Source organism: Artibeus jamaicensis, unplaced genomic scaffold (assembly GCF_021234435.1).
Source record: "Artibeus jamaicensis isolate MK-2021 breed Jamaican fruit bat unplaced genomic scaffold, CSHL_Jam_final contig_233, whole genome shotgun sequence".
Classification (NCBI taxonomy): domain Eukaryota; kingdom Metazoa; phylum Chordata; class Mammalia; order Chiroptera; family Phyllostomidae; genus Artibeus; species Artibeus jamaicensis.
In genome coordinates this window covers 7,672,943-7,742,807 of record NW_026521486.1, presented here as the reverse complement: position 1 = coordinate 7,742,807, position 69,865 = coordinate 7,672,943, and the positions used below count along the sequence as shown (strand labels likewise).

The following is a 69,865-nucleotide window of genomic DNA, read 5'->3' as shown; positions in this document are numbered from 1 at the left end:
GGGCTTCCTCGGGAAGGACACAGGGACAGGGAGGACCACCCAGCACCGACTCCATGACCCCCGACCCCGCCTGGGGGATGCTGTCTAGCTTATCTGCAAGCCAGAGCCCATGGGCCCCTGGGAGAGCCCCCAGGAGTGGGTCAGAGGCGGGCCTGATGCTACAGTGAATGCCTCCCCGCCCCTCACCCCACGCACCGATTTTGTCTAGAAAAGGCCAAGTAGCACAACCAGTAAAAATCAGGAATGAGGCGGGGGCCACGAAGATTCAGTTTAGTTCCTATAAACTCTACTTGAGTTTGTGGCTTGAAGAAAGTCCCTCCTGCCACCCAGTGTGCGGCTCAGTGTAGGTGCTGGGCAGCTACAGGGGACACAGTGGCCTCGCTTGGGGGCCGAGGGGGTGGCAAACACGCTGGGCCCAGCAGGCTGAGCAAATGCCCACAGCTGACTCAACATCGCTGGGGGGCACGGAAGGCAGACCCAGGTAGGTCCCTGTGGGAGTCTCGGGGGCTGGCGGCCCCTCTCCCTGCTGCTCTCCCTCCTCCCCTGCCCTCCCTTCCCCAGGATGGCACCCCAGCGGGGTCTGCACACTCTGGGTCCGTGTATGATAACAGAGCCCCCAGTCCTGCCATTAGCGGTAATTACTCCAATCAGCACCATGAGGGGGTGGGGCAGACAAGGGCAGCTCTGGCTCCCACACCAGCCTGGTACCCGCAGCCTCAGAAGTGCCAATTATCCCTGCTCCTGGTGGGGAAGGCCTGGGGGAAGGAAGGCGGCAGGCAGGCAGGCAGGCAGGCAGCGCTCTCCCACGACCCTGGGGCCACCCCACCTCTGGTCGCCCCAGAAGCCCCCTTTCCGTCCTTAAGCCTGAGAGTCAGGAACTCCTACGCTCCTCCCATCCTGCCCCTGCCTCCCGTGGGCTGTGTGACTCCAGGTAAGTGCTTCTCTCTGGGCTCCTCTCTTAGGCAGGGGGTGAGGTTACTCCCTCCCTTCCAGCTGCATCATCCTGCAGGCCCTCCTCCTGCTGGGTCAGAGCCTGCCAGCTGCCCCCAGGGTCCCGCTGCTTCCTTTCTCCCGCCCCAGACCCTCCTTCCCCCGCCTCTCTCCTCCTGGCCCCTTCCCCGTCTCCTCCACCCCACCTCCTCCCTCCTCTCTTTTCTCCTCCTCTCTCTCTTCCCCTTCCTTCTCTGTCCCTTTCCCCTCCCTTCCTTCTTCCACCCCTGCCTGCACCCCACAGCCTCCTCTTTCCCTGCCAATTAGAGGGCTCTGGAAGGATGCTCAGAGAGCCTGCTAGAGCACCCATCTGGAAAATTGGGTGTCTGGAGCTGCCTGGAATCCTAATGCCCCAGCCCTGCCCTCCTCCTCCTCTCTCACTTCTCCCTGGGTGCTGGGGATGAACCCTGCTCCACCCCATCCCCTGCCCCCTTCCCCGTGTTCCGCCTACTCCCTGGCCTGCAGGCTCCTCTCCTTCCCTGAATGGGAGCAAGTCCCCCCACACTTCCACCACACCCCGTGCTCCACCACCCCTTCCCCTGAGCTCTGGCTATGAGCAGAATTCAAAAGTTGGAGGATGAGGGCACCGGCTGGATAGTTTCAAGAGAGACCTGTGTCCTGGCCAGTCCCGCTCTCCCTGCCTCAGCTTGCCCACCTGCCAGATGAGGCTCCACCTCAGAGCCTTCCAGCTCGGGCTGTGCAGCCTCCAAACCATTCAGTTTTCCACCCAAAGCAACAGGCTGCTGGGGGTTCACTCCACACGGGCTCCAGTGGCTGACCTCATTTTTTATTTTGTTTTTTGTTTTTACTACAAATGGCTTTGGGCCAGGCACACAGAGTCCTAGCTCCTGGAAGACCCTCGCACCCCCTCTGCCTGGCCCTTGGAGGCAGTGTTCCTGCTCCTCCCAGGTGGGTCTGGGGCTTCCTGATGCTGAGGTGGCAGCCAGCCAGGCCAGAGGACACTAAGGTAGCCAAGCCCCACCTCTGCCACCTCCAGGTGGCCCAGAGGCTGCCTCTGACTGGAACTGAGAGACAGCTGCCCCTGTCCTCCCTCTGTCCCCATCTGAGGCCAGCCCCAGTCACAAGGGTCCAGTTCCTTGGACCTTGTGGGTGTCACACCTTGGAAAGGCTCCAAGACACTGATGGTTCACCCAGCTCAACAGTTTTCTGTTGTAATTATTTTTACCCAGGTAATAAATCACCCCAACTCGCAGCTGCTTAGAGTCCCGCACAGCACGCACATTCCCACAGCTGGCAGCTCCAACCCAGGACCTGGGGGCCCTCCTGTCAGTCTGGACTCCAGCCATCTTGAGGAAAGAATCATTATCAAGTACCTACTACGTGCCAAGTACATGCTGGGACTCTGGGGGCACAGCAAAAAACCTGGCAGACAGTCCTCTTGTCTCACAGTCTACGAGCAAATGAATAGAAAAGCTGATCATTTCATCGTGGCCAGAGTTTGGAAGGTGGGAAACCGAGCCAGGGGGTGATGACTCAGAGCAGGGCCACTTTCCAAGGCTCGGAGAAGACACCTGAAGGACGCTGACCCCCAGGCAAGGCCTGGGGCAGACCCTCCAGATGGAGGGAACAGCAAGTGCAAAGGCCCTGAGGCCAGAATGTCATGCGGGGGCAGCTGCAGCAGAGGGCAGGGGGAGGTGCTGTCTGAGCCAGGGCATGTCACCTGGGTAGCCCCGAAGTGGATGGTGATGCACTGTAAGTGCAGCAAACAGCTACTGGAGGTTTAAGCACAAGAGAAATGTGTTTTATTGTTCATCTGAAAATGCTTAGATGCCCTGGCCAGGTAACACAGTTGGAGCATCATCCCAGTATGCCAAGGTTATGGGTTTGATCCAGGGTCAGGGCACATGCAAGAATCAACCAATGAATGCACAAACAAGTAGAACAACAAACTGATCTCTCTCTCTCCCTCCCTCCTTCCCATTCTCTCTAAAATCAATTTTAAAAAATTTTAATGTAAATAAAAGAATAAAATGGTCTGGATACTCTGGCTGCTGGCACAGAATGGGTAGGTTGGGGACAGGGTGGCAAGAATTGAAGCTGGAATGCCAGTGACTCGGACGAGAGATGCTGGTGGCACAGGCACAGGCGCAGTGTAGAGAGAAGCGGCTCTGATGAACAGCGTGTCCGCGGGCGGGGTCTGTTGAATCTGTCCCGTCCATGAGAGCAGGAAGCACTTTCCCTGGACCCTCTACCCACTTCACACTTTCTTTGTCCTCCATTCCATGCTTTGGTTCTTTTTTGTTCTTTCTCTCCACCAAAGTCCTGCCTCCTTTTGCATACAGCCTGCAGCATGGGCAACTGTCTGCAACCACTGGTGAGAAAGTGGGGGCAGGTGGCAGGGTTACAGCATGGCCTCAGAGGAGGGGAGCAGCAGAGCCCTCCCAGAGTCCAGTCCAACAGTGATGCTCACCAGAGACTCACCTCCGGCCACTCTTTGTCTTGCACCTTATTATGCTGAGGGTGCCTGTTACCTTCTCAGCCTTGAGTCACTTTCCTGATGTCCCCCTTCTATTCCCTGAGCCCAGTGATGTCAAGGTCCAGGGAAGGACACAGCATGGCCAGTGAAGAAAAAGGCAGGCTGTGTGGTGGGAAAAGGCCAGCAAGCCAGACTCAGTTACAAACCAATGAGAGAAAAGGAGATAACCTGAGAGAGAAATGGAGAAACGCCAGGAACAGGCATTCCACAAAGAGGACGTCCAAAGGGTCGGTAAAGATGGAAAAGTGATCAATTTCCTTATCAGGGAAAGGCACATGGAAAATCACAGAGATTTCCAATTTACACACCCACCAGTGGCACTCAAATGAAATTGCTAGACTCTGTCAGGGGTTGGCAAAGATTCAGTACAACCAGAACTTTCCTGTACAACTGGGGGAGGTGTGTAAATTGGTTCGATCACTTTGGACACTCTTAGGTCATCACTGGTAGAGCTAGACTGGTACATACTCTATGGCTAAATGATTTGTCCCAGCTATGTATCCAACAGAAATGAATACGCATGCTCACCCAAAGACTTGTGAAAGAATGTTGATGCCAGCTTTACTCATCATAGTGTCAAGCTAGACACAACCAAAATGTCCAAATAAGTGGTGGCATGTTTCACAGCAATGAAAACAAGCTACTACAGCACTCAGTGTGAATGAGTCTCACACACACAGCTATGGAAAGCAGCCAGACACAAATGAATGCATATATTGCTTGATCCCTTCTGTTTACATGAAGTTCAAAACAGGTGAGAAGTCAGGAGTACTGTCGCCGTGCAGTGCAGCCCTTACCTTGAGAGACACAGGGGCTTCACAGGGTGCCAGTCCTGTTCTGAGTCTCCCTCTGGGGCTGTGTCAGGGGTGTGTTCACTTTGTGAAAAACCCATCACTTTGATCTGTGTACTCTTTGTGTGTGTGCATTTATATGAACCTTAATACTACAATAGGACTTCCATTCAAGATGGCGGCATAGGTAAACACAGCTTACCTCCTTACACAACCACATCAAAATTACAACTAAATTATAGAACAACCATCACTCAGAGCCGGCAGAAATTAAGTTAAATGGAAGTCTGACAACTAAGGAATTAAAGAAAGCACAGGTTGGAAGGGTGGACTAGTTGGAGGGGCAAAGACATGGACGAGGCTGGTCTCACACTTACATGTGGTGGATAAATATTTGAGAAGGATGTCTCAAAATCGAGGAGTCCCAGCCCCACACCAGGTTCCCTCAGCCCAGGGTACCGGCACCAGGAAGATAAGTTCTCATAACTTCTGGCTGCAAAAACCAGCAGGGATCGAACTGGATGAAAGAATTTCTGGAGTTCCAAGCAGTTCCTTTTAAAGAATCCATGCATGAACTTACCCAAACTCACTCCCTCTGAGCTCCAGCACCAGGGTAGCAACTTGAAAGGTACCAGTGACATACAGGGAGGAACTGAAGTGGCTGGCATCAAGGAGAGAGCTGGGGAACAGCTTTCTCCCAGACAGAAAGGTGGGCAGAGCCACAAGCTGGCGTGGTTGATGCCACATCTGAGACTCCATCAACTTGGCTACCAATGTTTGCCCCGCCTTAGAGATCCCCTGAGGCTCTATTCCACCCAAGTTACAGCTGTTAACAGTAGCTTTTCCATATGATGGCCGGTCTTGGCTGAAGCTTCACAATTTCCTAAATCCTTTCAAACAAGCAGCAGCTGGCCTGATTGAGCTCTCAGCCACCTTATCCCTTGCTAAGTGGCCCCAGGCCCAGCATTAGCAGCAACCAACCTAGACTCATAGCTTGGCTTCACCTGGGAATCTCCAAGCCCAGCACAAGTAGCACTCATTTCAAATTGCTCTATAGCACAGGCAGGGTAGCCCTGGGCAAAACACAGGTGGGAGCTGAACTTGGCCTGCACCACCCAGGAAAACCCAGGGCCTGCACAACCAGTAGACAGCTACAGACCTTGTTGGAGAACCACCATCCTGCCCCTGCACAGCTGATCCTCCACAGAGGGCAGAGATTGGTGGTCAATTGTCACAGCCAGTCCTTGCAACTGACTGGCCTGGGTAAATCCCTCCCATTGACTTGCCAACAGCAACCAAGGCTCAATGACAAGAGGAGGGTGCACTCAGCCCACATGAAGAGCTCACCTTGAATACCAGCTTGGGTGAGAAGGGAGGCTGTGCCACCAGACCCTACAGGACACCTACTACCTTAGGCCACACTACCAAAGCACAGAGGCAAAGCCGCTCTACCTAATACATAGAAACAAACACAGGGAGGCTGCCAAAATGAAGAGACAAAGAAACATGGCTCAAATGAAAGAACAGATCAAAACTCCAGAAAAAGAGCTAAACAAAATGGAGATAAACAATCTATCAGATGCAAAGTTCAAAACACTGTTTATAAGGATGCTCAGGGAACTTAGTGAGGACCTCGACAGCATTAAAAAAATTCAGTCACAAACAAAGGATGGACTAATTGAAATAAAGATCAGTTTACAGGAAAACAACAGTAGAGTGAATAATGATGAGAATCAAATCAATGATTTGGAACATAAGGAAGCAAAAAATGACGAATCAGAACAACAAGGAAAAGAAAAGAAGAATCCAAAAATTGAGGATAGTGTAAGCAGTCTCTAGGACAACTTCAAGAAGTCCAACATTTGCCTCATAGGTGTGCCAGAAGAGAAGAGAATGAGCAAGAAATCAGAAATCTATTTGAAAAAAATAAAGAGAATTTCCCTAATTTTGTGAAGGGAATAGACATGAAAGTCCAAGAAGCACAGAGTCCCAAACAAGTTGGACACAGAGAGGACCACTCCAAGAGATATCATAATTAAAATTCCAAAGGTTAAAGATAAAACAGAATCTTAAGCAGCAAGAGAAAAGCAGATGATTACCTACAAAGAAGTTCCCATAAGATAGTCAGCTGGTTTCTGAAAAGAAACATTACAGGCTAGAAGAGACTGGCAAGAAATATTCAAAGTCATGAAAAGCAGGGACCTACACCCAAGATTGCTCTACCCACAAAAGCTTTCACTTAGAATCGAAGGGCAGCTAAAGAGCTTTTCAGACAAGAAAGAGCTTAAGTTCAACACCACCAAACCGTTATTATATAAAATATTAAAGGGACTTATTTAAGAAAAAAATCAAAAGTATGAACAATAAAATGGTCATAAACACATATCCGTTAACAATGGAACCTAAAAAACAAGTAAGCAAACAAGAACGGAGACAGAATCATGGATGCGGTTGCCAGGTGGAAGGAGGCATGTGGGGACTGAGTGAAGAGGTGAGGGGATTAAGAAGGACAAACAGTCACAGAATAGCTGTGCAGACGTAAAGCACAGCATAGGAAACGGAGCAGCCGAAGGACCTACCATGACCCATGGACATGAATGACGGTGTGGGGATTGGCCTGGGGGAGGGAGGAGTGCTGGGTAGAGGAGGGCAAAAGGGGGAAAACTGGGACAACTATAATAGCACATCAATAAAATATAATAAAAACTATAATAAAACACTGCAGAAATAGTTAAAGTATATCGACTCTGCTTCACGTCACTTTAGTGTGTGAGCCTCCATACTTTCCTCTGTGCAGTTATATAGCTAACTGGATTTTTTTAAAAACACCAGTAGGATTCTACCCTATCTTATTGCCTTTCGTCCGATGAGGTGCTCAACCTTGGCACCACTGACACTTCGGGCTGGAGCATTCTTCGTGGCGGGACTGTCCTCTGCACTGTGGGGAGTTTCACAGCATCTCTGGCCTCTGTCCACCACTGCTTCCCCCAGGAGTGACAACCAGAAATGTCTTCAGACATTGCCAAATGTCCCCTGGGGTAGGATTGTCAGATGAAATGTAGGATGTCTGGTTAATATGCACTGTTGGGGATATTTTTTACTTTACAAATTACCTGTTGTTTAATCTCAAATTTCCCCAGGTGTCCTGCATTTCCATTTGCTTAACCCGGCAACCCACCTGGGTGACAAAATCATCCCAAGGTGAGAACCAACAGTATCTCTGTGGGGGGTTTCCGCCCAGGCCGTGAGGCCACCCCCATCCGGTGCAATGGTTCTGGAGCACTCCATAGCCAGAGGAGCCCTGACAAACCTTCCCTTCTCACGATCATTTTGCTTGTTGTCATCTGGGGGTTTTCTGCTGCAAGTGAGTGAAACCCCTGCGCAGTCTGGTGTGGACCACAAGCACCTCCCCATTTCTGCACGGCAGGAACCATGGTGTGAATTTTGGGTTCCAGCCTCTTCCCCCATTCTGCTTGCCCCCACCATCGCATCATTGTTGCAGGTGTCACTTCCAAGCCAGCTGTGTCCAAGGGCTCCTCAGCAGAGCCCCCACCACCCAACTTTCCCTGATGTCTCATTGGCCAGCACTGTCACATGCCCACTCCCGACGGACCTATTATTGGTAGGGGTGTGGTCATCCTTAGACCAATCAGGAACATCCTCAGGGGTGGTAGTTCTCATTCCCGGGAGCACCAGTGTGCCCCATGGATACTGTTAGACCAATGGGGGTTGAGGAACAAGCAGAAAGGGAGCTCTTCCAAATCAGACCGTGGCTCCTCCCCCCCCCCCCCCCCACCCCCACCTCCATCCCCATCCCCATCCCCATCCCTTGAAGCCCATCAGTACTGGGGAGCCCCTCCGCTCCTAAAACTGAGAAACTCTTCACCTGGGCCTGCTCCCACCACCCTGCCAGCTCTGTGCTTCCCCCTGTGGCTCCCTGCTCAAACAGGTCAAACTCCATCCTGCCTCAGGACCTTTGCATCTGCTGTTCCCTGTGCCAAGATCAGCATCCTGGCCTCCTTGTCATCAGGCAGGTCTGGACTCAGGCATCGCCACCACAGATGGGCCTCCACTGAGCACCCTGTGGAATTCAGCCTTGTCTCCCCATCCCGGGATCTCCCTCCCTCTGGTGGTTGCCAGAGACCAAACCACCTCATGTACCTGTGTTCAACTGTCTCCTCCAACCTGAGGGCAGGGCCTCCACGTCCTGGTCACTGCTGTGTACCTGGGGCCTTCTGGGTGTCGTCTGTGACACCAGGATGTTCTTTATTCTGCTGACCAAAACAAACATGACAAAGTGCATGCGCCTCTGGGCACCTAGCGTACAGACCAGCCCCTTATCCACTGCCAGGAAATCCAAATGCTTGGAAAACACCCCTCCCCCCTGTAAAAAAAACAAAAACAAAAACACCTGACCTCAGATGTGAATCTATTTGGAGTCTCTGTTTACCTCACTACTGCGGATATGCACGCACCTTGCTGAAGGCACATTCACGTGCCTGGGCCTGGGCTCCTCAAAGGCAGAGCCAGAGAGCGGACTCAGGTGCAGGGGGTTACTCAGTCAGTGATGCCAGGACGCAGGTGGCAGGGACTGGCAGAAATGAGACAGAGATGGGGAAAGCCAAAACAAGGGTCATTGTCAAGGTCACTTAAAGGACTGTGGGGCAAGGAAACAGGAGGTGGACTCCTCAGGGACCCGCGAGAAGCGTAGAGTGTTCTCTGGGAAGAGGACGCTGGACTGCTGGGCACTTGCCTCCTGCCCCCGGGGCCCTACCAGCTGAAGGTGGCCCCGAGGGCAACGTCCAGCTGCTGCTGAAATGAGACCGTGTCTGCCTGAGGCTGTAATCAGAGGAGGGCCGAAGACCCAAGGGGCCTGCAGCATGGAGCGCCCCCAGGCTGTGGGAGAAGACCACAGAATGTGGCACCTGCACCGAATTACCTTCCTGACACCTGGAACACGTCCAGCCCCAAGGGCTTCAGGATCCTGGCATAGAACTGCTGCATTAGAGGGGACACTTTAGAAAAAAGTCCCGTATGTACTTGTGAAGTTTAAGCAGATACAGCTAAGAGCCCTCTGAAACGTCTGTCTGCCTTGCCCACTGCCTCTGACCAACTGGGAACGTGTCCCCGCACATCCCCAGAGGGCACGACAGCTAAATGACAGGAGAAATGGCAGGCGCCGTGCTAAGACTTTATTTCTCATAACGAGCCTACGGACTATGAACGCATTTTCCCATATGTGCAGAGACTCTCGGAAAAGGCACCAGGCACAGGGGCTACATATGTCAGCCAAGCTTCCACAGCTGCTAAGTCCAGGCAGGGGCCAACCCCCTGGGGATAGTAACCACAGTGCTGCACTGTCTCCAGTGATATAATAACCTTTTGATTCTTACCAGTCTCATGAGTGAAAATCGACAGTCCCTGGTCTTTTGCATTTCTCTCTTGTCATTTTATCAGTTAGGACCAGGCATGGGTACAAATAACAGAGACACAAGCTCAATAGACATTTATTGCTCAAGTAACACTGTGAGGTTGGCAGTCCAGAGCTGGCATGGCAGCTCCACTCCGCGGTGGTGGCCACCCAGGCTCCTTCTCTTGGTGCTTTGCTGTGTGTCATTTCTGTTCTTAAGATCTCCTCACAGCCCAACATGACTGCTGGAGCGCCAACAATCATGTCCTGTCTTTAAGCCACAGGAAGAAAGAAGGGATAAGGAAAAAGGAGAAAAAGTACACCTATCAGCTGTCATTTCATAAAGGTTCTTGAAATCTGCTCCTCCTCATTGGCCAGAATTTGAGCACATGGCCTCACTCAGGTGGGAGGCTGAGAAATGTCTGTCTTCTACAATAGTGGACCATGTGCGCAGCCAAAAATCAAGAGTTCTGCTCCAATGGAAGAAGGGAAGATGGGTATGCGAGAACAGGCTCCTTCTGATTTCTGACAGGCAGGAGGCAGCGTGTTTGCATAGGGTTCTTGGCCATTTTTATAGCTTCACCTAAGAATTCTCTTCCAGACTCTTTTTCTATGGCATCAATTATCCCTTCCCTATTTTTTGTGATGCTTCTTATGGGAACTCACGACTTCCTAAAACAATCTGTAACAACAATGCTTGGCTCTAAGGGTTTGTATCAAAAGCAGATGGGAGGCACAGTGCGGGGCCCGCCCTGCTCAGCAGTGGCCCCCACCCCCCATCACGGGTCGAGCAGTGCAGGCAGGCGGGCATCAGAATCCACTGGAGCGCTGAGAACTCCGAGGCCCAGGCTTGTGGAAAGACGGGGTCTCAGCCTCTGGGGTTTGGCCAAGTGTTCCCAGGCAAGAAGGATGCCCCCTGAAGTCAAAGTTGGCCCTAAATCGCTACACTGTCACTCACTTCCTCTCTGGCACCTGGAGCAGCACCAACACAGCCGGTCTCTCTTCCACTCAGCAGCCCCACACACATCTTGAAGGAGACCTCCCCTGAGTTTTCTCACCTGTCGCTTATGGGGCAGGCTTTCGAGATTCTTGCGTATGACATTGTTCTCAGCAGATGGACCTCAGTGGGTCCGCCTCCCTCCTGGAAGAGTAACCCTGAGTTGACCCCAGCCTCTCAGGTGTGTCTGGGAAGTACAGAACAGCACAGTACCCTCACCTCCCCCAAAATTCCTGCCTCTAGAAAACAGATGAAAACCCTTAAGACAAAGGACCCAGGGCATGTGTGCCAGCTCTCTCTCTCTCTCTCTATGCCCTCATCCTTCCAGAATGTACCTTTGCCTTCTTTCTCCTGAGCGCTGATGGTCTCCATGAGACTCGCAACCAGGGGAGCAGCAGGCGAAGGCTAACTCCCTGACCTGTCTCCAAGGGCCCTTCTTCTGCCTCTGTGACCCTCCCTAGAGGCTAAGGTAGCTCTCTGCGCAGCCCACTTGAACCTTCCCTTTGAGCCCACTCGTTTTGCATGCTAAAGAGACTTCCTCTTGCTCTAGAGGAAGCCAATTCTTTCTGAAGTCTTTCTTTGCCGAACTGGAGAACCAAGAGTTAAACATCATGGTGTCAACACACAAGTACTTGGAACTTAAAGACGAGATGATTTGATGCTCCTCTGCAATAAACCACTCACATCCCACCTGACTGTCGACGTCGAGCCTGTTTTGGATTCAAGAGTGTGGCTCTGCCTCTTGTTTGATGAGTTCCTGGCAACAACTCTTAACAGCTTCTCCGTGTTCAGGAATCCAACAGTGGACCGGCTGTATGTGCAGCTCTCAGAAAGCCAGCGCAAACGTGCAGTGGGCGCCCAGTTTGGTGTTTTCACTTATCGGATCAGGAACATGGGCTTTGGTCGGCTCAGCCCTGACCTCTGTGATTCAAGTGAACCACTGCAACGCTAAGCGGACGCCTCGTCCTGCTGACCTTGGAGTATGCAGACAGCGCCACGGGAAGTCGGAACTAACAGCGAGCGGCAATGCCTGGTCAAGAGACAGAGGAGGGGCAGCCAGTGGAAGGGATCGATAGGACCAACCAAACTCTCAGAAATCCCTTGTTAGGTAGTGAGCCGGCTTTTTGTCTTTGTTCAAACAGATTACCTCATCATCAAAGAATTGAGTCAATCACTTGCCAATTAATGCTTTCTTGTGACTACTATACACTATTTAGCAGGAAAAATAAATAAATAAACAATTTAGAATAATTTGATTCAAGGATGATACCTACCCTGTGGGCCTCGCCACAGGTGTGCAGGGTCTGGGACCTCCGTCCAGTTAAAGACCTGGGTCTTCAAGACACGACTCCTCAGATAATACTGGGGCTTAAGAAGATTCTTGTGTCTGGACCAACCAGACAGCAATTAGGAGGAAAAAAAAGAACCTAGAGTCCACATCGCTGACAACATCCCTGTGTTCTGGACTTGATTCTTCTTATTGTTCAGTGAAGGACCGGCAACCCGTAGCTCTGAAGTGACCGGGATTTTAACAGCAAGAATTAGAAGGCAGGGCCCAATGGGCTTGGGACATCTTCACATACGTGGAGGCCCAGGACTGTCACGGGCCCTGGGCTTCTTTCAAAGCTGATCTCCCTCAGCCCTGGGCTGGCATACGGGATGGGGTGCCCTGGGGTGCCCTTCCTGGGTCTCTGGCCTGTGGCCACAGCCTGAGGGGGTGTCTGGAGGAAGCTGTCTGGGGGCACAGGCAAAGCTGGGGAGTCACATGGGATGGGGTTCCACCCCAGCCTGCTGCTTGCTGAAGAGCTGTGCCCGCTAGTGGAAACCCCAGTTTCTAGTCTTGTTCCCCCAAATGTAAAACAGCGGAGGCACCTATTTCATAGGGTTGCTATGGGAATTCGGTGCAACTGGGCCTGAGAGACCGGTGGGAGGGACTGACCGGTCAGCCACAGGGCGGGGCGCCTGCGGGCACCGTAGAGGCGGGAGCGCTGGAGAGCTGCCTGCCAGCCCCTCCTGGAGCTGAGGGTCAGAGGCAGCTTCAGTCTTGCAGATCGACCGCTCTTTGGAGCGATGTGGAAGGAGGCGATGGAGCAGAGAGCCCGCTCCTGCTTCCGTGAGCAACGCCCCGCCCCAGAACAGGAGCCTCAGCCCATCACCCACTCCCATCGCAGTCCATTCAGCTGGCATCCCGAGACTCCTAATGAACTGGGCCGCCTCCTCGGTGACCTGGGTCTGCACCGCCACTTTGAAAGTCAGTGTGACAAGCACAGGCTTGAGTCTGGGTCTTCGGCCCTCTCGGTAACCCTGCACCCCTTACCCTGTACCCACTCCCACGCCTTTCCTCTCGTGAATCCCTCTGCGGCATCAATTATCTGGAGAGAATTCTGTTCTCACAACAGAGCCCAAGTCAAAGGTTATGAATTCACAGCAATGGTGCCTACCAAATAGAGGGTGGGAGAGGAGAACTGTTTGCAAGAGCGCAGAGAGGAAGGGTAGACAGGCGAGGTTTCTCCCCGGGGCCGTTACAGACTCTAGCAGCTGTCTGAACAGGGGGAGGTTGCTGGAGATGTCATGGGGAAAAGGGCAGGCGAGAAGCTTGAGGACAAGGACACCCAGAGGCCTCCACTTCCCCGTCCCCACCCTGCCACTGTGTATAAACTCTCTCACACACAGTCTTGCCTTAGCCTGGCAGGAACCGAGAGGCCCGAAGACAGCCCCTCAGAGAGGTTGGGGGGCAGCTGCTGGAGCCCAAGGCAGGGGATCTGGGACGCTGCTTCCACATGGAGGGGAGCTGGGCAGCACTGAGGACAGACCGACAGACAGCGGGCCAGGCCCCAGATCTCCCCTGGAGGTTGGGCCCTGGAGACTAAGTCATAAAACCCTCGGGGCAGAAATGAAGAAAAAAAGCAGAGAAGCCCCGAGGGAACCACTGCCAAGGCTGGAGTCCCTGCTGTCTGGGGCTCCACCTCAGGGCATCTTGGAACCCAACACGAGTATGAAGATGGCGGGGGGGCAGTCTGAGAGCCACAGGCTTGAAGGAGAGATAAGGGGAAGGAGAGATGACAGCTAAGTTCCCTGGGACCACAGGGCTGGTGGGCCGAGCCGGGAAGGACCCCAGGGGTGACCCGAGGGAGCAGGAACGGGAGCACAGTGAGCGGGGAGCCCAGAACCTGCACCAGCGGCGCACGCCCACACCGGGCTCCTTTGCTGCTGGTAAAGAGCCCTCCGGAGGGTGCTCCTGTGGGCCGAGCCCCGACCCATGTGGGAGCCGTACAACCACGTTTCAGGACCCTCCTGAGGACGAGGAGCAGGATGTTCGGGCTTTCGAGAAGGAAGAACCAGGAGGCCTCCATCCTGACGACCGCGGAAGGCGAGGCCCCAGGCGGGGCGAGGGGGAAGCCAGCTGGGCAGGCTGGGCGACCCAGGGGCAGCCCCAGCTCCAGGCTGGAGATGACATGATTTGTGAGATTTCAGTACCTATTCCTCTGTCCCCTCCCGCAAACCTGGCCCTGTCAGGGTCCTTCAGAAGTTCCCCTGTGGGCCACACAAACTCCCAGGGAGGTGAAAGGGGCAGAAAAGAGTCACAAGGAAACAGGGACTCTGACTCAGGATCGAAGAGAAAGATGCTGCTCTGGGACGTCACTCACAGCTGCTCGCTCAGTGCCGGGTGGGGGTGGGGTCCCTCTCAGTGCCCCTCATAGAGACCAAGGCTGAATCCTGAATCGGGGGCTTCCCTGCAGGAGGGCCTGTGGCAGCTGGAGTCAGGGGTCCAGAAATGAGTGGGGAGGGGCCCTGCTTAGTTGGGAGACAAGAAGGCTGGGGCTTGGGGGGGGGGGTGGTCCGGGCTCCACCTGAGCGGAGCTTTGGCAGTTCAGCCTGAGGTCGCTGGATGAAGCCAGTGCTCTGTGTCCGGTGCCTGACCAGGAAGACCAGTTGCAACGTCTGGTCCCTGAGAAGGAGCCGGTGGGCGGCTCACAGCTGTGGAGCAAAGGGCAGCAGACTGGTGGGGGGACAGTAGGGATCCAGGCAGGAAGAGGGGGCCCAGTCAGGGAGGTCAGGCCTGGTCTGGAGGCTGCCCAGGCCCTGACCCGGAGGGGGAGGAGGCCATTTGGGCTGACAAAACCTCCACACCTGAGGCAGAGGCAGAAGATGGCAGGCTGGGGGCCACAGACCAGGGCTGGGGTACCCAGGGCCATGCCCTCAGGACCCGGCGCTATCCCCAGTGCCCCTCCGAGCACAAAGGCTCATTCTGAGGGCGACTCCGGAGGAAGAGGCTTTGCCGTCACTGAGGCAAGGTGGGAGTTTATGGGGAGGGAGACTGAGCTAAGCAACACCTTCAAACGGAGCCCCAGTGCAGGGGGCCAGAGAGCGTCCTGGGGGCCTCCCCGGGAAGTGGGAGGAGGCCTGCTGTGTGGGAGGGACGTCCACGAACCTGGTGGAGAAGGAAGCCCACCCGAACTGGATGGGGTCAAGGTTGGCGGTGGGTTGCACACTTTCTGGAGACCAGAGAGGAGCCAGGTCACAGACAGCTCAGCCCCACAGGCAGCGGTTTGAGCGTGCCCCCCACTTGGAGCGCCCCCCACTTGGAGTGCATGGCCCAGAGCAGGTGCCAGAGAGAAGTCTCCCCAGCACTGGGCTCCTGTCTGTAGCACCAGTCGCCTGTCCCAGCCTGGAACCCCCCGTCTGTGGCAGCCACAGCCAGCAAGAAGGCTTTACCCCAAACTGCCCACAGGGCAGACTCATTGGATGGCCCCTGTTTCATCAGCAATGCACGCAGGAGTCCTGCAGAGGATTAGAAACTACAAAACACAGCCCCTGGGCTTGGGTTTGGAGCCAGGCAAGTTTGTGTGTGGGGTTTTGCTGATGTTTGCTCTTTAAAGCGCCAGTGCCCTTGAAATTCAAATTGATTGTTTGTAAATCGGGAATTAATTGATAATTGCGACTTTCTTTGGGACCCTGCTCATGTGACAAGAAGACGGTGCCTGACAAGAGGCCACAGTCACACTAGACTCCCAGAAAGTCACCAGGACATAAGGTTTTGTTTGTTCTTCAAATACATGAAGCATTTTAAAGAGAAAATTATTGGACCTTCAGGCAAAGTGTGGGCTGGTTAAGAACATTGAATTAGTGGCATTTGTAAACAGGATCTAAATTCGCCAAAGTCCCCTTAAATGGGACTGGTAAAATTCCCTACATTTATGAACAGAATATTAGTCTCTGGATTTGTAACTTTAGCAAATGAAGTTCATTTTGAAAGCTGAGCAACAACAGAATGAGCCTCTCTGTCACAGAAGCAACGCTGTACTTGAGGACACTTCCAAACTGCTAGCAAGGGCCGGTGGTCCTGAAATCTGAGGGGTACAGGGTGGGGGGGGCCGGGAGCAGCCTGTTCTGGAAGGCCCTGGACTGGCGTGCATCCACTGGGCTCATGTCCAGTTTTTTTCTGGTGCGTACCTTGTTACGTTTTCTTGATGAACTGACCCCTTTGTCATTATGTAATAGTCTTCTTTGTCTCTCTCTTTTTAAAAAGATTTTATTCATTTATCTTTAGAGGGGAAGGGAAGGAGAGAGGGAGAGAAATATCAATGTACGGTTGCCTCTCACGTGTCCCCTGCTTGGAACTGGCCTGCAACCCAGGCATGTGCCCTGACTAGGAATCGAACTGTGATCCCTTAATTCACAGGCCCGCACTCAATCCACTGAGCTGCTACACAGCCAGGGTCTTTTTTGTGTCTTCTGACCACTCTTCATGTCCACTTTTGGTCACTTCTATGTCTCCTCAGGAACAATGGGACCCCCATCCCCTGCCGCCAGGAGGGAAGGCTCATGATGGTGAAGAGCCACCGGGGCCCCCTGGGGCCTAAGACGGCCTTGGGGACCTAGGACAGCCCCAGCAGCAGGTCTGAGCGCACAGAGCTGGTGAGATTCCAGCACCTGCGCCTCTGTCCCCTCCCACACACCTCCCTCTTCCCCTCCTTCCACCGTGGTGCCAGTTTGTAGCAACCTCCCCCGGAAAGCAAGACAGGAACAGCCTCAGGAAAGCCAGGGAGCAGGGGACCGCAGTGGGTGTGGCAGCCCCCTGGGGACAGCAGCATTGAGGGAACCTGAGAGCAGCCTTTCCAGAAGCTTCCCTGCAGGCCACACAAAGTGACAGCCACTGGGAAACAAGGACTCTGACCCAGGGTCAAAGAGGCAGATGCTGCCCTGGGACGTCACTCACGGGGGCTCGCTCAGTGCCAGGAGGTCCCTCCCAGGGCCCCTCACAGAGACCCAGGCTGAATCTGGGGCTTCTCTGTGGGAGTGTCTGTGGCAGCTGGAGTCGGGGGTCCAGAAATGGGTGGGGATGGGCTCTGCCCAGTGGGGAGACACGGAGGCTGGGGCTTGGGGGTTGGGGGTTCGGGGTCCACCTGAGCGGAGCTTTGGCAGTTCAGCCTGGGGTCACTGGATGAAGCCCGTGCTCTGTGCCCGGTGCCTGACCAGGAAGACCAGTTGCAACGTCTGGTCCCTGAGAAGGAGCCGGTGGGCGGCTCACAGCTGTGGAGCAAAGGGCAGCAGACCAGTTGGGAGCCGCTGTGGAAAGGGGCCAGCAGCCTGGGAGACTGGGACCCACTGGGTCCCACTTCACCCCAACCTCTGAGCGCATCGCCCCTGGGAATAAGCGGAGACATGATGCCCAAAGGTCCCTCCACCTCTGAGGCCTGAACACAGTGATGACGGAGGCCAGGACACAGGAGGGGAGCGAGGGCAGCTGGCTGGGCGGCTCCCAGGTTTCCAGGAGGAGAAGCCATCGGGCCCCGGGCTAGTGGGGGCTGGGGACAGTGTCCCTCTAGTTCCCTTCCAGCCCACCCTCTGTGTGGCAGACACACTTCTGTTTGCTCGACCGTGGGTGCTGACTGCCCATTCCAGGGCCCTCATTCCTTCACGGTGAGCGAGGCCCTGGTGAGGGAGAAAAACCGGACTGGAGGTGGTGGGACCCCACCTGGGGTGGGGGGCGGCGCTGACCTTCAACACAGACCTTGGCCCCATCGTTTTAAATAAGAAATTTATTGCAAATATAGAAATTGATTCTCTCCATACAGGAATCTTCGAGTTGAGGAAAACAATTTCGTGCCATTCAGTTTAAAACAGGAATTTGGGAAGAGGGAGAGGCAGAGATCAGGAAGAGAAAAGAACTGAACTTACCCCCCTAAAAGAAGAAAAGGAGAGGGTTCAGGCCCCCCTGCCCCCGAGGGAGGAGAGGTCCACACACAGCCAGGGTTCACAGGTTCAGAGCCCAGGGCGGGGCCCAACTCTGCAGGACCCAAACCAGGTGCCGAGACCCAGGGGCTGGTGGCTCCTGGGGGAGGGGTAAGAAGGGAGGGAGGGTGCGAACCTGGACCCCTGGACCCTGGCCAGCCCTGTGCTTGTTTGGCGAGGGGCAAGGGAAGGGAAGGGAGAGAGGCCCGGACCCTCCCCCACACCCCAATCTGCACCCTTTTCCTCTCCCCACTGCCCAGCAGCAGAGGCACCTCTGTGGGGAGCACGGGGCCAGCATGGGGTGCGGGGGTGTAAATACTAGTTCCGTCCTAAAGGTGGGGGATGCGGGGCTGAGAAGATGGGGGCCTGGCAGCCTCCGGGGCCCAGGGGGCCGTGGAGCAGAGGTGTCATCAGAGGGGAAAGCACTGGGATCGGGAGAGCCCCACCTGCACACTGGCCTCCTGGGCCACCTTCGGTCCTGCCCACTCAGGGTTAGATATCCCCGGCGCTTCCCCAAGCCTTGCCCACCCATCCACCACCCCGGAAAGGAAGCCAAACTCCGCCAGGAACCGGGTGTTGGAATGCTGATTGGGAGACTCCCTGGGAGGTCAGGGGCAGCGCATGGGGGTCTCAGTGGCCTGAGGGGGTCCTCCCAGCCACCCAGCCGCTGCTACCCTGCCCTCCCCCACTCTCCCCCCTGGCTCTCATCCTGTCTGTCAGAGCTTCGCTGCCCACGATCTCTTCTGCCGAGGGCCACCCCAGCCCCTCCCTCCTCCACCACCCTATTTAATTTACTGCAGTGTCCACCTCTGGGGACATGTTGTGGCTGTTCCTTCATGGCATGTAAGCCCCTTATAAGCTGGGACCTGTCACTCTTGTCCCCCATGCCTGCTTCCCAACCTGGCCTCAGTGTGTGCTTGCGAGACCCTAGAATATTCCTATCCTTTCCTTTCCTGTGCTTGACTCCTCTTCTGAAATTTCCGGGGAGGGGGCCAGGCAAGCAACTTCCAGCCGAGAATGTCAGACACCACCACTCACCGGCACAAACACGGGCCGGCCGGCAGGACTCCTGACACAGGGCTCCCTTGTCTCTCGTGAATAGCGTGCTCCGGCCGGGAAGAATTATCCCGACAGCACACGGGACCCAGGTGCAGGAGGCCCCCGGGGTGGGCTGTGGTGAGCACGGTCACCCCTCCCCCAGAGGGAGGGGCCGGGCCTGGGCAGCTGGGGAACCAGGCCTGGCTGGCCGTGGGGGCTCCACCGCCACCGCCGGGAGGCCAGGCCACCCTCTGGCTTCAGGTCTGCAGTTCCCTCCTTCCCAGGGCTCCTCCCTCAGGCTTTTACCTCGGGGCCCCAAGCCCTGCCAAGAACTTGTTGTCTACAAGCCCCGAGCTCTTGGCCTCCTGTACTCAGCAGTGTGACTGGCCCCACACCCCACCTGGCAGCCACATCGCCAGGCTCCCCCATCTTTGGGGACCCTGACTCCTCCACCTGCAAAACAGGGGAGAGCGCTAGCGGAGGGTCCACCCACCTCGCTCCCTCTCCCGGGCTGCCCCTCCCTGGCAGGGACGGAGGGAGAGAAGGGGCGAGGTTGAGAACAGGTGGGAAGGAACTGTGGACAGAGGGACACTGGGAGGAGGGGAGGCGGCACTGTGAGCCCCGACTCAGAGACACAGATGTGGGTGTGGCACGGGGGCTGTGTTTGGGCGGCACCTGTTTTGGGTCTTTTGCAGAGCTGGCCCTTCCCCCCAAGCGTCAAGAGCTGCTTGTCAGATCGCAATAGAGGGTGTGTGGGAAGTGGGGGCAGCAGGGAGGGGGGCAGGGGCGTCTGGACAAACCGGCACATACACGACAGATGTTTGCTCAGAAAGATACAGGAGTCGTCATGCAAATATAACAGGGGTCTGCTTCCTCACGCCGCTGGCTGCTCCGCCTGCTTGCTGGCCAGGTTTTGCCAATCGGTGTGAGGAGGGGTCAGGAGCAGGTTTGGGGGGTTGGGAGAGGTCTGCTCTGCATATTCGTGCCGACCCCCTCCCTTCCACTGCCCAGAACAGTCCTTTCTTTTCAAATGTCACCCCAAAGTGGGCCCCGGGCTTGGTCCATCCTCCAAGTGGGTGTGAGAGAGGTGGTCAGTCGAGCCCCAACCCCCCCACCCCACCCCCGCCGGCTCTGGCCCTGCACAGTCTTCCCCGGGCAGAGAGGTCACTGATGTCCCCCAACACACACGGGAGGTGAGACTGGCTTTCCTGGTCAGAGCCCCCCACACAGTACAGGTCTTGGTCCCACCCGACGCCCACCCTCGCCCCACAGTCACACTTCCCGAATATTAAAAAAACCAGCTGGGTGACGGGCCAGAGGTCGGGGGTCTCCGGCAGGGGTGTGAGAAGAGCAGAGTGGGCTGCTCTCCATCCTGAGGTGCGTGTGGAGCCGAGGGGCACGTCGGCAGGTGGGCAAAGCTAGAGTCGTCCCCACTCCTCACCGGCCCGCCTCCCAACCAAAGGAGAAGGGACCACTGTCTCCGGCCCCTCAGCACCCAGGGTCCCACCGTTTCAGGACCCCAGACCTGTCCCCCACCAGCCCACTCCAAGAAGCCCCAGCACCTGGGCAAGGCCACCTTGCGCTCTGGCCCTGTCTTCACTCACCGCCCCCTACCGCCCACACCGGGAGAGCCCCCAGCAGTCCAGTGGTCCCAACTGCTGGGCTCTGGGTTGCCAAGGCGACAGTGGCTGGCCAGGGACAGGGAGGGGCCCTGGGAACCCAGCCCGCACCACCCCCCAGCAGGGTGGGGGGTGCTCACTGTTTGTGCTTTGTTCGGATGTTGGGTGGGGAGCAGCAAAGGGGAAGGGGCCGTTTCCATGTTTCCGTGGAAATACGGGAGCCCCTCGGGCCAGAGGCAGGACAGCTAAGAGGGGCTGGGTGGGAAAGCCCTCCTTCCTCAGGGCAGGCTGGGACGCCGCCCTAGGAGCCCGAGATGGGGGTCAGACAGGTAGGAGGTCAGGATGCGGGGGCACAGGCAGGAAGGCCCCATGACACCCCACCTCCCTTCGGGTCCCCCTGGGCGTCACAGTGCGCTGCTGCCCTTCCGGGACCAGTAGGGGCCCTGGAGGCCCGGAGAGCTGGGGGCCGGGGTGCGGAGGCCTCGCGGGAGAGGCGGAGGGTCCACCACACCCCTAGGACCGCTGGGGCCACTTGGAAGACACGTGGAGGGGCTGCTGGGGTGTCCCCATTGCCTCTGCTCCTTCCCTGTCAACAGGGCCTCCCGCCTCTCCGGGGGCGCTGGCGTGGCCCCCCCACTCCTGCATGAAGAACCACAGCTCCATGCTCTGAGTGCGTGGTTGTGGGGCTTTCTAGAAAGAAAAAAGCACCCACCTGATTCTCAGGTCGCTCAGCCCCAGGAGACCACACGTGCAAGGCGGTGGTCGGTGAATGGAGCATGGGGCCCCGGGGCAGCCACGGGGGTGGGGGTGGCAGTAGGCTGCGGAGTCAGGAAACTGACTCCAACCCGCCCTGTGGCCCTGGGGTTCTTCTCACCCCCTCTCCTTTCCCTGGGCCTCAGTTTCTCCATCCATGAAGGAAGGAAACAAAGCCCCATGTCCACCTGGTGTTAGTCTCCAAGCGACCGGTCCCCCAAAAGGGGACCCCTCCCTGCTCCAGAGTGGCTACAGTCCACCTCTGCCCCATGCTCCTTTGCCCCCAGACCTGTCCCTAATGCCAGAGCCCCAGGCCCCACGCTCCTCTGGCTTCCTCACCGCCCGCCGGCCCCTCCCAGCCCCGCACCCCCACCCCCAGAGTCCCTGGGCAGCACAGTAAAGACTCCTGGTTTCGGTGTCAGTGTGTAAACTTTAAGGAGAACGTGTCTTTGTTTTCCTGTCCGTTATTGTCGGGTGGTGGTTGTTCACAGTCAGGTGGTGGTCAGGTGTGTGCGTGGGTGCGTGCGTGTGGGTGTGCGTGTGCGTCCACTCCTCGGCCTCGGCCCCCTGAGCACCCCCGCCCGGCCGCCCGGCCCCTTCCCCGCGTGCTCCCCGCCCTCCCCCTCCAACCTCACCGGGGAGGAGAAGGTCACAGCTTCTGCTGGGCCGAGACCCCCTTCCAGTAATCGAGGATGTCGTGAAGGTCCTCGTCCTTGGCGAACTGGACCTTCTTGCGCAGGGCGTGGCCCGCGGCCATGTACACCTCCTCCCGGTGGTGCTTCTTGTAGGGCCGGAAGCGCTCCCAGATCTTGTGCGTGCTCTCCGAGGAGTACTCCGGGCTGGAGGAGTACCCCGAGTAGTAGTGTCTGGGGGAGAGCTGCGAGTAGGTGGAGTCCCGCTTGGAGCGGGTCAGCGGCTTGAGGAAGGACACGCGCTGGCTCAGGCTGTCGGTGCCCTCCTCGTAGTAGAGGGCCGGGAAGCTGTGCCGGTGCTCGCTGCAGTGGTAGGCGGGCTTCACCTCCAGGTGGTGGACGCCGCCCCCGCCGCCCCCGCCGCCCCCCCCACCCCCGCCGCTGCCCGCGGGCACCAGCGGCAGCCGGTCCAGGGGGCTGTTGAGAGGGCTGCCCTTCTCGATGTACTTGGAGTCACCCTTGGCCAACCCCGCGGAGGCTGGGTGGTCAGGCACGTCCAGACTGAAGACCTTGGCGCTCTTGATGGAGCCGCTGGACGAGACGCTGCAGGTCTTCCGGGCCACGGCGGCATCGGCACTCAGCTGGCGCTGTAGCGGGTGGTGGGAGCTCTCCTTGTAGGGGGGTGAGAGGAAGCTGGGACGCTCCAGCGCCCCAGGGGCGGCTGCCGGGGAGGCTGCTGCGGCTGCAGGGAGGGACTGGCACTCAAAGGCCAGCTCAGGGTCCCCGCCACCGCTGCCGCCCCCCAGGAAGGAGGCGGCGTCCAGCTTGAGGGCGTCGATGCAGTTGTTGATGATCTGGTTCACCTTGTCCACCTCCTTGGCGATGGTGGAGATCTCCGCGGCCGAGCCCTGGCCGTTCTCCAGGTCCGGGAGGTCATCCTCTGGCCGGGCCAGGCCGTCCCCGCCCGTGCCCGTGCGCACCTCGATGTAGTTGCCCTTGGTGGCCACCTTGGGTGTATCCAGCCCGGCCTCCAGCCCCTTGGAGGCGGGCAGCTTCTCCCCAATTACGGAGGGGATGGAGGACATGCGGGACACGGGCAGCACTGGGGGCTCGCCCAGCTTCTGGGCGGCGTGAACGATGGAGCCGGCCTCCACTTCGGCCCCATAGCGCATCTCCAGGATGGTCTTCTTGACCTTGACAGACTTCTGCTTCTCCTCCTGCATGCGCCGCTTGCGTAGGCAGTAGTAGACAGCCCCCAGCACGATGACCATGCCAAAGAGGCAGCCCAGGATGGTCATGATGTAGTGGGTGGTGGTGGACGTGCTGGGCGCCAGGTCGCCCGGGACCGGGTCCCGCGTGGTGAAGGCCAGGCAGGTGTGGTTGAAGCGGCGGCTGTTCCGCAGCGAGGTCACGCAGAAGGTGTACTCGGTGTGCGCCCGCAGCTTGTCCAGGGTGACGATCTCCTTCTTGTTCTTGAGCGTCATGACGTCGGAGAAGTAGCTGTTATTGTACTGGACCAGGACGTACATCTTGCTGTAGGGGTGTGGGATGATGACCACCAGGGTGGCCGAGGTGAAGGTGACGTGGTGCAGCTTGATGGCAGGCCCCGCGGACGCATCCGTGGTGGATGAGGCCGGCGGCTCCACGGAAAGGATGTCGTCGGGGTTGAAGCCCGAGTTCTCGTCCGGCTCCCGCTGGGCGTCAGTGGAGTAGGGCGTGGGGTGGCTGTCGAGCCGGGAGGGCAGCGAGCCATTGCGGCACTTGGCCTGGAGCACGGTGATGGCATTGAGGCTGTGGTAGGGCCGGGGCACCAGCAGCGGGTAGCCGGCAAACTCTCGTGGCGACTCACATTGCAAGCGGTCGTAGTTCTTGGTGACGTTGTTGAAGACCACCAGCCAGGTGAGGAAGCCATAGAGGTCACACTCACAGTTGAAGGGGTTACCGGCCAGCTCGCACACCATCAGGCTGGCCAGGCTGGCGAAGGTGGCACCATCCAGGCGGCTGAGGCGGTTGGAGGACAGGTCAATGCTGATGAGGCTCGGGCACTCGGAGAAGGCGGCAGGCGTCACCACCTCGATGAGGTTGTGCTGCACGAAGAGGAACTGCAGGCGGCCCATGCCGCGCAGCATGCCCTCGGTCAGGTTGCTGAGCTTGTTGTAGCCCAGCTGCAGCACCTGCAGGCTCGACTGGCCCAGGAAGGCGCCGTCCTCGATGTAGGAGATCTCGTTCTTGGTGAGGTTGAGGTCGGTGAGGTTCCCGAAGCGGTTGAGTGACGAGTAGAACACGGCCTTGAGCTTGTTCTCGTTGAGCCGCAGGTCGTGCACGGTGCTGTTGATGTGCTGCGGGATGGTCTCGTAGGGCGGCTGGTTCTGGCTGCAGATGGCCAGCCACACGTAACCCTTGTCGCCCTCGATGAGCCAGCAGTCGGCACGCACGGCGCCGGGCCCACACACGCACAGCAGCGCCGCGGCGCACAGCCCCAGGCGCAGCATGGCGCTGGCCACGCCCCACCACAGGCCGGGCTCGGGGTGAGGGGCACGGAGGGCCTAGTGGCCGGAGGCTGGGGCTGGCAGCACAGTCCTCCCTGGGGCCGCCACCATCTTGGGGGCGACCCCCAGCACAGGGGCCCCGGGCGAGGCAGGCACCGCCAGTGCCAACCGTCAGGGGCCTTCTGGGGTGCTACCAGCAGGCACTGGGCACCGCGGCCAGGCCGGGGCCAGGGGTGCTGCGGGCCCCACAGCCTGCTTCCCACGTTGCTCTTCTGCTGGGAATGTGCACCGGCTCTCGGGGCTTGACTTCCTCTCCCTCCTCCTCCTCTCCTTCCTCCTCAGGTTCTGGGCTCAGAACTTCAGACGATTCCCATGGAAGATTGGAGAGTGGAGCTCTGAGGGGGAGCAAGTGAGACAGGGGCAGGAAGGAAGAGACCCATCTGTCACCTGGTTCCTGAAAGGCAGCACGGAGAAGGGGGTGACAGGTCAGTGTGCAGGCTCAGAGCGGCCCCTCGAAGGCCAGAGCAGGCCCCCAGTCCCTTCTCCACCTCCTCCTGCCGGGGTGTCCTCTGTGCCAGTAGCACCCTGGGGTCCCCAACACAGAAGAAGGGAGTGTGGAGGGTGGCGAGGGAGGGAGGGGGAGGAGGGGCGAAGTCGGAGGACAGTGGGCACAGAAGGGGGACTGGCGAGTTAACAGGTCGGGTGCACACACATTCACACGCACTCACACACACACGGCCTAGCACACTCCACCCACACAAAGACCCACACGCCCACACGATCCAGACTCCATGGCACGCACACAGACAGGTACACACACGTGTGCTCGCATGGGCCACACACGCGTGGCCACGCACCTGGGCAGGCACCCTCCGATCCAGAAAAGGAATGAAGGAGCCCAGCAGAATGCCTCCTCTCCTCCATGCCCAGAGATAAATAATTCATTTGTTGTGTAACTGCTCTTGTTCCAAAAATAATTCCCTTGTCTTGGATTCCATGGGGGAGGGGAGCAGAGCAGCGTGGCTGTGGGCCCCCCAAGAAGCGGGGCGCGGAGGCTGGGGTCTCCGGCAAGGGGAGGACGTGGACGGGCTCCGATTACAGACAAGGGCAGAGCTGAGGGAAAGAGAGGGCAAGAGGGAGAAGCCAGGCGCCCCCCAAACCCACCTCCTCAAGACGGGGCGGGGGTGGCAGGGAGCCCTCCGGCAGGCACACAGGCCGAAGGCCTCCAGAACACCAAGATCAGAGCTCCGCCGGAGAGAGGCAGGGACTTGCCGTGAGTCACACGGCACAGCCTGGGCCAGGATCAAGGCTCCTGAGGCAGCGGAAATCACAAGGTCTGGAGCCCAGCCCACTGGGCCCAATTAGGTAGACCAAGCACACCACCTGAGCGTGTCTCCACATCCATAAAGCGGGGACCCAGGCCCTGCCTGGCCATCTGTGGGGGAAGAAGTGAGGTCAGCAGGGCTGCCCACGCCCAAGATCCAGACGGGCAGGGGGCAGCGCAGGGCTCGCAGCCTGCAGACCCCACTTTCCAAGCAGGGAAACTGAGCCCCAGACCGGGGGAGGCTTTGTCCCAGTGGCCTGGGGAACCAGACCCAGACCCAGACCCAGCCCCGCAGTCAGATGCGCCCCCAGCTCCTGCCCAGTGCTCCCTCCCCACACCCTGGGCAGGGGCCAGAGGTGTGCAGATGAGGCAAGAGAAGCCCACATTTGGATAACGCAAGCCGAAGGCTGTTTGCAAGAGCCACCTCTGTTCCCGCCCCTCCTCCTAGGAGAGTCCGGGAAGAAGACCGCTTTGAGAAAAAAAAATATTAAGCCTTTGTCTTTGAAGTAAAACCAATTTGCAGCCCTAAGCCCCAGAGGGCTGCTGGAACAGAGGAAAGAGGAGCGGGGAGGGGGAACATGCCCAAAGAGGTCCAAGCAGGAGGTTTTTGTTGAGGTGGCAGGTGACGGGGGCGTCCAGATGACCTCTCAGATGAAACCTGGAGTCAGAGGCTGTGATCACCAGGACCTGCAGGAGAGGTGGCCTCACACCTCCCAGCACCCTGTGGGAGCAGCAGGGACAAGGGGACAGGCAGGGGTGGGGGTGGGGCGCCGCGAGGCAGCAGGCAGGCACCCTGTTCTTGGCTGCAAGGTGCAGGCTGAGGACTGGAGTTGGAGGCCTGGGCTCTTGCCCCAGGTGTCTGCTGGCTCCTAGGGGACAGTCCCACCCCTTCTGGGGCCCTGGTCCTCCCCAGACCCTATATGCACACACATGCACACGTGGCACATGAACATGTGCACACGCAGGCGAAGAGGTTGCACTGGAGGAAGCTGAGCTGCTGAGCTCACCCTGTCAGAAAACACTCTCTGTCTGCGCCTCCTCTGGCTAGAAACGTCCAGGGACCACATTTGTATGCAGGTGCGCACACAGGTGCGCACTGGCTCAGAGCGCCAGTGCAGGGGCGCAGACTCGCACCAGGAGACGGATGTGCGGACAGGCGTGCACAGGCTATGTGCCCTGGCGGCCAGCTACAGGGCTACCTGAGAGTCAACATGGGCATGCAGGGGGCCATCGGGAACTCGGGCAAACACCTGCCTCTACGTTGACATGTTTAGCACATGTATTGTGTATGTGCACATATGTGCAACATTAGCCCAAAGCCCCCCCCTGCCCCCGCCCCCTCTCCTCAGATCCAAATTGCTTAAACCAGCACCCCCCTCAGCCAGGTCCAGAGGCTGTTGGGCAAAGCGGAGCTCTGGCACCTGGGACAGCCCAGGCCATGCTGGGAGGATGCGAAAAGGCTGAGGGGGAGGGGAGGAGAGTAAAGGAAGGGGCCAGAGCTTGGGGTGGGGGCCAGTCTTGTCCCATCTCTTCCCTTCCCAACTCCCACCACAGCCACTCTGAGCTCTGCCCACCTGAGCCCTCAAGGTGGCCCTGCCCACGGCCTCTCCCCTACTCCTCCAGGTCTCCAGGACTCCGTGACTCAGACGTAGCAGGGGGAAGGGTCCCCCACCACCCTGTCCCGTGTGCGTCAGCTACCGCGTGCCTGTCCTTGTCCTGGGCTGCCTGCCCACCACCCATGGAGACCTGACGCAGCCAGGGAGGGGTGCAGATGGGTCTGACGGTGCTGACAGCAGCGCTCGGCCCCAGCCTGCTGTGCACCCACTGAAGGTGTCAGGGAGGGGGTGCTGGCCCGTGGGGGGTCTCTTGGGCCCGGGGCTGGGGTCTCGAGGATCACACCCTTTCCCCACTCCGAGGAGGACCCTCCACAGCACACACACTAGTGGGAGGAGAAGGATGCTACCCCCCACACACAGACCTGAGGGGCAGGGGAGAGAAAGGAAGGACAGGACAGAAAAGCAACAACATGGAGACAGCGGAGCAAGGAGAGAACCGAGGAGGAACCGAGGCCGTGTCTGAGACGGAGGAACCAACGGCCTGCAGAGCCGAGTAGTGAGATGACAGACGGGGGCTGGCACAGGAGGAGACAGGGCGCCCGCTGCCCTCCGGCCCACCTACCCAGGGACAGGGAGACAGGTGACACCGGGCCCAGCTGAGCCACTGAAATGCAGCCTGTGACCAGCGCAGGGGGAGAAGGAAGTGGCAGGAAGCGACTGCTGGAAGCAGAGGCCTTTTCTGCCCAAGACCTAGATGTTGCTAAAGCTGGCAGGGTGTGGCTGAAGGCTCAGTCCCGGCCAGGGACACGTCTGGTGAAGCGCAGCGCTCCTGGCTGATCCGGCCCGCGGGGCCCCCTCTCCACCCACCCGCCCCCACTGTGCCGGCTCCTCCCAAACACAGGTGTGGGGGGCAATGAGGAACCTCTGGCCAGAGGTGTTCTGCCAGCACCTCATTAAGGGTCCCTCTTTCCTTCCACCACTGAGAGAAGCTACATGGCAAGGCCGGAGGACTGAGGGAGCTTGGGGTGGGCCCCCGTCTCGCTGGTTACACTCCGTGTGATATGCCTTCTCATGGGGACACCACTGGATGGAGAAAGGTGAGGAGTCAGCGAGACCCGACGGGTCTGGCGGGCAGAGCTGAGGCGGGGCCTCAGTTCAGAGCGGGCACAACACAGAAGGTCTGCGTCACTCTGGGCACAGCAACACCCCCTCCCCAGAGTCAGCGGTTGATTTCTGCACCTTTCTTCTCCAGGTGCCAACGGTTCAGGGACCCTCAGAATCCTAATACTATGGAGCTGGAAGGAAGAGGAAGAGCCCTTGCTCAGCCACTCCCAGCCCTTCCTGGAGGGGAAACTGAGGCCAGCACTGGCGAAGGGACATGTTCTGTGGGTGGTGGGTCAGGCTCAGGACCCAGGGAGGCAGCAACAGACCCTGACCTGCCAACCTAGAGTTTGCTGGGACTTACTGCCCTGACTTGGCTCCCGTGAGCTCCCCAGGGACAGACCTGTGTCTTTGCCTGGGAAGCAGAATGAATAATTCCCACCTCTCAAATTCCCACCTCTCAAGGCTGCAGGGAGCTAACGTGCATCATCTCCACACAGGGCTGTGCCCCAGGGCTCAGCATCCTTGGCCTCCCCTACCCAGGCCAGGCGAGAGGATGGCCAGGGTGAGGTCTGTCTGAATGTCCCCTGGCTGAGGGGGGATGGGGGGAGGGGGAGCAGAAGTCTGATAGGGAAGCACAGGGCTGGCCAGCTCAGAGACCTCCGGCGAGTCCCAGGCCCTCTCCAAACCTTGGTTTCCCCACTTGCATACCAAGACGAGTACTCTCCCAGGGCTCCTTTGAAACCCCAGGACACGGTGGAGTCAGATATCCTCGTACAGAGCACCAACCTGGGCTCCTGCTCATGGGGCCACACTCCCACGGGGACATTGGAGGGGTCCAGGGACTGAGTCGGGTAGGCGGTGCGTGTTCCAGCCTCCCAGGACCTGAGGTGTAGCCAGGGAAATCTCATCTGCCACTGCTGATAAGCCCTGGCAGGAGCTCCACCCTGGGACGGGCTGGCCAAGGCTCCCCAAGGTGCCAGTGTCGCTATCTGTGTCCATGCCATTGCCCAGGACCAGGAGGCCCAGGGACTCCTGGGCCCAGCCAGAACATTGGGCCCTAACCCAATGGTTCATCTGTGTCTGACATGTGTGTTCCTTAAATCTTATACCGCCCTGCATGGCTGGAGCTGTTAGCCTCCTTTTACAGATGAGGGAACTGAGGTTCTCTGCTCCTCCAGCTTCATCTAAATATCTGGGCCCATGGCAGGGACTGGACATGCGTGGGCTGCCTGGTGGGTTTCCCACCCCCTGAGACAGCGCCTCCCTCCCTAGCAGGGAAGTGTGCCAACATGGATTGTGCATAAGCCGAGAGACTCCAATTTCTCCATCAATCAGGAGGTACTTGTTCCAGGCCAGCTGTGCTCCTCAAACCCCCAGACCCACTCCCACCTCAGGATCTTTGCGCGTGCTCTTTTCTCTGCCTGAAATGCCCCCCACCCTACCCCCACCATATCTGAACAACTCATTACCCCATTCAGGTCTCTGCTCAACTGCTCCCCCCAGCCCCACCCTTCCCTGACAGTGAATCTGAGACAACCCTCTGGCCATTCCACCCTGCCTTTGGTCCACCTTCAGAGCACTTGCCGCTGCCTAACATCATTTCATTCTTTGTGATCACACCCTCCCTGCCCTGCCCATCGTGCAGTCAAAGCAGGCTCTACCCTCCTCACCGCTGTGACCTCCAGGCCTGGAACAGGCTCAGGCACGCACAGCGCACGTGCCCAGGACAGGATGTACAGAATGAGAGCTCAGAGCTAGGGACAGGGTGCTAACTATCAGAGGAAGGGACCCCACTTCTGATGGGGTGCCCACACTGTGCCAGAAGTGTGCTGAGCCCTCCTTTTAGCCCCACGACCCCCATTTTACAGGTGAGGAAGCCAGCTCGGAGAGGTGCAATGACCTACCCGAGACCACATAGCCAGGAACCTGGAGCAGCCTGAGCTCTGATAACTGTCAGACTTTCCAGAAGCCCAGCAGAGGTGATTTCCCCTCAACTTGCATACCTCCAGTGACAGGGATCTCAGCACCCATCTGAGACTACTGAGTGCCTTCTTGATCGGGTCTGACAGAAATTTCTTATATTACAAAGCCAAATTCGGCTCCATGCACCTGTTTTAGTCCCAGTGCTGTCTGGGGCCCCCGAGAACACTGGCAGTGGTGCCCCTCAAAGGTCCTTTGTATGTCTGCTTATCCAAGGTGCACAGCCTGTTCTTCCTACACCATGGTGGCCTAGGCCTCGGGTCCCACTGCCCAGGGCCATGCTTGCTGTCAAGGTCCCTCTGAAAAATGGGTCCCCGGCGCCGAGCATATGTGCCATGCAGCTTGAGCAGTGGTGGGCCCTGGGGACCCCGCCCTGCTGGTCCCCTGCTTGTTGGAGCGGTGTGAGCATGCCTGCACTGTGTCCTCACCTCCCTGTCCCAGATGTCAACCGAAGCCCTCACACCCCCCACCACGCAGCTGCAACGCCTTCAGCACAACCTCTGTTTGGGTTTCACCAGAGGTGCCGGGTATCTGCCCGCCCCCATTCAATCACATCTTGTTAGGCTCACGCCTTTGTGCCAGCTGCCCCGCCCTCCAGGGAGCTGGGTGCTGCCCCTCAACACCCGGCGCCCACTCCCGACTCTGTGCCACCCTGCACCAGGCAAGCAGGCCGCACCCGTGTCCATGTCCTAAGGAAGAGGCAGCAGTCCTGCAGCTCACCCCTGGGGCAGGTGGTCCAGCCAGCTACACACACACTCACCCACATTCCGTCCACACCCACATGCTCACTGCACACTTACTATGTGCCCAGCAGTGCATTGAGCGCCCACTTACCCGAAGAGCTCAATAAAAAGGGCACCATGCCAACAGCAGCAAGAGCTGACAGCAATGGGGTCTGCAAGACCCTGGTGCACGGGTGCCCCTCTCTCCAAGCTGGGGACCTTGGCCCAAGCAGGGGGCGGGGCTAGCACGCAGAGTTATAGGCAGTTACGCCACACTGCTGGCTGGCTGGCTGGCTGTGCTACTGTGGGCAGGTCAGTGCCTTACCCCTCTGGGCCTCAGTTTCCTCATCTGTTTGGGGAGAAGAGCTGTGCGCATGTGTCTCTGCTTTACCGGCCCATCCCAAAGCCTTTGGTTCACTGCCCGCTGCGTCACACCCCCCCCCGTGCACTCAGCGGGTCCCTGGGCCTCCCCTGGCCCCAGGGTGTCACGTCTGTCATCAGCACCTGTGCTGTGTCTAGGCCTCAGTGGAGGGAGGGAGGCAGGAGGATGGCAGGGGCTTTTACCAAAAGGCTTGGCCTTGGAAACCACCCAGCAGCCTGCCACTGGTTTCACAGATGGCCAAGGTCATGCGGCCCACTCCCCAGAGCCCACTCCCCAGCCCCAAGTGGCCCAGCACCCACCCCGCCCACCACCAGGCACTTGGCAGAGCATGCGATCCTCCTGCCCACAGCCAAGGGTGAGCTGCATTAAAAGTCCATCTCCTACTCCCACCCCAGGGGTCATCTCTGGCTTTCCCATAATCCTCCAGGCTAATCAGATGACCGTTTCCCCAACCTGACCCCTGCCTCCCCCACCTGACCCCTGTCCCCCACCTAACCCCTGGCTCACCTGGCCCCCCCACCTGGCCCCTGCCTCCCCAGCTGACCCCTGCCTTCCCAAGCTGAGCCTTGTCCCCCCACCTGATCTCTGCCTCCTCACCTGGCCCCTGCCCCCCCACCTGGCCCCTGCCTCCCCCACCTGGCCCCTGCTGGCCTCTTGGTCTTGGCTCCAGCAAACCCCAGGCCCCCACTCAGCTGTAGCCCCGGGCACTACTCACCAGTCTCCACTGGACCCGCTTTCACCAGTGCCTGCGCACACGCAGCTGCCTCTGCCTGCATGGCCTCCATTCATTCATTCAATAAACATTTATGGAGCACCTACTATGTACTAGGCGCCAGCTAGGCCCACCCTCCGGCTCTGCCTCCTCCACCTGCTCCTCCTGCAGGGCCCCACGGGGTGAACACTTCCCTGCCTTCCCACATCCTCAGGGCTGTCCCAAGGCGGAGTGACGCAGCAGGGGCCCACCGGGAGATGTGGAGGCTCTGGGTGGCGGGGAGCGCAGCCCCATCAGAGGCAGCCTGTGGGGAGAGGGGTGCACAGCCCCGGCCAAGATGAAAGCAGTCGTGAGCGGGGCCTAAGTGCAGCTCGTTAATCCTCCGCACCACCTTATTATTATCCCACTTCGCAGAGGTGGAAACTGCTCCACAGTGGCTTTGACCTTCCCTGGCACTAGGCAAGAGATGCCATGCTATCCTGTTTCATCTGAGCAGTCGTTTTTAGATTTTTTTTTAAACTAGTTGCAAAAGTTGAAAACTTGGGAGATTTTATTTTTAAAATCCCCATTCTGGAACTACTGGGAACCCTGGGAGATCTGCCTGCCAGGGATCTGTATCCTATCGGGAACAGAGCAGGGGTCACCGGCCCCCGTGGGCCCACCCTCTTCCCTGCCTCTTTGGCTGAGGTTTCCACTGGCCCCTGGGCACTGGAGTTTTCGAGGCCAGCAAGAGAGGAATTCCCAGAGTGGGGACGGTTAGAACCCCAGCCTGTGCAGGGGAACCCATGAGTCTCCCGGTCTGGGACCCAAGGGCACCACCATCCCTGCCTCACTGTTTTGGTGGCTCTGGGTTTTTTGGGGGGCTCAAGAGCTCTACGCTGTATCTACAGGTCCTTGGTCCCACATGTCTACTGAGTTTTGGTTTCTGTGGTCACCAATTCTGCTGAACTTCAAGCTGCCCTGCCCTGTCTGCAACCCCCACCAGCTCGGCTCCATCCAAGCAGGCCCACTGGGGTAGGAACCCCAAACCAGGGAAACACCCAGATGGCCCCCCCACACCTGCCTATTACCTTCTGGGGCTGCTGGCTCTCCAACAATGCTGCTTGGGTTGCTGGGTGGCATTTGGGGCCCCTGCTGGTGTTAACGGGTTACTCACTCCCAGATACAATTCCTGCCCCATGTAACACAGCCAGCTGGCCTGGGCTGAGGCTCCAGCCCAGACTGGTGTGGACACCAGGCCTCAGGCCTCAGCCGCTGGAGCCACAGCCCAGGGGAGGGCCTGCAGCAAAAGGCTCTTGGGGTTCTGGAATAGCCCCTGGCTCCCATAATTCTTCCCACAGACTTTGGGCTCCCCTCACTCTGCTCACCTGGGACTCCTGCCTGTCCCCCCCCCCCCCCCACTGCTTCTCCAGGCCCCAGCACCCCTGGCCCTTGGGCCATCGGGCCACAGCCCACCACAACTAAACCATGTGGCCACAAGGGGTCGCTCTCCTGGCACTGAGACTAGTTTCTCCGGGGCAGGGCTGGGGGGCGGGCAGGGCTGGGGGGCAGGCAGAGGAGCCCATGGAGGCCTGCAGCTGTAGCGCTGGAGAACAAGGAAGCTCTGTCCCTGCAGAGGAGCCCCAGGAACGCCCAGGGGAGAGCTGCCCTGAGGCTGCGGGCTGTGCAGACACCACCCCTCGGGACTCGCAGCCACCAGCTCAGTGTGGCCAGTCCTCCGAGGCCAGCCCTCCCTGAGGCTCTCCTGGAAGGGCGGCCACATTCCTCTCAAATCCCAGCTCTGCCCCTGAACCAACAGCGTGGCCCTGGCAAGCTGCTCCTTTCCTCTGAGTCTCAGCCTCCTCTTCTGTAAAATGGGACTGCAAGGGCACCACCTCAGGGGTCTGGCATGTAGCGTGTGCTCAAGAAGGCTGGCTGCTGCCAGTGTGGTTACTGTGGCCTGGGTCCCCGTCACCTGCTGAGGAGATGTGGCAGCAGGAGAGGGGTGAGGTCTGGCCCCTGACAGGGTCTTCCTTTCATTCTGGAAGGCAGCACACCCCTCCTTGCTTGTCCCTGCCCCCTCATAGGTCTAGTGTCCCCCAAGACCTGTTCCCCACACCCCTTCAGCCTGGTGCCCAGCCTCTGCTTCATCCCCATTGCCAAAGCCCAATGGCCGCCATAATTAACGGATTATCTCAGCGTGACAGCTGCGGGCCTTTGAAAACTGGGTTGAATAACAAGGTCCTGGCATACGGCAATTTCTCCTCTGCTCCTGCTCGCTGGCTCCCTGGTCCTCCCTTCTCTCGCCCTCACTCCGCCTTGTTATGCACGCACATGTTTCTTCCCCTTTCCTTCCTCAAACACCTTCTTCCTCCAGATGGCAAGGGGGCAGGCTAGGTTCTGCTCCCCTACCCGGCCTGCTCTCTGCTGCAGAGACAGGTGGGACTGACCCTCCCCGGCCCCTCCTTGCACCTGGCACTGGAAAAAGCACTTGACACATGTGACTTCTGCAATTTCCTGACACCTGCCTTCTGGGGCTGCGCCCATCCTGGAGCAGAGACCTACCCCTGGCTTCCCCCCGCCCCCCCAGGCCGCTCCTCCTCCAGATCCCCCGCCTTCCTTGGGGTCCTGGTCCCGGCCCTCTGCTCTCCTCCTTCAACCCCCTCCCCACATCTTATACCCTCCTGTGGCTTCTTTCATCAACTTGACCTGCTGACCACGCCCTGGCCACTGCATCCCCGTCCACTACTGGGCTCACCTTCCGAGCCCCCCCATGCCCGCCGCTGCTTTTGCCCACCGTTCCTGGACCAGTCGGAAGCATCCGCAGCTGCTCGGCCCCCTGCACCTGGAAGTTCTGTCGTGTGCCCGCTCACTGCTCCTGCTCTGCTCCAGCCTCCTTCCTCTGCCCGTGCTAATTTCTCAGTTAGCATCCTCGCTGGTCTCTGCCTGCAGCCTCACCAGGATGGGCAAGGGCGAAAATGGAAATCTGAGCGTGGCACTCTCCTGCTCAAAAGCCTTCACTGGCTCCCTACTGACTGGGGAAAATTCCAGCAACAGACACTGAAGCTCTGCCCAGGGGGCCTGTGGCGCTGTTCCTGCTCTCCTTTCCTGCCCTCCTGCCTCCCCTCACCAATTATAATGGCCTGGCTGTGTCCTTCGGGGGTCCCCATAGCCCCCTGGGCTCTCTCTACCATGACCAACATCACAACTACTTCTCCTACCCCTGGACTGAGTTCTCCAAGGAAGGGCCCAGATTCTCCGTTACAGCCCAGCACCAGGCACCTAGTAGGCGCTCGACAGAAACCTGTTAGTGACTGAATGAAAAGAGGCCTGCTCTCTCCCTTTATAGGTAAGGAAACCGAGGCTCAGAGTGATTAATGACTTGCCCAAGATCACACCGTTTGTGCAAGACAAAACCAGGATTTGAACCCAGGCCTGTGATTCCAACGCCAGTCTCTTCCACTCCCTGCGGAGGGCCGTGGGGTCAGCTTCTGCACAAGCCTTAAGGGACTTGAACTGAGATAAGAACTGATAAGGAGATGGGGCTCCCTACCGAAGCTGACCTTGAACTAACCACGTGACTCCCAGGGCCTCAGTCTGCTCATCTGTAGGGTGGGAAGGAGCCCCACCTCACTCCCCGTTTCAGAGGGTCCCTGAGGGGGCCAGAATAAGCCGGTCCTGCCAGTGACACCTGAGGGACTCCCGGCGCCCCTCCAAACCCATCTGTGGTGGCCTTGGCAGGCACTCCTCGGAGCTCGGGGGCTTCCTAGGTTGGGAGATGTCGCACAGGGCAGAGACCCCCACTTTAGCGAGCACTAGTGAGAGAAACATGGGGGTCGGGAGTCAGATCATGGCCTTGGGCAAAAAACTCCCTTCTCTCAACCCAGCCGCCCCCACCTGTGAAGTGGCCCCCAAATGCCCATTCACTAGGGCTGCAGTGGGGCCAGGTACAAAGTGCCTGGCACAGTGGGGGCACGACCATGGCCACACGCCCCTACAGGAGCGTGATCCTGGAGCGTACCCCAGGGACAGAGGAGAGCAGAAGGGCGTGGGACAAAGCGAAACCATCTGCTCTTGACTTTCCCCTCAACAGCCCACAAAATAGAGCTCGCACCCCAAAGTGTAGCCCTGGGGCCCCTCCCTCCCTCTCTAAGCTCACACCCCACGACACCCCTTCACAGCCTAGGGAGTGGCAAGGTTGCCTGCCTGCACGTGTTCCCTGGGCCTTTGCTCACGCTGTTCCCGAGCCTGGGGTGCCATTCCCACACTTCCCCACCCTCTGTAGCCCAGACTTCATGCCTCCTCCTCTGAGAAGCTTTCAGAGATCTCTGCAGGGAGCGGTAGCTTCCCTGCTCTACCCCCATCCCCTAGTCCATCCTCATGGAATCCTGGAAAGATCCTAGGGATTGCTTTACCCCAGCTCTTCTCCCCCTGTTTTACAGATGGGCAAACTGAGGCACAGCCGAGGGACAGAAGCTCCCCAGGGATGTACCTGAACCCAGGTATCTGCTGCTTCCAGCCCAGCAGGCAGCTTCTCTCCTGGACCTAAGCTGCTGTTCAGCCCTTGCCTGTCCTCCCCGAGCCCCCCAACCCAGAGCTACCTGAGGATGGGACCCTCATCTTCCTCTCTGCTCCCCCACCCCAGTGCCTAGCCTAAGGCCTGGCGCATAGTAGGCACTCAGTAAATGTCTGTTGAATTGAATTGCGCTCAGGACAGCCAGTCGTCTCTGCTCTGTAAGAGAAGCATAGAGTTAGTGGAGCTGCTCCCGTGGCGACAGGGGCAGGAACCAAGCTGGTGGGGGAGGAGTCTGGCTTCCCAAGGACCATAAGGGCCCTGGGAAGGAGACAGGGTCTGGGAAGCTGGAAAATTCGGACTTAGATGAGTCCGAATTCTGTCCCAACGGGCAGTATGGCCCTGGCAAGCCATGCCACCCCTAGGGCCTTGGTGGCCTCATCTGTCCAGCGGAGACGACGCTCCAGCCCCCGGGGGCTCCGAGGACTGTTTGCCACGAGGACTACAAGAGACGTGAGGGGCACAAACAGCGACTCCCCCTCACGAGCACTGTGCTCAGAGGCTGACCCACAAAGTCGGGTGGGCAGTGTGCCCAGCGAGGAAACGCAGGAACAGATAAGGAGACTGAAGCCTGGAGATGGGGGTGGCTTGCCCGAGGCCTGGCAGCCCATGCACCTGATGCCATGCTGTACCCACAGTCTCCCTGCAGAGCTGGAGGGGAGCGAGGCGTGGCTACAAACCCCAGACGAAGGTGCTGGTCGAGCCCACCACAGGGTGGCCTGGCCCAGGCCCAGGAGGGAAAAGTGAGGACCATGTCCTCCCTTCCCCTGGGGGTGGGCTCTGTTCCACAGCCCCCAGAGGCTTCAAAGCCATACTGAGATCTCCAGGCTGCAAAGGCCTGGGCCGGCCGTGGTGTTAATGGAAATCAGCAGACTATAAGTACACAGCCAGGTCAGCAGGCCAGGGCCACGCCCCAGGAGCAGGTCCGGGGTGTTGTAACCCTAGCTGTGCCCCACAGTCCTCTCCCCTTGGGCCTTGGTTTCCTCGTCTGTCAACAGCATGCCACCTCATGACCATGATGGCTCAGGTTCTTCACCCAACACCCTGTCACTCCCTGACCCAGCCAGGCAAATGGGAGGGAGGCCCTTGGTGCCCCAGCCAGAGACCTGGGGAGGAGGACGCAAGACGGGCCGCCCTGGGCCCGCCTGGGACAGCCAAGGGAGGGGCTGGGCCATGCCCCTGCTCACTGGCTGGAGCAGGGAGAGACAGGGAAAGGGGCCTGGACCCCAGCCATTCCCTCATTCACTCCCTCAGTCATTCCAACAACCATTCTTCCAGCACCTCCCGCTGCGAGCTGAGGACTCCCAGCCAAAAGACAGCCCCAGGTGGGAGCTCTAGTGGGGAAGACAGTGAGATAAACAAGCACCTCTCCCCCCCGACCCACCCCATCCTCAAGGGCTGACTCCCACGGCCCATCCCATCTTGCATCCAGGGACCCTGCCTTCTGCCTGGCCAGGGACAGGGACAGGGAGGGTGACCTCACTCTCCCTGTAAACCCAGGGCCCAACACCATGCCCATAAATGTTCACAGGCTAATAAGGCACCATGAGAGCATCAAACAGGGTGCCCGCTCAAGCACAGGGCTGTAACATGGGCCTGGGGTGGAGGGGACAGGGCGGGGACATCTCACTTCACCCACCGCCAACTGTGTGCCAGGCCCGCACACTTAATACCCAGCAGCCACGCTGTTACAGCCACTCGAAGGATGAAGAAACGAAGGCTGAGAGAGACTGAGGGATGCGCCCAAGACCCCAAAGCTACAAAGTGGCCTGGCACCCACTGCTCCCCCAAAACGAGACAGGGCTGGTGCACAGCAGCCCCCAGCACAGGTGCTCCAAGCACCCCATGGACGACGTTCGCAGAGTCTGGGACCACCCCCCCAAAACCAGCCGCAGGGGAGGGGTCAGTGCCCTGCTTCCTCATCAAAGCCTCGAGTGAGCCCTGGGTGGCGGACAGACCCTCAGCCACCACCTAGAGAAACTGAGGCTCTGAGCAGTGATGCGGGCCAGCCGCAGGCCCATCATACTCTGGAGGCCCTCTCTGGTCAGCGCACGGAGGGGCCCTCTTGCTGGCTGGTGGTCGCATCTCTGGCCCCTCTGAGATTCATGGGCAAGACGAGTGGACATGGGCCCGGGCCCGACGCTGCCCCAGCTGGCTGGGTGACCTGGACAGGGCCCCACGCTCTCTGAGCCCCAGCGTCCCCAAGACCCATCTTCTCTGCCCCACCCCACACAACTGCAAGGAGCTGAGGGGCAGACCGATGAGACACATCCCCCCTACAAACCAAAAGTGCGGTCCACATTTAGGGGAACTTAATTGTCACTCTTACACTTTCCTCAGCCTTCCTCGACACTTCTCTGCCCTCTTTTCTAGAAAGGCTGCGGCAGGTATCAGAGGCGCGGCCCCTGTGCTATGGACTTGTCACCCATTTTGTCCTCAGGATCCTAGGAAGCAGGTTTTTGTGCCTGCTCTGCAGAGGAGGAAATTGAGGCTCAGAGAGATCCAGCGACTTAATCAAATCCACACAGCAAGCAGTGAGCGCACCCCAGCCCTGACACCACTACGCCCCCGAGCGTCTGTGTGTTCAGCCTTCTGTGGTGGCAGGGTCCTCTGGTTCACTCATGGCCACCGGCCCCTCAGTTTCTCCGACTTCCCAGATGTATGAAATATTCACATTTCCATCATCAGCGGCTCACATACACTTTTCCAAGGCCTTCAGAAGCCCCATTAATCATTCAGACACACCTGCATATTCATTAACTTCCGAATTAATACAGAGTCCCTTATTACTTCGGGCCTGCTGCCTGCATTAAAGACATTCGACTTCATTCATTATTAAACTCCCTGGGTAAACGAGAAATCCCTCCTTCACAGAGGCGGGCTCGCCCAGGCCCGCACACAAGCAGGCAGGTCTGCTCCCAGCCCAGCTGCTGTGTGACCTTGAGCCAGGCCCTCACCCTCTCTGGGCCTCCTGGTTATTTACCTAGTAAAATCAGGCAAAGGACAGTCTCTAAGGTCCGAGCAGCTCCTCGGAGTCAACCCCGTCCCGTCCTTCTGCAGACTCCTGCATCCCTTCCCTGTGCGCTGTCTCTCCTGGGCTCACGTAACCCTCTGTTCTCCGTGAAACCAAGGCACGTCCTCTCTGTAGTTTCCTGATCCTCCAGGGCCTCCCCTCCAGTGGCCTCCATTCACACCGGGGCCTGGGCTTTGCAGACGGTGGGCCTGGGCCCTGGTACCAGCCCATCGCCTCCAGGACGTCATCTGTCCCCCAGGCTAAGCTGGCTCGGCAGACCATGATATGCCCCAAAGCAGAGGCCTCGGACCCCGAAGCCGGGGAGGGTGAGTGTCAGCTGCAGCACGAACAGCGATGGCAGCAACAGTGACAATAACAGCACCCCACATTTCCTGAGCATGGACCAGGCCTTTGCTAAGCCCCGACTTTCCCACCCTCTTAGAACAGCCTCCACTTTCCAGGTGGGAAAGCCAAGGTCGGTGACATCCAGGCATCTCCCAGGAAATGCTGGTGCCAGCTGTAAACCGGCCATCTCTCACTAGGGGTCTGAGTGCTTCACCCTCACCCATGCCACCGGAGGCAGGACCCTTGGATGCCGTCTTGCACTGGCTCTCTCCTTCCCTGATGGCTCTTCTGTGTGCCAACCCTGCCTAATGGAGCTGTGTCCACAGAGCAGGTCCCCCATTGCCTGGCAGACACCTGACCCATCTCCACTGTGCCTGGTGCTGAGCAGGCCTGCAGATGAAGCGTGAGAACACCGCTGCCAGCATGGCCCTGCTGGCTCAGACCTGCCCTCCGCCTCCACCCCATGGTGCCTCTGTGTGGGACCGCTTACTGCCAGCAGGAGCAGGCCAGGCCGCCGTCACCTGAAAATGCTTCGCTCCCCGACAAACTGGCTGCATGATGGTGGGCCCACCACCAAACCTCTCTGTGCCTCGGTCCCATCATCTGAATCACACCTGACTCTGCCCTCTGCCTTATCCCTCATCCCCAATACACCCCGACACCTGTCCAGGCCACACACCTGTGCGTCCAGGCCACCAATGGCTCTTCTCTGAATTGCAACCACAGCCTCCCAGAACCTCCTGGCATCGCCTGGGTTTCTCCCCGCTGCTCTGTTCGGATGCCAGACAGCCTCTCAAAACACCATCTATCATGCATCCGTGGACGGCCCACTCTTAAAGCCCTTCCAGAAGCTTCTGTGGCTCCCAGACTAAAGCCAGAAATCCTCCTTGAAGATCAAGGCCCCACAGGACCTGAGCCAGCCGTCCACGCCAGACCCTTCCTCCTGCTTTCTCCCCAAGGCAGCTCCCCACTCTCCCGCAGTGAATGTCCCCCTTCTCGTCCGATGCCACAACGGGCATCTGTCCCCTACAACAGTGGGGCCGCCCTGCGGGCATAGCCTGTTCCCCGCTGCAGCTCCGGCCCCTGGCCCAGTCGGAACAGCAACCCTGTCAGGCCGAGACAGCGACCGCCCCACACCGGGCGTGCTGCGGTCAGTGCCACCGGGGACCCTGCCAGACCGCAGTGAAGGCCTCGCCGGCCTCCGTCTGTGGGCAGACGCAGTCCCGCTCTTAACAGGATGGCGAGTCGTCCAACCCGCTTCTTCTGTTCTTGATATTTAAAAAATTTTTTTATTGTTTATTTTTAGAGATAGGGGAAGGGAGGGAGAAAGAGAGGGAGAATGACATCAGTGTGTGAGAGAAACATCGATCAGCTGCCTCTCGCACGCCCCCAGCTGGCGACCTGGCCTGAAACCCTGACTGGGAGTCGAACCAGCTTTTGATCCAAAGGCCATCCAGTTTGAAGGCCAGCCGGCACTGAACCAGCTGAGCCACACCAGTCAGGGCAGACCCACTTCTTAAATGAGGAAACTGAGGCCCAGAGTGGTGAAGCCACCTGCCCGAGGGAGGGGGAAGAGCCTGAGACACACCAATACACAGCCACAGAGCTGCTCAGCCCTGGGTCTCACTCCAGTCCCTGCCCCGGGCCCCCGGCTGCCGGGCGCTCTGGGTGCGAGGCTTCCCCCTGCTGGCTCCCTCACCACTCGGCTCTGGGGCAACATGGACTCAAGCCAGGCCCTTCCCACTTGGGGCTCTGGCTTCCACCTGTCGGGGTGGATGAGACACCTGGGGGTCCCTTTCACTGTAGCACATTCTCTACATGCCTGTGGGCCTACTACGCACAAGGCCCTGGGCTGGCAAAACTTGTCTCTGGCCTGTAGGGGACCAGGAAGGGCTGGGAAGCCCAGGGTGGAAAGGACCAGGGAGCACATTCGGGGTTTGAGTATAAGAAGGGTGCAAGTCCCTACCTGCTGTCACCAAGAGCACCACAAGGCCAACAGAAGGACAGGGCTGCTGACCCCCAGGCACCCAAAGCTGATGATTAACTGAGAGGGCTGGCGTCTCTGAGGTCCTCCTGCCACCCAAGGTGCTGGGGACCCCCAGAGGGGCTGCACCCTGCCAACCAGACAGACACTCCGCATCTGACAAGCCCCTGCTGTGAGCCTGGCCGAGGATTCCTGGCACCAAGCGGAAGAGACAGAAATGAGCAAGGAACTTTGGGGCCAGCAGGGGACTCGGGCAATGGGAACCCAGTGCACAGCCACTGGAGATGCTTGCTATTTGAGGAAACCCTCCTGCAAATTGTTTTATAAAATAAATCACCGGTCTCTAATATTTCTTATTAAAATATCTAAATTATCACAGATTGGGGTTGCTTAAAGTAAGACAACACTCCTGGCCTTCTGGAAGCTTTATCATCACATACCCGCTCTGAGCTTGGTCCCCCCACATGAGGGACCGGCTCTCAGCAGGTGCTCAGGAAATTCTGGCCACGCAAACTTCGTTAGAGCACTCATTCCCACGATGTGGCATGGAAGCTGCTGCCTGTGGGACACCCTGCCACCCCAGGGCATTCCGCTCAGGCCCCTCCAGACCCTCTCAGGCACTTCAGAAAAGGTCCAAGCTGGCAGCTCCCTCAGCACGTCCATGCCACTGCCACGTGACAGGGGAGGAACCTGAGGCTGGAGAGGGCAGGGGCCTTACCTGAGGCGTCATGGCCAGGCCATACCCCATTGCAGTCCAGGGCGCCCCTCCAAGGCCTAGCCCCTAAACACTGCTGCTCCTCTGGGCTCTGTCCCTGACCTTCCTACATCTGGTGGCCTCACGGCCTGGTCACCCAGACCCCAGCCTTTGCCTGTTGGACACCTCCCCAGGAGCCCTCAGATGCCCCAGGCACGGCCAGTCCAGTCATCATCTCACCCAAGCCCACTTCTGCCCACATGTCTCCAGCCGGCCACGGTTACCACCACCCCCCTGCCTGCTCAGGCCTCGGATCCCTGCTGCACCCTCCGCCCCGCCCCTTCCCACCAGACGGTGATGATCAGACCAGCCACCAAGTCTGCTGTGTCTGTCCTCCAAATGCCCCCCACGTTTGCCCCTTGCTCCCCACCTCACCAGGACAGGCCGCCATCTCCACTCCCCCAGTTGGCTACTGCGGCCTCCCTCTCCTTCAGCCCCTCTATACAGCAGCCAGAAGGAATCTTCTAGAGGGCAGCTCTGATGCTTCCTCTCCTGCTCTCGATCTTTCTGGGGCCCCCTGAACCCCAGGGACAGAGGCCGAGAGCCTTACTGGCATTTGGAACTGCCACGAGGACACACAGCCCCAGCACACAGCGTGCCCGCACATTCCCGGCCCGTGCCAGGCTGCCCAGCCCTGCGAGGACACACACCTTCCCTCTCCCTGCCACTCACCACCACCCGTCAACCCCTACTGGCTTCAGCTCAGGCATCACCTCCTCCAGGAAGCCTGCCCTGACCTTAGGCCTGGCTTCACCACTCCACAGCGCCTTCACGTTCTCCAGCAATAAGGGGCGTCCACCCCCCACCACAGTCACCCTTTCCCTTCCCGAGGGTGGAGAGGGCACCATGTGCCCTTCTGTGCCCGGTGCCAACAGAAGGCTGGGGTGTGGGAAAGTGAGAAAGCAGAAGAACCCCACAGCCCCCAGGCATGTAATTTCCATGGCCTCCGTCCCCGCCGACCCACCTCCCTACATACCGAGTGGGCTCATCATTAATACTGGTGAGAACAGGGCCTCCCAGCTGCTGCTGCTGCTGCTTATTATTATTATTATCATTACTATTATTTTAAAACACATATGACATTTTCTTTTTTTAAGATTTTATTTATTTCTAAAGAGAAGGGAAGGGGGGAGAAAGAGTGGGAGAGAAACATCAATGTGTGGTTGCCTCTCATGTGGCCCCCACTGGGGACCTGGCCCACAACCCAGGCATGTGCCCTGACTGAGAATTGAACTGGCGACCCTTTGGTTCACAGCCCACACTCAATACATTGAGCTTCACCAGCCAGGGCTGTTATTTCCTCCTCATCATCACCATCACAACCACTGGAGCATTGACCGGCGCTGCGGTGCCTGTGCCCGTGCCGGCCTCAGCCGGCTCGGGCAGGGTGGTCAGGCAGGTGCCGCGAAAGCGAGAGAACACAACGGAACCTACCAGGAGCCTCGTTCCACGGGCCCCGGTTACAGATGGAGAGACTGAGGCTCCAGGGCAAGCGGCTGACCTGGGGCCTCGCAGACGGTGGGGGCCAAGCTGGGGGTCCGAACCAGACTCCTGCCCATCTCCTTGCTCCAGATCCAGAGCGTGCAAGCAGAAGGAGGGGACCATGTTCACGGAGCATCCGGGGTGGAGCACTTCAGGTGTTCTGGGCACTTGGGCATTCAGGCACCAAGTCTGGGGGCCCAAACGACTTGGAATCAGACCCCTGCTCTGTGCCCCACCCCCCAGCTGTGTGGCCTCGGGTAGGCTGAACAGCTTCTCTGAGCAGATTTCTCATCTGTCCCTGGGGGTGGCAGGCTGCCCTGCACACCTGCCATCATTGCCGCAGCCACACACGGCCAGTAACTAGGAAGCATCTCTCGGGCAGGGCTGTGGGTGGATTCTCTCGTCTAACCTGCACAGCGGCCCCATGAAAGGCAGGTTCTAAGGGCATCCCCATTTTACAGACAACAAAATGAAGGGCCCACCCGAAGCCAGGCCACTGTACGTGTGGAGCTGAGCGCACAGTGCTGGGTAGAACCTGCACAGGAGCCAAGTCCTCACTAACGATGCTCCTTCCCGGCTCAGACCTCCCTTCAATCCTTCAAAGGCATCCCGCACAGACTGCCCTCCCCCACTGCATTCCAGCCACCTGCGGCGTCCTCCCTGCTACCTCCAGAGTCCAGCCCTCGCTCTCTGCCGTCCCTATCAAATGCCACCTCTTTCGCTGCCCTCCCTGTGCTCTGTCCCCCTCCCTCCTTTCCACTGCTTTGCTGCCACCCATCAATGCTCCCCTGGCAGGTGCAGCAGTCTCTTAAAGGAGCCCAGAGACCCACGCCCAGTAACCCTGCCTGCGCCCATGCTCCACACAATCACCAGCGGAAGCTTCCTGAAGCACAAGCAGACCTGTGGGTCGCTGCCCGGCTCAGAAGCTTCTGGTGCCTCCCTGGTCCTTATCCCAACACTCAAGACGCCTCATGATTCGGCGTGGCCTTGCTTCTGCAAATCTCTCCTCCAACACCCTCTGGGTACCGAGAATACTATCAGAATAAATCGATCCTCGCCCTGAACACATGTGCACATATATGTACCATGCGTGCATACACATGCTCCCCACCAATCTGACTCCACCTTCGCTTGGGCCCCTCCCTCCATGCCCGACAGCATCACCAGCTTTCGAGAACAGCCTGACCCCAGGACAGCCCCTGCGAGAACTCCCCTCCCCAACTACTCAGCTCTTCCCACCCCGCACTGTCTGAAACACGTCACCCACACCCGGGTCTAATGCCCGCGTGCCCATCTCCACTTCGGGAATGCCACTCCTTATGCAGGACTCAAAGCCGCCTCCCACAGGAAGCTCTCCAGCCCAACCAGGTATCTACCTTCCCCTTTGGCTGTGGGATCACTGACAGCAGGGACCATTCTCATTCACCCCAGGACCCCAGTGCCTTGCACAATGCTTGGCCCACATCAGATGCTTTAGAACAGTCTGCTCAATAAACTTACTTCCCTTCTGAGCCTTCCCTGAGCCCCTTGGATCAGGGGAACAAGTTCATTCTCCAAAACAACTAGCATGAATCCGCCCCCTTGTCCCCACCTTCTCTGGCCTCCAGGGGCTCACCTGAACTACTACCCTGAACTACTACCGTGGCCGTCACCTTCCTCCCTGCCACCCCCCCTCACCTGTCGGCTGCCCCCGTGGGGTCAGAACAAAATCCACAGCCTCTCCCGACTTCATTTCCTCCCTCTGCGGCTTCCAGCCCCCGCTGCATCTGCCCATGGAGGGCGGGACCCCGCTCACTCCTCCCAAGACCCCAAATACCTACCACAGAGCAGGAGTTCAAAAGTCTCCTTGAACAAGCAAATGAGTGGGTGAGCAAGTGATAGGCGCGAGACCACGCTTCTGCCTGGGCCTCAGTTTCCCCTGTGCAACTGCGCAATGCAGTCCTCGCCTTGTCTTCGTTGCAGGGGGTCTGAAGGTAGAGAGCGAGCAACAGATGGCATCAGCTCGGGAGAGCTTTTAAAACCGAGAGTCACTACACACCTGGAAGGGACTTTAAATTCCACAGGAACGAAAACAGAGGCTGAGGTTGTGGGTCTCCCTCCCGCATTCACCCAGTGCCATTTCTCAGAGGGGCAGGTACAGTCAGGACAGGTGGCGCTACCTGCAGGAAGCCACAGCTCCAGGGGAGGCCTGCAGGAGACCAGCAACAACAGGAGGGTGGAGGAGCTGTGGGGTGCCAGCCGAGGCAGGGAGGGGCGTCCGGTAAGGCCTCTCAGAGGGACAGCCGCCACACTGTCTGGCCCACAGGAAACAACGGGTCCCCAAAGAGCCAGGTCACCTAGCCAAGGGGGTATCCCCTGCCCCAAAAGCCAATGTCGTCTCAGACGATCAGGGTCATGGAGAGGACACGACACTATGAGGCTGTGTCCCCATTTTACAGATGAGGACATTGAGGCCCAGAGCGCTAAAGCAACATGCCCACAGCTCTTGGGCAGCAGAGACAGTGGCCTTTGGGCCTCCTGCCCCTTCTGAGGCCTCTGGAAAGGTGGGAAACGGTTCCTAGGACATTCAACCATTCAACCAAGGGCCCAGTTGACCCAATGGCTTCCAGGCCAGCTGCTGCCGGACACAGCAAGGAAAGCCACGGCCACAGGAAACAGGGGCCACAGCTGGGTCTGAAGAAATCGCCAAAAGCAGCCCAAGCAAACCCCCCAGAGACGGAGCCAGTTACCTGAGCTGCCCTGGGAGGCGCTGAGATTCCCGCAAATGCGCTGGGCCCCGAGGCCCTCTCTTTAATGCATGCAAATGAAGGGCATAAATTTCTGCTTACTTAACTTCACAAATGTTAACAAGCCCATAAAAAATAAGTTATTCTTCCTGAGCTCCACAACACTGTTCGTTTGTTTAATTTTGTTTCACCTCCCTCCCCAGCCCCCTCTGCAAGAGAAAGGAAAGCTGCCGATTTTGGTGTTTCCCTGCCAACCGGGTCTGCCTTCCCCCTGTCCACCCTGCCCCGAGGAGGCTGGAGGGAAAACCCCCAGATAAGGAATCAGAGGCCCAGGCATGAGCCCCGTACCCTCCTCTACAGCTGTGTGACCTTGGGCTCTGACTTACCCTCTCTGGTTTAATTGCCTGGTCTACAGAGTTAACAACTGCAATTGCACCCTGCGTGCCTCTGGGTTGGTGTGAGGATCAAGCAAGATAATCCCAGTAAAGTGCTTAGCTCCCTCCTGGCACAGAGCAAGCCCTCAATAAATGTTAGCCCTTGTTATTATGTAAAGGAGAGTTAAATACCAGCGCCCCCACCACCACCACCAACTTAATCCATTTGTAGAGTTTACCTTCTGGGCCAAGCTGGTAGCTCCAAATGCAGCCTGAGGATCGGTTTTGTTGGAGGCTCAGCATTGGATACAAATCCCAGTTTGATGCCATCAGGTGGCCCCTGAGCCCTGGCATTTACCACAGGCCCCACCACACCCTATTGCCTCACTGGGCCCAGGCACACACCTTCACGTGACCTGGGCTCTGTGGGTGTGTGAGTTTGCCGGGCCTAGTGTCTGCCTCTCGTAGCTGATCTCACTGAAGGCTTCATTAGGCCCAGCTGACAGATAAGGAAATAGGCTTACAGAAGGGTGGCCCACAGTCCTGAGCCTCTGTCCCACCAAGGCAGCTTGAGAGATGCTTCCTGGGCACACAACAAAGCAAACAGCCCATTAGCCAAGTGGTTGGAGAGATAGCCCTTGGCCCCCATGGGCTCAGCGTGTTCCGGGACCAGGCGGGTAGCCAAGCAGGAGCCAGGACCTGCGGAGCCTCGGCCTCACCCAGCAATAAGCATGCCAGGCCCGGGTGGCATTCCTGTGTGCCCAGCCCAGCAGAGCCCGGTGCTGGGGACTCCAAAAGGCGGGGGACGAGGGCTGGAGCTGGCAATTCCTCTCTGGTCCCCTCTGTACCCTCCACCTTGCATGCGCCTCTAGGAACGGCCGTTCCTGACCACAAACTGCACCTCGCCTGTGGTGGCACAGAAGCCACGGAACAGGTACCGCAGGCTGGGATCCGCGCTGGGGCTTTTCCTTGGCGCTCGGGTCCAAGAGTTGTGCCCATTTTCAGACAAGGAATTGGAAGCACAGAGAAACTAAGTGATTTTCCCAGGACCACACAGGAAGAAACAGAGCAGGACAGACTGGTGGACGGACAAATGGACAAGGAGGGAGAACACACCCACTTGTTGGTGTCCAGGTGAGGCCTTGGAGGGGTGCAGGCTCAGAGGGTGAGAGGAACAAGGTCAGGATGGAGGAGGACCAAGTCCAGGGCCTGTGGCCAGGGAGGGCTGCCCCGCCAGTGCCTTCGGCTATAGAGGTGGCCCCTCCCACAGCTCTCATTGCGGCCCTGCATGGCCACAGCTAGCCTTATCGTATCTCCAGCTCAGGCCGCTTCCTTCTTCCTCTTATCAGTCTCAACTAGCCCCCTCTGTGCCTCTGCCAGGCAGGAGGCAAACAAAGTGTGGCTCCAGCGGTTCGGGGCCTTGCCCAAGCTCCCACCAAGCCAAAAGCACCGAGTAGGGACTCGAACCTGGTGTTTGGACATCCTCATCCTCTCCCTCCAGAAACCACCAGCGGAGGCAGAGAGAGAGGATGGGGCCAGGGTCTGGGATGGGTGGGGCCGTAAGGAAGGGGTGGGGCCTGGCAGACGGGGCGGGCTGAGAGAAAAGGCTAGATCTCGTCCGGTCCTGGTTGCCCTAGCAACAGCACTAATTAATTCCAACTCAAGCTCCATCTGTGCCTTGGCTGGATGGGTGGTTTGGGCTCCCGGGTGTTTGTTTTGAAGAAAGGGGAAAGGGGGAGGCACTGGGAGGCTGTGGTCCCCAGGGGCTGGCAAGGGACTGACACCACCCCCCTTCACACGTAGCGTCCCCACCCCCAGAAGGAAGAGGCAGGCTCGGCCTCTGGGGACCGCCACAGACCTCCCCTCCCGTGGAGGCGGCTCAGCCCAGTCCAAACAGCGCCTGTCACAGACAGCAGACAGCAGTGCCTGTGGTGTGTACACACGTGCACACACACACACACACACACACACACACACACACACACCGGGGAGGACACGGACCCCACAGTGAGAGAAGCTTGGGTTCAGGTGCCAGCTCAGCTCTCTGAGGCTCAGTTTCCCCATCTGCAAAACTGTCAGCACCGCTCTGCCCGAAGGGTCCTTAGGCGTGTTAGAGGACGGTCCCCTGTGCAGGGGCACCTGAGGGGTCTTGTCCAACCTGGGGGAAGGCTTTGCTGAAGGCGATCCTGGAGGGTGGCACTTTTAAGGAATTGGATCGGTGAGGGAGTGGGAGTCCCGAGCAGCAGCCCCAAGGCTCACCCAAGTCCTGGTGCATCTCCACAGCCAGGGTAAGGGTTCCGGATCTTAGCCCAAGGACAGCAGGAGCCAGTGACATGCTGGGGAGCTCATACCGATGACAAAGGGTACAGAATGAATTGGAGAAGAGAGGGCCACAGCCCAGGTCCAGGATGGGGATTTGGTGCAGGTGAGGGCCTCGGGTGGGCAGGCAATGGGAAGCTTTGAGAGCAGAACTTGGTGACCTCCAGGACAAGGACGGGAGACTGAGGGTACAGGTCAGAGGTGACTCCTGGGTCCCCATGGGTGTCCCTGAGGCAGTGGCAGCGCCCACCCTGGCACAGGGGGCCTCAGAGAAGGGGCGATAGGCCACCCCGGGGTGGAGGAGGAGAGAGAAAGAGTTCTGTGCGCGACAAGTTGAGTTTTAGGGGCCAGAGGAACACCCCGAAGGTCATGTGCAGTCAGCAGGTGGCCATACCTGAGGCCCAACAGCCAGAGGCAGAGCACAGCAGAGATGGAGCCTCTGGCATCCCAGGCAGGAGGCTGCTAGGAGGGGCAGGGGGCATAGGCTTCACCCCCAGAGCAGGGGCTGAGAATCAGGCTGGGCGGGAGAGACCACCCCTCAGGGACAGGTGTGGCTGAGAGAGGGTGCCCCACTTGGCGGCACTTGGAGACAGACCACCTGGCTTCGAATCCCGGCTGCTACGTACGTCTCATGGCCTGTGAGAGCCTGAGCACATCATTTCCTCTCTAAGCTTCAACTTCCCCATTTGTGAAATGGAAGCAAAAGCAACATCTACTCAGAGGTATGAGGAGGGCTATCCCTCTGGAACCCCCAGACAAAGTCCCAGAGACCAGAATCTCCAGGAACCTGCTCCTTCAGGGCCAGGGGGCAGGCAGGACACTAACATTTGTCAAGCATCTACTATATGCCAGGTACCTTGGATGTGTTATAGACCCCACAGGGTGGTGATCGAGGAGGAGGGGCCTGGAGTCAGGCGGCCCCAGGCCAAGTCCTGAGTCCCCTACTTACTGACAGTGGGATGGGCAGAGGGTGGAGCTCCCCTCCCCCAACCTCGGCTTCTGTGAATGTAAAATGGGGGTACTGCCAGTCCCACCCATGGCTCCTGGGATTGTTGTGAGTGTGAAACATGAAAACATGTCAAGCATTTGTCACCTGTCTGGCACAGATCACTGTCGTCACTACTGCAGCTGTCATTGCTGCTCCTCCCAGTAACGCAGCCAGGCGGACGCAGCGGTCGCCATGTGGCAAACGAGGACAAGGGCCTCTCCAGCCCTAGTGCCCAGGACCTGGGTTGGCTAGCACCTGACCACAGGGTCCCTCCCTCCCTCCAGCACAGGGTCTGGGTCCGAATCCTGCCCTGGCCACTCCAGGCTGTGCGACCTTGGGCAAGACACCTCACCTCTCTGGGCCTTAGGATTTCCCTCTAAAAAAATGAGGAGTCCCCTCCCTCCACCATCCTCTGACGGCAGAAGGAGGCAATATGCAAAAGGTGCCCAGCCTCGGGACTGCCTCGAGCAGGCACTCAGTGAATGGGAGCAGTCATGGTTAGCAACTGGATGTGAAGACCTGGGGGCCAAGCGAATGCAGAAAAGCACCCAGAGTGGGGTACTGGGGGAGATGCCCCTCTGAGCCCCACAAGCACACCCCAGGGCTGCAGCCTGGGCATGTTGCCCCTATTCATCCCCCACCCGGGCCTTCCCCCACCCGGGCCCCAAACTGTGCCTGTCCACGCTCACCCCACACCCTGCCGATTCTGCAGCAGCCACAGGGCCACGTGTGCCCCTACCCAACCCCCGTGACCAACCGGGCCATCCCCCACCTCTCCCTGCTCTGCATCTGCTCAATTAGGGAAACTGGGGAGCAAGGGAAACAAAGACTTAATTTCTGAGCTAATCAGCCTGCCTCATGCTAATTACCATCCTCCCAGGGCAGTGGGGCAGACTTCTTGGGGGAGGCGGAGGGGGAAGCTGGTCCCTGGGAATGACACCTCCTCCCCCAAAGCCTGAGCCGGCCCAGGGAGGGTGTGGGGGGCGGAGCACGAGGCTTGAGCAGGTGAGATTTCGAGGTGGGACTGGGTGGATAGGGCCAGAAGCAGGGGACACAGGAGGAAATGTGCCTGAGGCGGTGTCCCCTGGGCTAGTCCCACCTTCCCAGGGCTCCCTTCCAAGACTCCTGCCCCATGGCGAGGTGGGGCGGGGCGGAGGGGAGGCAGACTCAGGCTGTGGGGAGGCCCCAGAACAGATGCCCCAGTAGGTGTCCAGCCTACGGCTTTGGCAGCGAGATGGACAGATGGACACTTTTAGGCTAGAAAATTGAGCAGTGCTCAGAGGGAAGCTTTTGGATAGCAGCACAGCATGCGTGTGTGTGAATGTGTGTGTTGCACGTGTACACAAGCCCACAAGCAAGAAGCCTCAGGACTGGGAGCCGGGAGGCCTGGGTCCCACTCCCTGCTCAGACAAGTACCCTGCCCAAGCGCCTCTCTGTGGATTACCAAGGGCACTCAACACAGCAAGGCAGTTAGTAGGGTGGCTTGTGAACCAATGTCCCAGGTTCAAATACTGATCTCACCACCGACTTGCTGTGTGACCATGGATAGAATCCTTAACCTCTCTGGGCTTCACTTTCCCCATCTGTGAAAGGGGGACAAGCTATTTTGTTGGATTGTGGATTTAATTTCTGCAGCATTCTTAGAAGAGCATCCACCACATGGTGTTACTTAGGTGTCGTTACATAAAAGGAATAAATGATTCCCTTTGATCGTATGGGCAGTCTGAGGGTCAGGCCCACTGAGGTTAAAGGGCAGAGCTGAGACTCAGACCCTGGACTCAGGACACAACAGGGAACCTGCTGAGCGAGGGGACCCACACCAAGGTGGATCGGGACGGTCCCCATGTGCCTGGGGAGAGATGCCTGGGGTGTGGACCGAGGGGCCCTGCGAAGAGCCAAGGTGAACCCCACATGGGTAAAGACAGGGGCGGACATGTGTTTGCAGGGCCCGGAGACGTGGGGAAGGGCCCTGCTAGCGACGGGAGGGGGCACAGCTCACCGCTCTCCATTTCATATCCAGAGAGCACGTCTCAGCTCCCCCGTCAGAAGGTGGTGTACACACGCATTTTCCACATGCACACTCTCCAACCCACAACACACACATCACAGGACACACTTGCCCAAATTTAGTCCCTCCGCCTCCTGTGGAGCCCCAGGGAGGCACGCGAAGGACGCTGCAAACCGGCCACAGGCCAGAGAGAAAGAGGGAGAGGGAGACAGAAGGAAGGACGGCCACTGCAGGCCGGCCCAGGCACTGTGGAAGGTGACAGCGCCCAAGCCCAAAGTGGCCGGACCGGGCTCCGCCCTCATTCTGGCCACCCACTGCTGTGTGACCCCCGGCGGCACCTCTCTGGGCACCGCCTGCCGTGGGTGTGGCCAGTAGACAGAGGCCCTGCAGCTCTGACCCTTCAGCTCGTGGGCCCGACCCCCCGTTGAGGCCCAGCTCCCACTGCCTGCCACGCCCCTTCGTGTGTGCAGCTGCCCTGCAGGCCCAGAGGGTCCCTAAGGCCTGTCCCCTGCTCCAACACCCCAAGCTCCCCCTGAATTCAGGACAGAATGTCCAGGTCAGCTGCCATCTCGGCCAAGACAGTCACTCAGTCCCCAAAGCCCCTCTCCCGCCATCGACCCCGGCACTGAAGCAGAGAGGGGAAGAGCAGGGCAGTGACGGGACAGCGGGCACCCAGCACATGCCAATGGGGAAGAAGATGGGTGCTATCTTCCTGCGTCATCTCCCCTAACCCTCCTAACGGCCCTCAGTTCCATTTTACAGGTGGAGAAACTGAGGTTCAGGGAATGATCTGCTCAGAACCATGCAGCCCTGAGGGCGTGAATGAGCTGGGACGTAACCCACACTGCCCACCACTCTGAAACTCAGCCCTCCCTGTCCAGCAGGCACTGGGGAGCGGGGAGGAACCAGAAAGGCAGACACACCCACATTTCCTGACCTGACCCAGCATCCCAGGCCTCAGGACTCCCTGGGCCACAGCCTGTCCCCAGCAGCCTAAGAGGTGGGGGCTGGAACGGCCATTGAAGCCCTGCCTACCTGCTCCTACCACCGGGAGACCCAACGAGCAGTCAGCATTTATCGAGAACTCCCTGTAGGTCCAGCGCAGTGCTAAGTACCATTTTCATTCCCACTTTACAGACGAGCACACTAAGGCACACAAAGGTGAAACAACTTGTTGTGGGTAGACTCATGAGTTGAATCCAGGCCTGGGCCCACATGCTTGCCTGCTGGTCACCCCAACTTACAGCCCCAGGAGTTCCTCCGCTGTCCCCGAGCCAGTACCCCAGTGCCTGGCAGGCAGGCGGGCCCCACTCCTGGAGGCTCCTCTCACCTCAAGGGCCCCTGAGCCACATCTCCTCAGGCACCTGCTCTCTTCCCTGCCAGCCCCTTGGTGGGGCCCATCTCCTCCCAGGAAGCTTAGGGTCCTTGGTGAACCCCCCATCTGTCCTTGAGGCCCAGCCCTAGGTAGCAGGGGTAAGCTCTGACCTCCCACAAGCCTCAGGCTGTGTCCTCAAGGACAGGGTCTGGGTCTTGGCCTGAGGCCCAGAGACGGTCTGGGATTAGGTAGGGTCACGCAGCAAGGTGGAGGGAGGGAGGAAGGAACCCTTGTCTGTACCTCACGGCTCAGCACAGGTTTCACCCTCCCTCCTGCACCAGGGAAGGTTACGGCTGGGTGGGCCGAGCTGCGGCCCAGCATGGCGGAGGGGCAGCGGAATGGGTTTGAGGCAGCTTCTAGAACTCCTCAGGCCTTACCAACCATGCAGCCCCTGGAAGCCCTGCAGCCCTGCAGCCCTGCAGAGTACGAGCACTCCTCCCTCCAACCCACACCCCAGGAGGCAGCCGGGCAGTGCCCAGGAGGCGTCCCCAGTTCGCAGACGAGCAAACTGAATCCAGGTGCACGAGACCACTCAGACTCGGCGTCCAACGCACTGTCTTGCTTCTGACTGCAGACCGGTCCCTCCTGTAGTCCCCGCGCCACATCCAGCCCCTTCCCAGTCCTCAGGGACTGCCTCTTCCAAGAAGTCTTCCCAGATTCGGGGAGCCTCCATTCAGTGGGACCAGCCATACATTCAGAAAGCAGACTGAGCCCCCAAACCCACAGAGCCTCCACCTTCCGACTAGGGTTTCTGGGAGCTGAGGCTTTATACTCCCAGATGGGCTCCCTGAAGTCAGGGCTGTGCCCCCCTCAGACTCATGGCACGGTTCGTCCCCCACGCCCCTAAGACTAGGGGCTCCCTGAGGACAGATCACCATGCTCTCCTTCCTTCAGCCTACAAAGTCACAGGGGCAAGACCCTCTTCTCCCCACTCCTGCACCTCCGCCCATGCAGAGTACAGACTGCCCCGGGGTACAAGCAGGACCCCAACCTCGCCCCCTTCCTCTCCCTCCTGGAGCTCCTCCAGGCCTGGTCTGTACCAGGCAGCCACCCTGCCCCCAGGCCTGTCCATGAATCCCACCTCTGTTGGGCGCCACAGACCCCCCTTTCTCCTCCCCAAACAAATGGGGTTGTTGAGCGAGACACTGGGACAACCGCACACAACGCCAGATCTATTCCCTGGGCAAGCGTGGCTGCCAGCAGTGGCAGGGGTGGGGGCGGCATCCAGGCCGGGGGCGAGCAGTCTATTCATTTCACAGCCCCTGTAGGTCCAGCCTCTGAAATCGGAGCCACCCTGGTGGGGCTGGGCCCAACAGCCCACTCTCTGGGCACACCCACCCAGGAGCCCCCACTGTCCCCCACTCCCTGGCATGTGCAGGCAGGAGCCCCAGAGCCCGGGGCCAAGCCCCTGCTCGGCTCTCTATAGAGAATGTCCCCAAGCCTGAGTGTGGCCGTCTGTGAAATGGGTGTGAGAACTCCCACTCTGCATGGGCGGCAGCTGTGACCATGCAAGGGGACCCAGCAGGATATCCTCAGACATTGCCGGCACTCAGCTAGAGCCAGGTTCCCTCTCTCTCCTCACCCTTCGATTTTCTCTCCCTTCTTGTCTCAGGGAAGGGGCGAGACAGCACAGGCTGGCAGGGCAGAGAATGGCCTGTCCCGACCACTTAAGATGCCCCCTATTCAGAAATCAAAACCTCCCATCTCTCAGGTGTGGCCAGTGGGGCCTCCCAGGGCTGGGGTGATTCAGCAAAGGCTGTGTTTCCACCTGGGGAGCCAAGCCTGCAAATCGAAGCTCAAAGCCCACCGCCTCCCAGAAGCCAGCCAAGATTATTAATCCAGCCAAGACAGTATCCCCATTTCACAGACAAGTAAACTGAGACTCAGAGTGGTTCAGTAATTTAGGTAGGGTCACACAGCTAGTGGGTAGCTGACCTGATTTCTTTTGGTAATTAGGCTGCTATCCAAAGCTCTTCTTTATGGCAGGAGCCTTCCCTTAAGAGCCTTAAGAGCCTTATCCACGGTTTTGCCTCTATGTCCAGAAGGAAGTCCAAACCCTCTAGGTTGAAATGCCAGGCTCCCCAGCCGGGTGGGGAAAAAGCTCCTCAGCAGCAGAAAAAGCAGTTGACCTCCAGTCAGCCCACTCTGGGACCAAACGCTAGGCCTGCCACCTACTTCGACCCTGATAAATTGGGAGGTAAATTGGGAGGCGATTCACCAGGTCTCCCAAGACCTGCATTCCTCATGGATAGAATGGGAATGACAAGACTGACCGCCAGGGTGAATGGCCGGGTCACCACCCCTATAATCACTACATACAGATTTATTGAACATCTACTGCGTGCCAGGCCCTGTTCAAGGCACTTGGGACAGAGCAGGGAACAAGACAGAAAATGCTCTTTCTTCAGGGAGCTGACACTTGACAGTGGTGGGTGGCTGGGTAACAGGCAAATAAACAAAAGGCAACTGCTTGTGTTGGGGGCTATAAGGAAACAGAGAAGGAGCAGGCCCAGATCAAACAGGGTGGTCAGGGAGGGCCTCCCTGAGGAGGTGATAAGGAACCAAAAAGGGAGATGGCCAGGCGACGAGCCCGGGAAGCAGCCACGGGTGAAGGAGGAACGGCAGGTGCAAAGGCTGGAAAATTAAACGAGACCGGGAGCAGAGCAGATGCTCAGCAAAGCACAGCCGCTGGTGTAAGTGCTCTACAACCTTAAGCGCCTGGCACCTTGCTCTCTCCTTCTGGAAAATGGGATGCTGTGCAGATTCGAGGGACTCCCGGGTCTCCCACAAACGGGACGGCGTTTAAAGTAACATTTGCTCCATTGTTATGCCTCCCACTGTGCAGGTGGGAAAACGGAGGCTCCTGAGACCCCACAGACCATGAATGGCCATGTCAGGATGTGAACCTAAGTCTTATAACCCCAGAGCGTGTGCTCCCGCCAGCCTTCTGCGCTCTCGCTGTGCGCAGAGCCCTTGCTGGATCTCTCCACCGCACCCCACGGCAGCGCTCGCCAGTAGACCATTGCTTCTTGGGACAGACTGGGATCTGTGCCTGGTTGTCCTATGTCTGCCCTTGGGGGCCACCCAGGACAGCCCTCTCCCCTCAAGTGAAGAAGTCCAACATGTTAGCAAGAACAGCCACTGCTCCAGGAGGCCCCTCCTAGGTACCAGCCCCGTGTGCTGACTTCATCCCCCGCTTCACATCAAGGCAGTGAAATAGGAATCCTTATCATCCCCATTGTACAGATGAAGAGACTGAGGCCCAGAAAGGCAAAGAAATGTGCACAGGGCCACCCACACAGAAAGTGGCAGAGCCTTCCTGCCCATCACTCCCCAAGACCCTCAAATGTCCCTCTTTGGACATCCTTTCAGTCCCTTGCCTGACCTGTCCCCTAGTGGTGTCAAGGAGGGTAACAGGACCAACGTCTCCTGCATCTGTTATTCCCAAGGCACCCGCACCCTGTGGGCAGTGAAGACAGCCAGAAGGCAAGGGGCTCAGGCGACAGCTCCGGGACGAGGCCCACTGGGTTATGGTGCACGCACAGGCCCCAGCAGCAAGCATGGGGGACGCAGAAGGGGATCCGGTCATACGGGTTCCATCCTGGCTCTGCGACCAAGAAAGCCCCCCTCTCCAGGCCCTGCTTCCTGCTACCACAAGGTCGGCTCAGTACCTCCACCACCCAGGGGCCCCAGGAAGAAGGGCACAGTGAGGCAGGCCTTGGCGAGAAGGCACCGCTGCCCTCCCCAGGCGACCCGTCAGAAAATTGCTCTAACAGCCCGTTTAAAAGGAATTAGACTGTGGTGGTTACCCTTACTCAGTCTCTGCTCAGGAACCACACCAGGGGCACCACAGATACTATCCCAAGTGACAGCAGCCTCAAGAGGCATGTACATCATCATCTCTGTCTCACCTATGGGGAAACTGAGGCACAGGCTCACACAGCTGTAAGGGCCACAGCCAGATGACTCTGAATGGGAGGGCAGTGGAGGCTCCTGGGGGAGGAGGAGTCAGGCCTGGTGAGTTGGACATTTGGGGAGGCAGGCGCCCAGGGTCAAATCACAGTGTGACCTTGGGCAAGTCGCTTCCCCTGTCTGATACCTCAAAGGCAGGTGACAACACCAGGCTTCCCACAGCACAGCCGACATGAAGGATGGGGATGAAGTCCTCTGGGGGCAAGGAGGGAGCGTACGCACGCCCGGGGCACTCTTACGTTCAAAGGCCCTGAGGAGGGAGAGGGCCGCGGGAGGCAGAGGCAGGAGAAGCTGGCTACAGAGGTGAGAGAGAGCGACAGGCAGGAGGGGACCTTGGCAGGAGGGGCGCTGACGGTGTAGCAGGGTCACCAGCCTGGCCTCGTGGACAGGCAGGATGGGCGGTAGAAGTGAGCCACCGCCAGAGCCTCCCTGCGGCCCTCTTCGGCCTGTGCCAGCACCACCAAGTCTGCAGCAGCAGCCCCTCCCTCCTGGGACCCCCACCACCCCCACTCTTCCCTGCACGAGCCCCCTCCAGAGCACCCATCCCCAGCCCTTTCCTGAGGACTTCAACCCCACAGCCACCACAGCCCCTCCACGTGGGACCACCACGTCTCGGACGCGAATCGCCCTCTCCTTGGCAACCACCACCACCAGCCGGACGCCAGCCTCCTCCCTTGCCTCCTCCTCTCTCCATGGAGACCGCAATGCCACAGAGGCGGGTCCCTCTCCACAGCAACCACGTCACTCAGCAACCGTCAGGACAACAGCTTCCTCCACGTGGCCACCACCAACACAGCCTCAGGGACAGTGACAGCCTCAGCCTCTCCTCTCCAGGGCAGCCACCAGCCCCTGCCAGGACGGAAGGGCTCCTACCAGACCCCCCCAGGGCCCAGTAGGGGAAGACCACTCCCCCCATGCCTCTCCAATTCAAGGCCCCCGGTCAGGTCAGGGACTGATTCTGCCCAGCATTCTCCCGCCCCCAGCTCACTTCCTGCCCCTCAGTCTGCCCCTCTCTATAACAGAGAGCTGCCCCTACACCCAGAGGGAGAAGAGGCCATATTCTCCCAGGCCACCCCAGGAAGCCAGTCCCCCACCCCCAGCAGGTGCACAGATGCCCCCAGCCCTGCTGGGGTGCAGGTAGGTCTGAATCGCCTCTTAGTGGGGTGCAGGGGCAGCAGTGGGGTGTCTAGGCCAGCAGCCTTCTCCCGCCCTCCTCAGTGGACCAGTCCCGGGCCCTAAAAGGCCTGCCCTCTGCCAGCTGCCTCACAAGCCCTGTGGAGGGGAAGCTGGGGAGGGCCAGGCTGGGGGTGCCCACAGCTGGGGGCAGGGCTGGGCAAGGCAGGAGGGGACACGCAGGGGGCAGAGGCTGGCCACACCCCGGGGTGGCAAGGCCAGGTCGTGTGAGCAGGCGCACATCCATCCACACACTCACACGCACTCAGAAGGACCTTGTCCTTACCAGACGTCTGTGGGCACGAGGGGCCCTCCGGCAGGCAGCGAGGCTCTCTTCCTGGCCTGGTGTCAGGGGGGTCCCCACGACAGCAGCGGTGACAGCAGCGGTTCAAGTGGGGCCTCTGGTCCGGGCCTGGCTCAGGCAGCAGCGGCTCCTCACTCAGGTCCTCCCCTGCGAGGAGGTGAGGAGGCGAAGGGCAGAGGAGGGGAGGAGAGAGGGAGAGGGAGGGGACAGCGGGAGGGAGGGAGGGCGGGAGGAGGGGAACATGCTGAAGTCTTGAAGGGTACACTCACTTCTTTCTTAGGTTTCCCATGGCAACCGAATATACCACAAATGAATATCAGTGTGAGAGAGAGGGAGGAGAAAGAGGGAGGGAATAGAGGGAGATGGAGGCAGAGATGGAGAGAGACAGAGGCAGGGAGATTGGGGAGGGGGGTGGGGAGATGGGGATGGATGATGGAGCAAGAGAGATGGAGGGAAAGGGCCTCAAAACCCAGAGGGAGGGCTGGGGGCTCCCTCCCCTCATAGGATTCAGGGTGGAGAGGAGGGACCAGGGCCCAGAGGACTTCTTTTAGTCCCTGCCTGGCCCCTTGGGCCGGAGCAGCAAGCAACAGATGGGTAGATTTTCCTGGAGCCGAAGGGTCCTCACACACCCCCACACTCCACCCCATGTCCTTCACTCCCTGCTGAGCCCCACGGCCTGGAGGTCTGTCCCAGTCACACACCTCACTCACAGTCATGGACACACAGGTCACACTCAGGTGGGGACGGCCACGCCACCCTCACCCTAACCTGACGCCTGGCGCCCACAGACTCAGCCTCCCCTTCTCACGCCCCACCAGCCACCCTTCCGTGGGCTACCCCAGCACCAGCTCAGCCCGCTCCCCTCTGCTGCAGGGAACAGGCAGGTCTCCGGGGTGCTACTCTCACACAGGCTCTGTGAGGACCTGCGCACCCCTCCCCCAGGGTGCCCACCACCTGTGCCCCACTTCCTGCTGTGTGTGCTGGCCCACCCCCAAAGCAGTATACCTGCCGACCTCACCTGCGCAGACACACACATGCCCAGACGGATGTGCCCGGCTCAGCCTTCCCTCCATCTGTGCACACACAAGCACAGCCATTAACGCACCCCTTCCCTTGGGGGCCCCCTTCTCTGCCTGGCCCTGCACCCCACTCCAGCAGCCCAGATGGTACTCCTGGCCCTCCCCAGTAGGCAGGGGCTCACACCTCGGCCCCTCGACATCGCCATTCACAAAGGTAGGCCCACCGGAGCTGGCAGCCAGCAGCAGCGACAGAACAGAAACACCCAGCTCCCTACTCCCTGCCGTCTCAACTCCACGACCCTCACCTGGAGGCAGAAAACCAGGAGGCAGCAGGCTTGCTCCTGGAAAGGGCTCCCAGGCCCGGGGGTGGCACCCCCATGCCTGGCCCCAGCTGACCCTGAGTCCAGTGGCCACCAGGGAGGGGACAGCACCCCAGACTGCACACTAGACCCTCTCACACACACAGCTGCACCCACAGGACACAAGGACGGCAATCGACACGCCAGAATGTCACACTTCCTCAGACACACGTGTGCCCACAGCCCCAGAGGCACCACACACAGCTGCCCACAGAACCCAGGCAGAGGGGGGCACACCCCAACACAGGGACCCGCACCAGTGCCTGGGACCACTGCACGGGTGCATGTCAACACGCCCAGGGAAACACTGGCCCGACCCACTGCCGACCGTCTGACACATACCAGACAAACCTGCCCTGGGCACAGAGGCCCTCACACAGGCTCACATGTCAACATATGCACGTCCCAAGCATGCCACCACACACGCCAAACTACTCCCCACCTCCAGCACACCCATGCCCGCACGTGCACACCACCCACAGCAGCTCCCAGGGCCTCCCCCCATCCCGTCCACAGCCCCCTGACACACACACCCTTGCAAACAAGTCAGCGGTCCCTCACCATGATCACCCTTTCTGCCCCCTTCCCGAGGGCGCAGCCGAGACCCGCCTCCAGCCCCTGCCTGAAACCGCGCACCTCGAGGAGCCCAGAGGCCGTGAAATTGGCTGTGAGCGTCAGGGGATGTGGCTGCAAATTCTAAGCACAGGGAAGTAAGGCGGAAACCCGCCGGCTGGCTGCGCAGGCTGGGGGCTCTACGGTGCCCCAGCGGGCGGTGCCCCAGCCCCCACAGGGGCCTGTTGCAGCACTGGCGTGGGGCTGACGCCCCGGGGCTGGGGCTCTGTGAGCGCACTCCCACCCCCCCAGCTCCCGCCCAGCCGGCCACCAGCCCTCCCTCCCTGCCCACCACCGCCACTGTAGACAATCCTGGCCCAGGACTGTACCAGGTGCACCACATGGTCCAGAACGGGATGCAAACTGGGGACAGACACACCCGCCACCCTAGGCAACCCTGCCTCTCCTTCCAGGCTCTCCTCCCGCCTCCCCGCTTCTCTATTTCCCCCACCTCCGTCCTCTGGCCCCTGCTCACAGGCGCAGTGGCAGGCTCAGCTCCACCGGAGCCCTCGCACCAAAGGAAGGGAAAGGGAGGGCATCACTCCATCCAAGATGCAGGGCCAGGTCTCCCTCCAGGTTCACTCATCCCCACCGCACTTCGTGCCCTTACCCACTGTGTAGCCTTGAACCTGTGACCACAGACTCTGCCTCTGTTTCCTCATCTGTGCAACAGCAATGATGCAGAGAGTCGTTCTGAGATTGGATGAGGAACTCTTTAAGGGCTCAGAACAGCAGCCAGGGAACCCAGAAGGTCATTAGTCAGTATTAGTCAGTATCAGCCTCCGTCTTGCTGCTGTGTCACCCACTGCGCGGCACCTCACTTCTCTGAGCTCAGGCTCCTCTGGAAAATGGGGGTGGTTTGCTGCTTCCGGATGTGTGTGGGAGGAGCCTCCTGGGCTGCCATCCAACCAGCAAACATGGAGTGAATTAATCCGGAAATGCACTAAAATGCAGATTCCTGGGCCCCGCATCAACCCCAGGGAATCGAAAGCTCACCAGGCAGGGTCCGACATCCTGCGTTTAACAAGCACCCAGAGACTCTGGCACTCCCTGACAGAAGGATACTGCCCCATGTCTTAGTCCAGAGTTTATGGTCTTACGTGGTTCATCCCCAAACTACATTCCTGATGCATCTTCCCAAATTCGCTCCGGGCTTTCCGACCTCCAGGCCTGGGCTCCTGTATTCTCTCCACCTGCCTGCCCCGGGCAGAGGCCCCTGGACCTCTTTCACAACCTCGAGACGAAATGAAACAAGATCACCAAGTGCATCGCCCTGGGCCCGGCACTCAGCGGTGTGCTATGCAGCGCCCGGAGCGGCTCCAGCCTCTGCGCCCTGGGCACCGGGCTGCTCCGCACAAGGCCTTCAGCCTGCAGCACCAGCCCCCACCCCTGCCATCCTCCGCAGGGTCACGGACTTCAGAGAACCACCATCACACGTGCCCTACTGTGTGTAAGCCTCACGCTGGGCACTTGGCAAGTGTCCCACCTGTCTGTCCCTCCTCCAGGACACAGGCTCGTGCCTGCAATTCCTGCCTGAGCCCCCAGCACGAGAGCCGCCCTGGGTGGGACATGCTTATAAGGGTGTGCATGCCGGCCGAATGCAGAATACATCAGTCCACCCTCAGGACGCGTGTAGGTGAAGGAAGCTGTCCGACAAATGCCATGTGCGTTTCCACCTGCAGGGAGCTGGGAGACAGACAGGAAGTGGCCAGGCAAGCCGAGCCATGCCCGCCCTCCTACCACGAGTGAGAAGGGCAAGGAAGGGAGGGGAGAGGGCCTGCCCACCCTCGGCTTTTGTCTCCCCAAGATCCAGGGAGAGCTGTGGGGGGTAAATGATAGAGATAAGCCAATGAGGGAAACTGAGTCAGGCCGAAGTCTGGGGGCTGGGCCCAGAGAATGGTCAGGCAGCCCTTGGGAACTATTCCTCACTTCCTTCTGTGAGAGGTGACACACACAGGCACACACACTGGTGTCCCCCCCCCCAGGCTTCTGCACACTTCATGGGGGGCGGGGCTAGGCAGCTCCCATGTCCTCCGAAAGCTGCCTCAGGCCCCCGGCTTGGCTCCAGGATAAATTCTATACATCCAGGGAGTGAACGTGAAGGCCAAAGAGAAAGAAGGAAACACGCGCGCACACACACACACACACACATACACAACCCAAGACCCACTCCAGGGAACCAGGGATGAACTGAGGAGACAGATGGAAAGGGGGCAGAAACTCATCTAATTGACACCTACTATGTGCCAGACACAAGGCTACATACCAAACACTGTCTTACATACTGACACAGGAGCGCTGGGAGATGGGCGCCATGACCCCCACTTCACATTGAGGAAGCAGGGCCCTGTAGAGGAAAAGTGAACTTACTTGCCCAGGACACACCCAAGAGGAAAAAGGCAAAACTTGGGCCCTGCGCCCCTGCCCTTGCCAGAAGTGAGACAGAGAGAGTGTGGCACAGCAGCCCAGAGGCCACAGCAGAGGCTGCGACAGACAAGGGGCCTGGAGAGGAAGGTGATGGGGGCACGTCCCCTCCATCCCCTAGGGCAGGGGTGTCAGACTCATTTTCATGGGGGGGGCACAGCAGCCTCACAGATACCTTCAAAGGGCCAAATATAATTTTAAGACTGTATAAGTGTAACTCCTCCTTAACTAGCAGGCAAGGAGCTCAGCACTGCCGGGCTGGATAAAACAAGGTGGAGGGCCGGATTTGGCCCACGGGCCTTGTGTTTGCCACCTGTGCCCTGGGGGCACCCCCTGTGTGCCCAGGCTGTGCAGGGAGGGGCTGCGGGAAGACAGAGAAGCAGGTTCCCCACTGTCACAGGTCACTGTGGGGAGAGGGCTGGAGACCCTGGAGCCCGTCTGCCCCTCTGTCCCTGCAGCCACTGCCACACCCACTACTCCCCCGCAGCAAGGTCTCCGCCCCCCGCCGACAGAGGAGCAGAGCAAAGGCCCGAGCGATCCCTTGGCAAGGAGCACCCCAAGATGGAAAGGTCCCCAGATGAAGAAGCTCAGCGGTGAAGTGCTGATGCAGGAGTCCTGCCAACGGGTCCCTGGGTCCTGGGTCCCTGGCTGTGTGGCCCTGAGCTGGTTTGCCACCTCTCTGTTCCTCACCTGCGAACTAGGACGAGAACGGCGAGCAGCTCCGCTGTAGGAGGGTTGCTGGCGTTCGGGTGAGAGCCGCTTGTAAAGGGCTTCCCACAGGGCCTGGCTCTCAGGCTCAATGAATATTAGCTCATATCATCAGTATCATTATCATTATAATTATTGCTGTCAGCGGCATCCTGCGGCCAGCACCCTTCCTCGGAACCCCGTGGGTGAGCCTGCCCAGGTGGCTCTCTGGAGCCTCCCTGGGGACTGTCTGCAGAGCTGAGGGGAGAGGAGGAGGAGCAGGGGACTCTATTACTCCAAACCCCCAAAGACACGTCCCCAGTAATGATGGCGGTGCCGCTGCCCCAGGTGCTAATTGAGCAGGAAGAAGGTTAATTTAATAGGGGATTGGGCTGGGACAGCAGGAGGCAGAGGATTGAGTTAACCTCCTGCACTATTAGCGCTGCCCCCTGTTAGGGAGGCTCTGGCTCCGGCTTCGAGGCAATCCTGCTTCCTGGCTGCCTGCTCTGCAGCACGCACCGTCACAGCAGACTTGGGGGGTCCCGGGGTGGGGGGGGAGGAAGGGCCTGGGCCCAGAGGCACGGTGGCTGCAACGGGTGAGGGTAGCTGCAATGGGTGTCATCTGGGCCCTGCACGTGGGTGCCACATTCTCACACTTGATCATCAAGCCTGCAAGGCAAGCAGCCACGGCTGCTTGGACAGTCAGAAGGGGCTGACCACTCATCACACACAGGACAAAGCGGAGGCGTCACTGGAACACGTTCTGCAGACCTCAGGGGACAAGGGAGCCACACTGCGGAGCAAGCGTGGGGCCTCCAAAGACCATGCCAGGCTGACTGCACTGAAAGAGGTTTGGCAGCCGGACGCACCTGTTTCCGTCACCGTGGCCACCTCTGGATCTTGTGACGTGGAAGAACAAGCAAGCACTGTCCTGGGAGTCAAGGGCAGTCTCCCTGTGGCCGGTGATCTCTCTCCCTTGGGTCCCTCACCCTGGCACCTCCACCCCACCCCCATGTCAGGTAGTTCCCTGTCCCTGTGGGAAGGGACGTGCACCCAAGGGGTGGAACAGGAGTGGGGAGGCCCTCAGTGAGGAGTGAGGTGGCAGCAGCTTCCTTTACCCCCCAGACCTCAGGCTGCTCACCTGTCAAATGTCCACACAGCAGCAGCCAGCCTGCCAGGGCTGCTGTGAGGGTCCCAGGGGAAAAAGAACGTTCCCTACCAAATCAGGCTTGAACCACAGTGGGAGGGTGGGGTGGGAGGGGAGGGCAGCTGCTCTGGTCTGGGGACGGAAAGCAGGGGGTGGAGCTCACACAGACTGAGCCCCCTCGTGTGCCGGGAGCCTGCAATCCCCCCTCACCTCTCCAACGTCCCCCAGGGAACAGATGAGAAACTGAGGCTCAGAGAGGTGACAGGGATGCCTAAATCACAAAACACAAAGAACGATGACATGGGATTAGAACCAAAAGTCTCTGGCTCCCTGGCTGTGGCCACTCTGCTGTCACGTGCACTTGCACACACATGCACCTGGCGGACACAGGGCCCAGAGCAGGCACCAGTGGGTGCAGACAGGAGAAGGGGGGACACCCTATGGGGGTAGAGGAGATGCAGTGTTGGGGGCAGGCTTTAAGGAAAGGGGTCCCACGCTCACTCAGGAAGTGGGGACTCTTGGGAGGGACCGCTCACTCCAAAGCTCCCCTTCTGGCCCCTCACGACACAGAGGACATGACCCCACTCGACCACACACGCAGTGACACCTCCCACACTCCCACTGACATCACACACTCTGGTTGTTGGGGGTGACCTCTCACACTGCTGTCCCAGTGACGTCACTGGCAACCTGGAGCTGATGTAACAGCCAGGGGCTCTCACTGACGTCACACACTCTCCCCTGCTGCCCTCCATCCATCACGCCTCTTTCCTCCCGCCCCTCGGCCAGTGGCCCAGAGGCCCCCGCCCACGGACTCGGCTCCAGGGCACCCAGCTCACCCAGGACAGGCACTTACGGACAACACCTGTGTGCATGTGTGTGTGTTCCTCTCACAGGACACACATCCACACACGTGCAGGCCCACATGCCCTGCTGATGGCCAGACACATGTCCCACAGGTGCCCATGGGAGCAGGTGTGGGAGCCAGCCACGCACACACTTATGCATGATTCAGCTCCCAGAGGAAGTCGTCCTTCAGTCGCTACAGCGGCCCGTCTGGGGCCTGCAGCCTCCAGACATTCCTCCAGGTGCTGCCGGCACCCGGCTCCTCCCCCAGCTTCCTCCCACAGCCCGGCCTGCCCACAGCAGCAGCCGCAGCCGGACACACGCGCACACACACACACTCCAGTCCCACACCTGTGTCCCTTGGGGCGGGGACCCAGGCAGGGCCCTCCAGAGGCAGCCCCTTTGGAGGGAGGAGGCGGGGGAGGGCGCACAGCAGAAGACTAGAGCTGCAGAAAGTGGCCTCAAGTCCCATGCCCTCCCCGGCTGAGAAGGGTCAGTGCCGCCAGCCTCTCCTCGTCTGTCCCCCTCCCTGGCATGCCTGACACATGTTGGCCTGGCTGCCACCAGCCTGAACACAAGCTCCCCGGGTGCCCCCCAGGCCCCGCACACGCACACACCAGCTCTCTCTCCTCCAACATTCCACAGAAACCCTGCTGGACAGCGGACTGTGTGTGTGTGTGTGTGTGTGTGTGTGTGTGTGTACAGGGAGCAAGGCCACCCCTCCTATGTGCACACACACCCCTCTCCACGTGCGCACAGCACCCCCCAGCCAACACGCCCAGCCCTGGCCCCCTCCTCTGCCAGTTGCTGGAGTCCACACATGAAGATGCACACACAGCGCGGCAGCGGGGCCCTGCCCTGGCCCTGCCGGAGCCGCAGTCTCTGCCCATTCCCTGCAAGCAGGGGGCCTGCCCCACTCCAGCGCCCCAGAGAAAGGGCAGAGCCTGGCAAGGGTCCCCACGCCCCTGGTGGCCCCCACTCCCCAACTCCAGTCCTTTTAACAAACCCCTTGCTCTCCTTGAGGGGGGAGGGGATGAAGCCCCACCCCGACCCCACCACCCACCGGAGATGCCACCCAGCACGGATCAAAGGCCCCTTACCAGCTGTGAAGATGAATTCCTCAGCCCCGGCAGCGCTCGGTGAAAGAGGGGGGTGTGAGCCCCTGATTCAGAAAGCTGAGGGCAGAGAGGTGCTGTGTGGCACCGGCTGGCACTGCCGTCCACCAGCCAGACTCTGCACCATCCCCCCAAAATTCTCACCTCACCAGCCTTCCTCTCGTCCTCCCGTCCTCCCGCCTCCGCCCACCACCACCACCATCACCGCGCCGACCCCACTGCCCGTACGGGGCGGTCCCCGGGGGTTTCACAGGGATCCCCCGACCCAGGAGGCACTGGGGGTAGCTTCCCCTCTCGTTCTCCCCCTGCCGTGTCCCCCTCCAAGCCTCACCCCTACTGGCGGAGGGGGTGCCCTTCGGTTTCAGCCCCCACTCCCGCCGTCTCCCTGTCTCCCCCGGCCGCTGGCGCTCAGATCCGGAGGAATTCACTTACCTCCAGCCCCAGCCGGGATTCGGGCCGAGCGCCGCCTCCAGCAGCGGCTGCTGCGGGGCCTGCGCGTGAGTGTGAGTGTGAGTGCGGGTGTGCGCGGCGCCCGGCGGGCTCGGCGCGTGTCGTGTGTCTGTGGCGTGTCCCGTGTGTGTGTGTGTGTGTGTGTGTGTGTGAGCGAGCGTGTGCGCGCAGACACCGCCACCCCCGCCTCCTGCCGCCGCGCCTCTGCTCCGGCGGGGCCCGCCGCCGGGAGGGGGCCGAGCTCAGCCGGCGTGGCGTGGAGGGGGCCGAGCGCAGCGGCGTCAGGGCCGAGGCCTGCCGTCTGTCCGTCCGCTCTCGCGGCCCTGGCACCCGTCCCCTTCGCAGGCCTTTCTGCAGCGGGGCCCCTCCGCCCCCTCTCCAGACTGGATCCTTCCACGGACACAAGCACACTCACAGACACACACCCGCGCGGCGGGGATAGCGCCTGGCTCCACCACGGCCGCTGCAACGTTCGGAGAGGTGGCGGCAGTGGTCCCGTGGACCGCGGAGCCCGGGTCACTGGCGGGGAGCTTTCCCCGGCCCTGCCCCGCTCCCCGGCCCCGCTCACCCCTCGGGGTCTGGCCCAGCCGCCGTTGTCTCGGGTGCATTCAACAGCTAAAGACAAACTTGACGTGGGTCGGGCTGAGGGAGGCGCGCAGCGCCCCCCAGCGCCTGCCAGAGGACGTCCGCGCCCCCTGGGCTCCATCGCCACGGGTGGACCCCTCCAATCCCTGCTGACCCCACCTCCGGCTACCCGTGTCCTGTGCTCAACTATTGGCGACCCAAGAAATGTGACTGCTGCATCCCCATTTTTACAGACGCAACAACTGAGGCTCGGTGGGAGGAATGACACCTCCAAGGTCACATGTGGGCTAGATGGCAGAGACCGTGGCAGGCTCCAGACCCCTCTACCCTTGCTCCAGGGCTCTGGCTGCAGCTCACCACTGCCTTTCCCCACCAACTGGGGAGTAAGCCCAGGAGTATATGGGGCTCTGTTGCAGCCCAGAGATGCTTCCTAAGGCCTTCACGCCTTAGTGTCTCCCTGGCCACTGGCACCCACACATGTGCACCACCTGCAAAGGGTAACCACTAGGAGGAAGAGATGCAGAGAGGAGCTCTGGCATCTGGGGCCCGCACCCCTGCACTCGGGCACAGTGCGGGGCCCATTCTGCCTCCTCCCTCCCGGTGGGGAGACTGCAGGGAGAAACAAACGCCTTCTCTCTGTCCTGGGACCAGTAACTAATATGCTGATGCTCTGCCTAGAGCAGGCCCTGTGCATCTCAATCACTTTGACGGAGCCGCATGCACCAGCGCCTGCTCTCAGGTAGTTAAGCCAGGGCTGCAGGGACTCCCAGCAGGAGAATCTCATTTAGGCTGGAAATGGGGGAGACTCCCTGGAAGAAGCTACCTCCTGAGCTGAATCTTGACAGATGAGCAGAGGTTGGTCAGCTGAAGAAGATGAAGAGGATGCCCCAGGCTGCGGGAACAGCATGTGCAAAGGCACGGGGGTGTGAGGCAGCTTGGTGAATCGGGTATTACTAGAGTAGAAAGGCCATCGGAAATTCCTCTCTCTGTTATCTGAAAACAGGAAAGTGTGTCCAGGGT

General features: G+C 59.4%; 1 protein-coding gene and 1 long non-coding RNA gene across 2 annotated transcripts; both read right to left on the bottom strand.

The window, feature by feature from the left end:
- Positions 1–21,958: 21,958 nt before the first annotated feature.
- On the bottom strand, positions 21,959–24,865 carry ELFN2 (extracellular leucine rich repeat and fibronectin type III domain containing 2). Its single transcript, XM_037160785.2, has one exon. The coding sequence runs from the start codon at positions 24,453–24,455 to the stop codon at positions 21,981–21,983; it is 2,475 nt and encodes an 824-aa protein (XP_037016680.1). The 5' UTR covers positions 24,456–24,865; the 3' UTR covers positions 21,959–21,980.
- An 11,559-nt stretch (positions 24,866–36,424) lies between these two features.
- LOC128626812 (uncharacterized) lies at positions 36,425–67,848 on the bottom strand. The gene is made up of 3 exons (XR_008390869.1): positions 67,796–67,848; positions 59,584–59,748; positions 36,425–36,943 (listed from the first exon to the last, which is right to left on the bottom strand). It is a non-coding gene; the product is annotated as an uncharacterized LOC128626812 (long non-coding RNA).
- Positions 67,849–69,865: the final 2,017 nt, after the last annotated feature.

Bases quoted from the DNA above. Each gene is read 5' to 3' on its own strand.
- ELFN2 (XM_037160785.2), bottom strand. From the start codon at position 24,455: ATGCTGCGCCTGGGGCTGTGCGCCGCGGCGCTGCTGTGCGTGTGTGGG.